General features: G+C 42.5%; 1 protein-coding gene and 1 pseudogene across 1 annotated transcript; both read left to right on the plus strand.

Annotated features, from left to right (window-relative positions):
- The first annotated feature begins 18458 nt into the window (after nucleotides 1–18458).
- On the plus strand, nucleotides 18459–19864 carry LOC109246974 (olfactory receptor 10V1-like; annotated as a pseudogene).
- Nucleotides 19865–28438: 8574 nt separating this feature from the next.
- Nucleotides 28439–60129, plus strand: PATL1 (PAT1 homolog 1, processing body mRNA decay factor). Its single transcript, XM_019414480.2, has 19 exons — nucleotides 28439–28707; nucleotides 30617–30728; nucleotides 37809–38026; nucleotides 38318–38398; nucleotides 39047–39241; nucleotides 40175–40276; nucleotides 41445–41534; nucleotides 41749–41966; nucleotides 43754–43843; nucleotides 46225–46405; nucleotides 47460–47583; nucleotides 48044–48141; nucleotides 48680–48739; nucleotides 49991–50139; nucleotides 51417–51576; nucleotides 55695–55850; nucleotides 57797–57888; nucleotides 57988–58137; nucleotides 58453–60129. Exons 1-19 carry the CDS (start codon nucleotides 28693–28695, stop codon nucleotides 58472–58474), a joined length of 2313 nt encoding a protein of 770 aa, XP_019270025.1. The 5' UTR covers nucleotides 28439–28692; the 3' UTR covers nucleotides 58475–60129.
- Nucleotides 60130–69922: the final 9793 nt, after the last annotated feature.

A 69922-nucleotide genomic window follows, 5' to 3' on the forward strand; every position in this document is an offset into this window, starting at 1 on the left:
TTCACTAAAAGTCATATTCATTTCCTATGTCCTTTTGTAGATATAGTTTTTGATAAGATTTTTTATAAGATTCTAACATGTTCTTTTTTTTTTTTTATTTAGGAGACTGTTTTTGTCTTTTTCCTTTGTTCATTTGTTTCTTAAATTCCACATATAAGTGAAAACATATGGTATTTGTCTTTCTCTGACTGACTTATAATTAGCATTACACCCTCTCAATCCATTCATGTTGTTGCAAATGGCAAGATTTCATTCTTCTTTATGGCTGAGTACTGTTCCATTGTGTATACACCACATCTTCTTTATCCATTCATTTATTGAAGGACACTCAGGCTGCTTTCATAATTTGGCAATTGTATATAATGCTGCAATAAACATAGGGGTGCATATATCTTTTTGAATTAGTCTTTTCATATTCTTTGGGTAAATACCCAGTAGTGGAATTACTGGATGATATGTTAATTTTATTTTTAATTTTTTTCGGAACTTCCCTGCGATTTTCCAGAGTGGCTGCTCCAGTTTGCATTCCCACCAAGATACACAAGAGTTCCTTTTTCTCCACATCCTGGCCAAGACTTGTTTCTTATTTCTGATTTTAGCCATTCTGACAGGTGTGAGGTGATATCTCATTGCAGTTTTGATTTGCATTTGCCTGATGACAAGTGATGTTGAGCATCTTTTCGTGTCTTTTGGCTGTCTGTATGTTTTCTTTGGGGAAATGCCTGTTCATGTCTTCTGCTCATTTTTAATTGTTTGTGTGTGTGTGTGTGTGTGTGTGTGTGTGTGTGTGTGTGTGTGTGTTGAGCTGTATAAGTTCTTTATATTTTGGATACTAACCCCTTATGGGATATGTCATTTGCAAATATCTTCTCCCATTCAGTAGGTTGCCTTTTTGTTTTGTTGATTGTTTCCTTTTCTGTGCAGAAGTTTTTTATTTTGATGTAGTCCCAATAGTTTATTTTTGCCTTTGTTTCCCTTGCCTTAGGAGACATATCTAGAAAAATGCTAACTACAGCCAATGTCAGAGAAATTACTGCCTATGCTCTCTTCTAGGATTTTTATTTCTATCATGTTCTTAAAAATTATTTGTTCAAGGGATTGTGGCTATGTTTTTTTAAAAAATTATCTCAGAGATAGGTCCTAAAGTGTATGATATCCAGGAGGTAAAATATTCCAATCAAGAAGGTGAATGGAAATATAAATGAAAGAAAGGTAGCTAGGTCAATAATTGTTGAAGCTGAATAACAGATACACATGGGGGTTCACTGTACTGTTCTAGATACTTTGGTATTTTGACATTATCCACAATACCAAGTTTTTTAAAAAAGAAAAACATCTCATCATGTGACCGCAATAGTGTGGTAGGTTCAGACTGTTGTTTCCAATTCTTTCCTCTCTCCCTCTGCCACATAACTTTGCGGTGGCAGAGTAAATTGGCTGGCTCCATTGACATTGGCCTTGGTCACATGACTCTCTCTGACCAATGAAATTTTAGTGGGCATGATAGTGCATAGATTTCAGACCTGACTGCTTAGTTTGACTAATCTCCTCACCTTCCTGTATCACAGTGGGAACAGCATGCCCCAGGAAGCAGTTGACCCTTCAATCCCAAAACAAGACATGTGTGGTGGACCTGAACACAGTCTAAAGCCTGGATCCACACTTAGCCAACCTGCAGCCCGAAGCAGAGCTGTCACAGCTGACACACAATCCCTGTATAAGCAAGTAAAACTACAAGACAATAATTAAAAACTTGTAAGTCACTAGGTTTGGGATTCATTTGTTATACGACATTTTTGCAGCAATAGCTATTTAATACAGAGAGTCAAACAATTCCCCCCCAAATTGAACATTTTAGATATTTCCAGTTTTTCAATAATACAAATAAAGGACTTTTTTTTTTGGACATAAAGCTTCTCTACTACTTCGGATCATTAAATTCAGTTATAGTGGTATGATGCTGTTTATATAGGGAGACTGAACAGTTTTATTTGTGGATATTTTTCTAAAAAGGAAAATTATGAAAAGAATTAAAACAAATTCATTCTTCATTTCTTGATATCCGAAAGACTGTAAATACAGTTTTTGTTTTCTCTCTTGACATTCAAAAAGATCCTTTCCTATTTTTCCAGGGCTTGGTAAAACTGGTTACTCTGTTACCTTTCTTGGGTTCTGTCTGTTTCTGCGCAAATCCCAAAGACCATAAAATTACAGTAGGAACATCCAGTGTTAAGGCGGCGGGCTTCATTGCAAATAAAAAGGCTTTTAGTTTTATTTTCTAGAGATTGCTCTATCTTTATGTATATACCCTGCATATTCAGTTCACCAAGATTGTAAATGAAGCATTGAATCCCACTGGTAAATCCATTATTCACCTGGAAAACTCAGGAATAGGTGGCCAACCACAAAATGAGCCAAAAGGCATTAGAGTATCTATGAGCAATGGAATCCAGTGTCCAATGTGGCAATAACTTGTGAGGAACAACTGAAGGAAAAATTCTGGGGCTTCTTCTGAGTCATCATTCTGATGAGAATTCTCATTGTTCTGATGAAAATTCCAATCATGTTTTGTTATTGTAGCCAAAACAAGGAGGGAGCAAAAGTAGGGAGAGAGGGAGGAGAAGAAAGGGAAAGAGGAAGAGGGAGGGCAAAGCAAATAAAGAGGAGTTCTTGTTGTTCCTGGAGGCCAGGAAAATTACATATTTTTTTTTAATAGCTAACACAATAGTTGCTACAGAAAGAGAAGAAAAAAGAATGAGCTAACACACAATTGCTAGACAAAAATGTGAAGTCACAGAGGATCCTGGCTAGCTTCTCAGTTATTCCAATTAATCTATGCACTTGAAACCAAGTTAGCTCCACTGCCATGCTACTTTATGACAGTGAGCCTCAAAGTGCAGATCCCAGGACAAGGAGCATCCGCATCTACGAACCCATTACAAAGGCAGATTCTCAGGCCCTACCCCAGATCTATGTAACCAGAAGTAGGAGAAGGTGGGGTCCAGCAATCTGAGTTTTTAACAAGCCTTCCATGTGATTCCCATATGTAATAAAGCTTAAGATCCACTGCTCTAGAAAGTAGTCCAGTTGGGAAGGGATCAACATTTCACAGTGGTCCCCAAATCTTTACCATCTATTCCCCACCCTCGTTCTCTATAGGATACTAGAGTTGACAGGGTTACTATCAACACTGGTCTCAGTAATTTCTCTGGTTGTTGGATTCAACGTGTTGGAAACTCTTTTACCACAACCACCACTCCCTTTTTATGTTGTGATTTCAATGTCAGTTCCATTTTCAAAGCCTCTGATGTGATATTCAGATATGTTCCACATGTGTTCTACCCAGTGGCCAGTCTGGCACTTGCAAAGTGGTTTATCTCTTAGTTCTGCTCTCAAAGTCTTTAGTATGCTGTTTGGAATCCTTTCCACCCATTTCTGACTCAGGGGTGAGCCCAGGAATTCATAAACAACTTTATCAGGTCACTTTCCAGAGCTCCTCCCTCTGCAAAATCTGCCTGATACTTTCCAGTTCCCTGTGTTCTTCTGTTTGGTCAGAAGGCTGAGGCTTTATTTACCTACTCTGAAGGGAGTTTCTCTGGGCTGCACCCAGGTCTGAGCCCAAATAGCAGGAACACAGGAGAGAAAAAAACCCAACAGGGGTTCACCCTACCTTTTAGAGACAACAAGTTCTTTGACTGGAGACAAAGGTAACTTACCCCTGAGTTTTAGGTGCCTGTGGGTCTCACTGCTGCCATTGTCACCAGCAGGAGATCCCTTTCTCAGTCTGAACTAGATGGTTCCTCTTAGAGCCTTTTCTATCCATGCCAATGCCCACTTCTGGGTTTCAGGCTGCCTTTAGTCCAGGCCAGGAGGTGCAGGAGAAGGAACAAAAAGAGGCAAACCGACTACCAGTTCAATTGTACTTCTAATTCTGGCCTTCTTTCCCAAACTACTTGTTACTATTTGCTTTTCAGAGACCTCAATTGGCTGTTCCTTGCTTTCTGTCCATGTTTTAGAGCTGCATTCAGTGGGAGGGACAGGATAGATTATGCTGACTCCATTTTACCCAGAGCCAGAACCAACGAAGATATTCCTTTTTTATAGAACTAAAAGCTCTCTCTCCATAACTTCTTCTTGCTGGTTTTTGTTTTACATCCTAGGATCTCACAAAATAAGCTTTAGTTGTTGTTGTTGTTGTTGTTGTTCTCCTAAAGGTCCCTGTATCTTCAAGTTTCCTGTTCTCAAAGCTAAAATAAAAAGGGTAGAGGTTTTATAGAGTTTATGTTTCTTATATTATGGTAAATAAACTCTAGCCACATATTGACTTGGTAGATACAACTTGTGGAGTTTCCAAGTTCAGTTGCTTTTTTTAATCTCCTTTGGAAGTCAAAAAATAGACTTGCACGAAGTTTCTTCTCTATCATGAGATATATCAGGATTGGCAGGATGCTTACATTTGGAGATACTCTTAGCCACTCCCCCCAAAATGTGTCTTATTTTGGTTCAGAGATGAACTCCAGGGCCATCTATGGTGGACTCAGTCTTCACCTAAGTTCTGCAACAGCTGTTCCCTGGTCCCTGGTCTCCTGGAGAAAAACATAGTATTCATTCTTTACGGCTTTTGGCAATTCTACAGTAGCCTAAACTTTTCTTTCTCCTGGCAGCTTCAGCGGTTCTGGGCTCCAGGGAGTCTAATTCTTAACCCTGATCTGTCCAATTTGCCTAAAACATAGTTACTTTCCAATTTTTAGGTTGTTCTAACCCTTACTATACTGTGACACGTTTGTCTTTGTCTCTTCTACAGCATTTATACCTGGTCTTCCAAGATTTTCCGATTGTCTCTTACGCTTTCATTAACTAATGCCTTTTTCCTGGGAGTTTCTTTTAAAATCTGTCTTACTAAGAGCAGTCTTCATTCTGTTTCAAAATTCTCCTTTGGGGACAGTTCCTGTAGGTTCCTTTTTATTGTTTCCTCTTCTCAGGTCAATTGCAAACTTAAATGCTAATACATCTTCTGGCACAAAGAAAACACTCAAAACAAATCCTTGTTGAACAAAAATTGATTGTGAGTCCCATGAATGAGCAAGGCTTTCCAGCCTAAAGTAGTTCTTCTCATATCGTCAGATCTTTGATGTCTCATCATTTATGTGCCCAAGAAGATTGATTTACGTTAACAAATATCTGTTGAATAACTAGCTACATGTGTAGAATTTTTAAAAAATAAATTTACCAGAGGTGTCTGGGTGGCCCAACTGGTTGAGTGTCTAGCTTCGGCTCAGGTCGTGATCTCACAGCTCATGAGTTCGAGTCCCGTGTCAGGCTCTGTGCTGACAGCTCAGAGTCTGGAACCTGCTTTTGATCCTGTGTCTCCCTCTCTCTCTGCCCTTCTGCTGCTCACACTCTGTTTCTTTCTCTCAAAAATAAAATAAAAACACATTTTAAAAAATTAAAAAAAGAATAAAAAATAAATAAATTCACCAACTGGTACAGCCACTCTGGAAAACAGTGTGGAGTTTCCTCAAAAAATTCAAAATTATCCTATAACCCAGCAATTGCACTACTAGGAATTTATCCAAAGGATACAAAAACGCTGATTTGAAGGAGCACATGCATCCCAATGTTAACAATAGCTAAAGTATGGAAAGAGCCCAAATGTTCATCAGCTGATGAATGGATTAAGAAGATATATATACACTCACACAATGGAATACTACTCAGTGATGTAAAAGAATGAAATGTTGCCATTTGCAACAATATGGATGGAACTGGAGGGTATTATGCTAAGTGAAATAAGTCAGTCAGAGAAAGACAGATATCATATCATTTCACTCATATGCAGAATTTGAGAAACTTAACAGATGAACATAGGGGAAGGGAAGGAAAAGTAAGATAAAAGCAGAGACAGAGGCAAATCATAAGAGACCCTTAAATACAGAGAACAAACTGGGGGTAGATGGGGGTGGGGAGTTAAATGGGTGATGGGCATTATGAAGGGCACTTTTCCAGATGAGCACTGGGTGTCATATGTAAGAGATGAATCACTGGGATCTACTCCCGAAGCCCAGACTACGCTGTATGTTAACTAACTTGAGAATAAAAATAATAATAATAAATAAATAAAAATAAATTCACCATTGTATCTGCCCTTAATCAGATATGTAGTCTAATAATTTTTTAAATACACAATTACCTATAAGACAATATCATAAACAAGGTTTCCATAAAGAACTAAGAAAGTTTAAAAAGCCTGTTCCTAAAGATGCTGTTAGGAGAGGATTCATGGAGAAAATACTTCTTTAAGTAGAATTTTAGGAAAGGTTGGAGTTTGACAGCAAGATACCCTAAGATGTCTAGTACAGTGACATAAGATGAGCAGAGGCACAGAGGTGGGAAATGGTCTGATTAACGTTCAGAGTAAAATTGAGATACTGCTGGAAAACCTAATGGAATTTAAGAAGAAAAAAATGTCCAGAGAGAAGGTCATGAATGGCAAACAGGGATTTTGTTTTCAAACAATAGTATAAAGTGGGCCACAGAGCAGAAAAATAACACGAACAGTTTTTAATATATAATAAAGCAAGTCACCCGGGTGGCTCAGTCAGTTAAATGACCAACTTCGGCTGAGATCATGATCTCACAGTTTGTGGGTTGGAGTCCCACATCGGGCTCCAAGCTGACAGTGTGGAGCCTGTTTGGGATTCTCTCTCTCTGTCCCTCCCCTGTGTACTCTCTCTTTCAAAAATAAATAAGCTTCATATATATATATATATATATATATATATATATATATATGTGTATATATATATATATATATATGTGTATATATATATATATATATACACACACACACACACACACACACATATATACACATACATATATATTCATATATATATTATATATATATGAATATATATATATTATATATATGAATATATATATAATATATAAAATAAATCAAAACATGGAGAGATTTCATATTGGACAATTAGAGACCCTTTTAAAATTATTTTTCTATTTTTTTATTTAAAAGAATTTTTTTAATATTTATTTTTGAGAGAGAGAGAGAGAGAGAGAGAGAGCGAGCCTGCAAGAGGAGGAGGGGCAGAGAGAGAGGGAGACACAGAATCTGAAGCAGGCTCCAGGCTCTGAGCTGTCAGCACACAGCCCCCTGTGGGGCTTGAACTCATGAACTACGAGATCATGACCTCAGCCGAGGTCAGATGCTTAACCTACTGAGTCACCCAGGCACCCCAAGACACTGTTTTTTAAGGACCTACCATATAACAGACATTGTGCCATAAGCATTACGTAGACATTAGCTTTTTTTTGTCTGCCAAAAAGAGCGTAATCCAGATACAAATAATTTGAGTGAATAAGACACATGACAGTGGTATCAATTTGTATAGAATACAAAACAGATTGAAACAGAAGGTCCTCTAGAACATTCTAGACCATTTTATTGTGAACAAAGTAGCAAAATTCACTTTTGATGCCAGTGAGCTTTTTTAAAAAAATTTTTTTTATGTTTATTTTTGAGAGAGAGAGAGACAGAGAGAGCACTAGCAAGGGAGGGGCAGACAGAGAGGGAGACACAGAATCGGAAGCAGGCTCTGCGCTGTCAGCATGGAGCCCAATGCAGGACTTGAACTCACAAACTGCGAGATCATGAGCTGAGCTGAAGTAGGACGCTTCACCAACTGAGCCACACAGGAACCCCGCCAGTGAGGTTTCATATCATCCAAGAGATATACAACAGTTTTTCAATCCAAACAAAATCCTTAAACAAATTTAAGACATATTTACCAAGTATAAATTTGGAGCTATTGTCAAATATAGAATAGAAAAGTTAAGTTTGCTGTCATGCATCCAAAAACAGAGCATATCATGCGCTTTAGAAAACTGCTGATTAGAGCGCCTGGGTGGCTCAGTCAGTTAAGCATCTGACTCTTGATTTTACTCAGGTTGTGATCTCACAGTTCGTGAGTTTGAGCTCCTCATAGAACCTGCTTGGGATTCTCCCTCCCCTGCTCTCTCTCAAAATAAATAAACATTAAAAAAATTTAACTAACTTGAATTTAAATAAATAATTTTTTTAGAAAAGAAACAAAATTGCTGATGATAGAAAAAAGGATACAGTTTCTAGAATGCAAGCCAAAGATATACTTTAGAAAATATCTTTTAAATTCACTTTTCCAAGTTATAATCTGGCATAATATTTTATATAAATTAACCTTTTAAGCAATATAATGTGGGCACCAATATTCATTGTACATAATGCCCTTGGAAACAAAGAGAACAATAAATTGTTTAAAACAAAAAAAAAGCAACCAGTGACATTTACAAAATATATATATATATATAGATGCCAAGTATATTTTTCAGTCTCTGAACATGATGGCAACTTCTCCAACCCAGATAATTAAAAGAAAAACAAAACAAAACAAAAGAAATCAGGAGGAATATTCATTTCAACTGTGAATTGTGAATCCCCCAATCAGCTCATCTCTTATCTAAAATGTACTTTCAAATTAGCTTATTGTTTTTCTCTATTGAAAACAGTAATATTATCTTTCAAAGAAAGGTTTAACTACTAAGAGAATTTTGTGGTCTTTTCAGTATCCTAGTTGACATGTGTAATTTAAAGAATTATGAAGAAAGTGAGCTACTGTAGTCATATGTAAAACTTTATTGTTGAAATTGAGTGATGGACACGATACGGAATGTGCTGTTGATATAAACTCAGGGAATGAAGACTTAAAAACCTTAAATGGGGTGCCTGAGTGGCTCAGTTGGTTAAGCCTTCCATTCTTGGTTTCGGCTCAGGTCAGGATCTCACAGTTTATGAGTTTGAGTCCCAAGTGGGGCTCTGCGCTGATAATGGAGACCCTCTCCAGTCCTTCCCCAAACCCCCTCTCTCAAAATAAATTAAAAAAACAAAACAAAACAAAACTATACAAGGGGCACCTGGGTGGCTCAATCGGTTAAGTGTCCAACTACAGTTCAGATCAGATCTTGCAGTTCATAAGCCCTGTGTCGGGCTCTGTGCTGACAGCTCAGAGCCTGGAGCCTGGTTCTGATTCTGTGTCTCCCTCTATCTCTGCCCCTCCCCCACTTGTGTTCAGTCTGTCTGTCTGTCTGTCTCTCTCTCTCTCTCAAAAATAAATAAAAAACATTAGAAAAACTATACCAAAAAAAACCCTTAAATAGTCTTCTAAGCTCTGGAACGAGATTCCGGTTTTAATTGTACAATATATTTACACTAATAATTTACTAGGCACATTTTCAAATACTATCTATTTCTCAGGATTTTTTAACTCTCATTTTTAAATTTGCCAATATCAGTTGTAGTAGAGAACATAGCTTCCCAAAGTGAATATTTATGAAAAACTTAAGGTCAACAATGGCATGAGAAACATGACCATCAAATCTAGCGATGGCTTCTATAAAACAAAAAGATATTAGAACTAGGTAGGCTCAAAATACTCATAAAAATTTCACTTCCATGAAAGCAAGATGTATGCATATTTTGTAAGAAATTATTAAGACAAATTAAATATGATTTCACTTATATCTAGAACTAAAAAACAAAACAAATGAACACACAAACAACAACAACAAGAGGAACGGCCTCATAAATACAGAGGACAGACTGGTAGTTACCAGAGGAGAGTGGAGGTGGGGGGGATAGACAAAATAGGTAAAGGGTATTAAGAGGTACAAACTTCAATTATAAAATAAATAAGTCATGGGGATGAAAAGCACAACATAGGAAATACGGTCAATAATATTGCAATAAGTTTGTACGGTGACACTTATCATGATAAGCATTTTGTAACATATGTAACAATCAAATCATTACATCCCACACCTGAAACTAATATATGTCAACTACACTCCAATTAAAATTAATTACTTAATTAACAATTCAAAAATTAGTTCAGTTCCTATTTACTGTAATTAAAAATTCAGTTCCTATTCACTGTAATTAAAAATTCAGTTTTTCAGTTCCTATTTAACTTTCAGTTAAATTTACTAACTTTCAGTTCCTATTTACTGTAACTTTCAGTTCCTATTTACTGTAATTAAAAATTCAGTTTTTCCAGGGGTGCCTGGGTGGCTCAGTCGGTTAAGCATCCGACCTTGATATAGGCTCAGGTCATGATCTTATGGTTTGTGAGATCGAGCCCTGCGTCGGGCTCCGTGCTGACAGTGCAGTGTAGAGCCTACTTGGGACTCTTTCTTTCTCCTCTCTCTGCCGCTCCCCTTCTCCCGTGCTCTGTCTCTGTCAAAATAAATAAATAAACTTTATAAAAAAAGATTCAGTTTTTCTGTTATTTAACTTCAATGCTTTGACCTGTATACTTTTTTAAAAATTTTTTTAATTTTTTTTTTTCTGAGACACAGAGAGACAGAGCATGAGTGGGGGAGGGGCAGAGAGAGAGGGAGACACAGAATCTGAAGCAGGCACCAGGCTCTGAGCTGTCAGCACAGAGCCTGACGCGGGGCTTGAACTCACAAACCATGAGATCATGACCTGAGCTGAAGTCGGTCCCTCAACCAACTGAGCCACCCAGGTGCCCCTGACCTGTATACTTTATACAGAATTCATGTTTGTTCTAATTGTGACTGAAAAACAAATAATGTGCTGAGCTTAAGTTATTAACTTGAAAAAGAAACACTTTTTTTGTAATTCAAAGAAGCTTTATAAGCCAAGTGACCATGAAAATGATCTTTTTCTAAAGGTTATAAGATCAACAGAAATAAAATTTTAAAAAGGCAAAGGGTAGAAAAAGAAAAGGTTACTAGAAAGAAGTTCTAATAAAATTAAACCAAAAGCTTCATTAATAACTAGTAGTAACAATCATCCTAGCCACAAGAATGCAGACTAAAGTCAGCCTAATATAATAAAAGAAAAAGGACTTTACACCATGATCTCTAGATTTTAGCCATAGCTCAAGCACTAACCATTACTTAGCCTGGGTGAGCTTCTACTGACCCATCTGTAAAATGGGAAATAGAATGATCATCTCAACCTCACAAGACAGTGTAAGAATAAAAGGGTAATAATGCAAGAGCACTTACAACATTACATATTGTGCTATATGCATAGTTTACATATACTTTACATTATTTTTAAATGAGTATGTTTTCAAATCTACCTCTTTTTCTCCAACTTTCCCTGTCTTTAGTAAAGAAAAATTTCAAGTCTCTTGAAAATAATGGTGCTATCGGGGCACCTGGGTGGCTCAGCCAGTTAAGCGTCTGACTTCGGCTCAGGTCATGATCTCACGGTCCGTGAGTTCGAGCCCTGCGTCGGGCTCTGTGTTGACAGCTCAGAGCCTGGAGCCTGTTTCAGATTCTGTGTCTCCCTCTCTCTGACCCTCCCTCTGTTCACTCTCTGTCTCAAAAATAAATAAATGTTAAAAAAAAAATTTAATGCAAAATATAAAACTATAAAAAATAATAATAATGGTGCTATCCCCTTATGGTGGTAGTGATACCAAACCAATTTTCGAGAGAAGAAATATTACTGATTTCAGAAGTTTAAAGATAAAACCTAGAGGTATGCCTACACAGAGTCAGAATATATGAACAGCAATGAAATATGCTGTTAATCCAAGATTTCACCTTCACCTTACAAACTTTCAAGGCGCTTGCTTCAAAATAATCAAGTGTTTCAGAGATGAAAAGTACGGCATAGAGAATATAGTCAATAATACTGTAACAATGTTGCATGGTGACAGATGGTAGCTGTCCTTACTGTAGCGAGCACTGAGTAATGTACAGAATTGTTGAATCAATATGTTGTACCCCTGAAACTGACGTAACGCTGTTTGTTAATTATAGTTCAATACAAAATAATAATAATCAGATGTTTGACTCAATTTCTCAACTCTTGATCTAGACTTCTTATCTTTATGAAAATAACACCAGTGATCTTACTCCAGAAGAAAGACTATTCTGACTGTTGTTTTTTGGCTTAATGACACTATCATTGAAAATAACATCCAAGAACTACTTTCTTTGATGTTTATTTTTGAGAGGGGGGAGGGGCTGGGAAAGAGGGAGGCAGAGGACCCCAAGCTGGCTCCCTGCTGACAGCAGAGATGCAGGGGTTCAAATTCTGAGATCATGACCTGAGCTGGAAGTCAGATGCTTAACTGACTGAACCACCCAGGCACCCCCATCCAGGAACTATTTTTAAAACAACAGAGTAAGGAGAAGTCTTCATCCAGGCAAACTACCAATGAAATGTAAATCTACTCTTGAAAAGCTACTGAACAGTGGCTGATAAAGGTTGTTTGTTTTTCTTGCTTTGTTTCCAAGGGCTATAAAGCATTGTTGGAGATGAAACTTTACTCAGGGACTGTGAAATCGTCCTAGGAACCGGTCTCCATGAATGCCTCATTTCAACGAAAAACATGGCAAGATGAGAGACTGCTAAAGAGGCACTGTGCCACGACAAAAAACCCTGGAGGTGAGTCTGACTTCTGGAAAGGAGCAGCAGTGACAAGGTGTGTTCCAGGAGTTGGCACTTGTTTGTGGGCAGAGATATAGGGACACCCAGGACGTTAGTCCCAGAGACCTCTGCAGAAGTTGTAAAGGCTTGAGGATTGAGGGAAGTCTTCAGAAATAACACTTGGATTTGAAGATAGCTCTTCCTTCACAGAGGAAGGTAAGTTCTCAGCCAACTGCAACATCTCCCTTAGCTGCCTTGTAGGGCGTCAGATTCCCTACCTCTGTGCCAACTGTGAAGATACTTTTTATAGTAAAGGAGATACGCCTCCAGAGTTCTTGATAATAACAAAACAATTCTAATTATCCCTTAGAATAATAAATATTCTGGCTCTGGCTCTAGCTTTCGTAACATCTGCAAAAGCCTCGTATATACAGGAAGACTGGCAGCACCAGGAAAATTCTGACCTAACTTTTGACTTTCTTCCAAGATAACCAGTGGCTTGTAGACCTGTAATGCCTGAAGTTCCAAAACTTCCCACAAAAGACCACCAGAGTCGTAAGTCAAAGCCAAGCGGCAAGGGTCGTTTATTGCAGGTTCGAACCTGGTCCTCTGCGCACTCGTCGCCAGTGACGCAAGAGGCCACGATCAGCGTTGGTATAGCGTTTTTATAGACAGAGACGAATAGCACAGGGGAGGTTTTTACTTGTGGCGGGAGGAAGAAAGGGGGAAGGGGGTAGGTGAGGAATGTGCTAAGCAAGCAGGTTTACAGAAGCGAGAAATGCCGGTTAGTTTATATACAATCACTCATTCCATTACATATCAGACTACATTTAGGAAGTTTTACAGCCCATTCTACTACACAGCGGGTTACAATCAGGAAAGGTCTCACAATGCTCATAGCAAACAGCAAGCAAAACAGACTTCTCAGCAATTGTATTTCTTATCAAAGATCCATAATAAGCAGAAAAGAGAACCTAGCTTTAAACTAAGGCAGGGCTGTCATTTGGATTCAAAGCTGTTCCTTTCAGACCTACTATTTGTCATGGATCCTTGGTCTCACAATTTAGTCCAAGTGAAGACAGACGGAGGGGACCAAAACAGTTTTACCATGCATTGGACAATTTCCATTTTGGGTTCAGAGCAGAAAAACATCTGACAACTGATGAGGGAGCATAAGGCCAGCTGACCGTCCCCACCCTTCCACCCTCCACCAGGTGGGATATGTGTGGTATTCCTCGGGCACTCCGGGCCGCCAGCTGCCCAAGAACAAAGGAAAGGGGTAAACAAATGGTTAACTGATAGAGATCAGAGTCCTGCAGGACCTAAGTCTCCATCATCTCTCCATAGTGATGGGGGAAACAAAGGCGGAAGGAAATGGCAGATACAACTCAATTTCCCAATTTCCATATCACCTGCAGCACATTGACAAATACTTGAGGCTGGCAGAGTAAAAGGTTTCTCCTGAAACTCCTGTCTTAATGCTAATGCTTTGCTAGAGGGAAAAACAACCTTAGCTTGACAATAGCTAGGCCTCCTAAATCCTGGGAGCCTTCTTTAGCATATGAAAATCTCCCTGGCAACTTCCCCAGGACTTTACCTCCCCCAATCCCATAGTATATAACCAGTCTTTCCTCAAGGTCCCGGGGCAGCTCTTCCTGCCCACAGGTCCTGTCCCTGTGCTTCAATAAAATCACCTTTTTGCACCAAAGATGTCTTCAAGAATTCTTTCTTGGGCGACGACTCTGGACCCCATGAACCCCACTACCACCCCCAAAAAACCTCATCGACTTCAAAATGAAGAGAACTGAGGGGCTATGCATCTAGTCACAAGAATGGCGATGACTAGGGGCACCTGGGTGGCTCAGTGGGTTGAGTGTGACCTCAGCTCAGGTCATGATCTCACGATTTGTGGGTTCAAGCCTTGCGTTGGGCTCTGTGCTGACAGCTCAGAGCCTGGAGTCTGCTTTGGATTCTATCAATTCTCTCTCTCTCTCTCTCTCTCTCTCTCTCTCTCTCTCTCTCCCCACCCCCCCCCCCCCCGACTGGTGTGTGCATGCTTGCGCTCTCCCTCAGAAATAATAAATGAATAAACTTAAAAAAAAAAAAAAAAAAGAGTGGCAATGACCATGTTGTGGGTAAATAGGCTAACTCCTTATCCCATTATTTAACACAAATCTATACGGTCCTAAGGAATCAGGTGGAAATTCTTTGGATTCTGGCTCCAAGATTCAAAATATTCTAGGTAAAGTTTCCTACTATTTTTTAAATTTTATCCTCATTTTAGGAGAATTATAATAAGGCTCTACATTGAGTTGCTCCTTACAAGAACCTCAAAATATCCCAGACTAAGCTAGATGTTCTCCCTTTCTCATATATACAAGTAAGAAATCCTTCATTCATTCATGCTTGCCTTCAGTGTTTCATTATCTCCTGTATTCTGGTACCATGATAGGTGCTGGATGTACAATGGTATGCATGAGATAGAAGAGCCATAAACCCCTTCTTCTTGGTAATGTGAAATAAGAGAAAATATAATATTAACAGCCTAAGTCACTGATTATAATCATTAAAATCCAGAAAGGTCAAGATACACTGGAAAATTCAGATGAAATTAGAAATACCTTTATATTGGGGCACCTGGGCGGCTTAGTTGGTTGAGCACCCAATTCTTGATTTTGGCTCAGGTCATGATCCCAGGGTCCTGGGATTGAACCCTCCATCAGGCTCTGTGCTGAGCATGTTGCCTGGTTAGGATTCTCTCTCTCTCTCTCTCTCTCTCTCTCTCTCTCTCTCTCTTCCTCTCCCTCTCCCCCCCACCCCTCTCCTCTTCTATCTCTCTCTCTTTTGCTCAAATAAATTTTAAAGAAAAAAAAATACCTTTAGAGTCGGTGGATTCCCTCACAGGACTAGACTGTACTGGGTCAAACTGTAGTAATAACAATGTCACAGCAACATACTTTGTCCTGTGGAGGTAATCAGATACAGGAAGATATGTATTGTTCACAGAGAACTAAAAGCAGGAAAAAACTATCATCAAAGATTTTATATACTATTATATCAGAATAAGAACTCGTGTTGTCTATGGCAAGATTCAGACAGGGTCATTAGTACAGCTGTTCAAAAATCAATTATGGTAATAGCTAGCCTAGAATGACACCTCCACCAGATACTGTACAATCACTTTATTCATTCCCCCATCTTATCTTTACAATAACTGTCTGGAATAGATGTTAATATATTTTAAAAATTTTTTTAATTAGCTTTTTTTGTGAGAGAGAGAGAGAGAATGCACCCACAAGTGGGTCAGAGGGAGAGAGGAAGAGAGCAAGAGAATCCCCTCGAACCCATGACCTGAGCCAAAATCAAGAGTCAGAAGTTCATCGACTGAACCACTGAGGTGCCCCTGGAATAGATGTTAATATTATTTGCACTTTGAAGACAAAGGAAGTGAGGTGCACAGAGATAAGCTTTTCAAGGTCACATAGATGGTAAAGAGCAGAGGCGGGTTGATAGTCCCCGGTCTGCTCAAGTCCAGTATTCAAATTCTTAACTCTGCTAGGCTTCATTGCCAACTCTGTGGACCAATCAGTATGACTGTGTTTTTAGGAACCAGAGGTTGATGCTTTTGGTGCCTGTAACCACAGCTTTAATTCTGATAATCTGACCTCCTTAGAGGCTAAGCCGAGTCTCACCAAGTTTTGTTTGAATTAGTGGTATTTTTAAAGTACCCCAACCACAGACATCTTGTAGATTCATGGAATTAGCTAGAAGTCCTGAACAGGATTCTCTTTATCTTGTCCTTAAGGTCATTCATATATATATGAAGGTCATTCATATATATATGAAAGGTCATTCATATATACATATATACATGAGCCTTACCCTGTGAAAAGCCATTTGCTGATTTGTTCTGAGTTCACTGGGAGTGTCAGGGGCAAGATCACAGCTGGTTCATGGTCCTGTGACAAGAATCAAGCTAAGATTTATGTAATCATTGATAGGTACAAGGAGATCTAAATGCTAACCTGTCTTCCATCTCTAAATCACTGCAGGATAATGGATCAGTTAATTACCCTTTCAGTGTCTCAGCCTGAAGATGGAGGTATTAATAGCTACCTTCCTACCTGCTGAACATTTTAAGGCAATTAAGTGAGACAGTGGAACATAAATACATTGAAAAAGCATAGAGTAGGCTATAACAAATTGTCCCTGAGTTGCTATAAGACATCTCGTCATTCTTTAAGGCTTATGCCCGGGTTACGTCACTCTTCTCCTCCCACATGCACAGTGCTCTAAAGTGTTCCTCCCCTCCAGGGCCTGAAAGGGAAGTTGAGCCAATGCCGGCAAATAAAATCAGGTAAGGTGCTAGACTGATGCAACAGTGTTCTAACTGGCCCTCTTAATTTACCCATCCTCATCCATCTTAGCTCACGTTTTCATCTCAGCTGGGTTAATTTTTCATTTTACAAGGAAAAAATTCATTTTATGAATATGGGTCTTTATAAGGCCCTTCAAATCTTACCCCTTTGGTAAATGTCTAACCTTCTTTCCTGGAGGAATGAGCCTGACCCAGATCCAAGCAGTAATTTACAAAACCCTGGGAGTTTGGGTGACTGTGGGTGGTGACTATTGAGTAGAGGGTGTGTCTACGGGTGTGGGAGTAGCTCCAAAGCAGCTGAAACAAGACCCCAGCTGTTTTAAATGTTCTAGTTTCTTTTTGAAAGTCTATTCTAGCCCAATCTACTCCCAACAGTCTAGAGGAAACTCTACCTTCAGTGCTTAGTCATGCTTAGTGGTGAGCCCCAGGGCAGGGCAATGCCCAGACCAGAAATGCACATCAGCCTAATCTTCAAAGAGAGATTCAGGGAGATAGAGAGAGAAGATTCTTTCCCTCATACAGGAAAACAGTTTTGAGATTTGAGCACTGACTTATTTGAAGTCAAAATATAAGTACTAATACGATGGGCAAATTTTCAGTGACCATGTTTTCTAAACATGAAGCAACTAAGCTGTACCAGGCTTGTAAGAGGAATGCTTTCCTTCCATGAACACTTAAGAAGTGAGTGGTTCTGTTGTGGCCACAAAATGGCAGGGGGGAAATCAGAGCTGTTGGTTGTAAGGCTAGAGTGAAACCAAGGACCAGGACTCCCATAGCCAATTAGGCACACAGCTACCATCGCATGCTGAGGGTGTAATGCAGGGAATCCTGAATAGCTACAAACCGATCATAAGCCATGATCCCCAAGAGGAAACAGTCAGCACTGCCCAGGAAGACAAAGAAGAACATCTATGTGCTACAGTCAGTGAAAGAGATGGGCATTCTCCATCTCTTTACAAGACTATGTGCTCTGCCTAAATGAAAACCTACCCAGGTTGTGAAAAACTTATTCACTTGTTTATCCATTCAACAAACATTTATTGGTCACCATATGACGCATTAGAGGGGAAGGAATAAGGTATAGCCCTTATCCAGCCAAAGAGCTTATATCTATGATAAATACGACATTCATAAAACAAATTATCATACAAATAGAATAAAAGTTTGTTTTAGAAAGGTATACAAGATATTGTGCTTGATACTTTCTCTACCTTTTGCAAGAACATGGCCATTGTCCAATTGTCATGGGGGAAGAATTGTTATAAACTTTCCAAAGCGAGATGTCCATATTGATCCTGTTTCTAAAACTGCTGTGCTTCTCTTGGTTCTTGGTTAAAAACACAGAGTTTATAAAAGGCATGGGGGTGTACAGTTAAGGGCCAGCGCACTAAGAGGCTGAGTTTTTTCTGCAGCCACAAACCAGTGATGGAGCCATCATGCTTATTGCTATTGAATTGGCACACGCTGACCTCTTTTTCTATCTAGGAAGATAACCCTTTAGAGGACAATGGAGCATCCTTTATATGGGACAATGTGATCCCAATGTATATTGTAGGACTTGGACTCAAGATCATAATGACTTCATATTTGATGCCCAGCATATTCTTGCTAGGCGACATGTATGTTCAGAGGCTCAGGGGTTATTAATTCAGCTGCTTCTTGCAAAACAAAAGTGAAGTCAAAGTCCTGAGCCCAGATGCCACATGGGGCAAACTAACTCGGCTCTTATTCATAGTGATAAGTTTTATAGTTAACCTGAGCCAAGTCTTTAAAATGTGAGCTGGCAAACACAAACAAGAATAGACAGAGAGCGACCGCCCAGCATAGACCTATCTTCAAGATTATTAAAGCTATAGGTGCTAACCCAGCATCATTACCTTGATCCTAAAGCACAAAGCACTTTCTTTCCTAACATATTTTTTCTTTTGTCCTAGAAAACCTGATATGCCACTTTTATGGGGGATGAAAACTAAACCACAGAGATCCAGTTCCACTTTCACCCATTTTCACCCATCCTGGAGATACAAATGTTTTTGTAACTTTCCTGCTAATGTATATTGGCAGTCTCATTGGTAACACCACAGTCTTTCTCACTATCTGGGCGGAACGTTCACTCCACATTCCCATGTCTTTCTTTCTGGCTAATCTGGCAGTTCTGGAGATCTTTTACTCTTCCACTTGTTGCCCCTCTCCCTTTGGTCAACCTCCTGACCATGGGGAGAATGCCCATCTCTTTCACTGACTGTGGCACATAGATGTTCTTCTTTGTCTTCCTGGGCAGTGCTGACTCTTTCCTCTTGGGGATCATGGCTTATGATCAGTTTGTAGCTATTCAGGATTCCCTGCATTACACCCTCAGCATGAGATGGCAGCTGTGTGCCTAATTGGCTATGGGAGCCCTGGTCCTTGTTTCACTCTAGCCATACAACCAACAGCTCTGATTTCCCCCCCTGCCATTTTGTGGCCACAACAGAATCACTCACTTCTACTGTGATGTACTCCGATCTTACAGTTGGCCTGTGGAGACACTCGAATACAAGAAGCCATGATCTTCATTGTCAGTGTCATCATCCTTACCATTCCCTGTTCCCTGATCTCCATCTCATACATCTTCATTGTGGGTGCCATTTTGAAGATCTGCTCTGCAGAGGGATGGTGCAAGGCCTTCTCCACCTTCTCCTCTCATCTGACCATGGCTCTCCTCCAGTATGGCTGCTATAGCTTTATGTATTTATACCCCAGCTCTAGCTATAACCCAGAAATGGGTGTCTGTTGTCTACACCTTTGTCACCCCTGTCTTGAATGCCTTGATCTACAGTAGGAGGAACAAGTTGCTGAAAGGCACTAAGTAGTGAAAAGACATTTACTGAACTAGGAAATGTGGGAGTTTCTGGGCTCATATAAACAACAGGAAATAATTATTCAGAAAACGATAAACTCGGGGACTAGATGACTAAACATTTGGGGAACTGATTTACCTACTTCCTCAGGACCCAGTTCCTTTTCCTAGCTCCCAACTATAGTGTAAGTTGGTGAAAGTAAGACATTATCATTTAAATAAGAGAGAGTAGTTTTTTTGTTTTGTTTTGTTTTTTGTTCACTGGTCCATCCCCAGTGCCTAAAACAGCTAAAGTAGATACTTAGTACATATTTATTGAACTGGTGAATTCCTTCAAGTGATGGCAAAGAATATTCTTAGTTCTTTGTTATTACCTGCACAAAGCTATATACTGAGATTTGCATATACCAGCATTCCATAAATATTTGTAGAATAACAGAGGTTGCCTCTAAAAACACTAATAATTCTTCAAGTTTCCACTCATAAAGTCTTATTTTTCTCCTTTCTATTGTCTGAGTGTTGAGAAATTTTTTTTTTAAGTTTATTTATTTACTTTGAGAGAGTGTGAGCGCGGGTGGGGGGAAGGGCAGAAAGAGAAAATCCCAAGCAGGCTCTGTACTGTCAGTGCAGGGCTCAAACTCACGAACCCTGAGATCATGACTGAGCCAAAATTAAGAGTCCAGATGCGTAACCAGCTGAGCCACCCAGGCATCCCTCGGGTAATGTTTATTGTGAGACTCATCAGTGTTGAGAAGTTATAAAAATAGAATACATAAATATCTGGAATGTATTGCCATTTTAAAAAGTATAATTGGTGATATTTCAAAATTACAAATAATATCTTCACCCCATTCAGAATGGGAAATTTCAAGAAGGGGCCAAGGCACTAATGGTGATTTGGCAGAACTGGTATGAGAACTTCTTTTCTCTGTTCTTACCAGTCTGTCTTGTTATGGTTCTACTTTTTTGTTTGTTTATTTATGTTTTGAGAGAGAGAGAGAGAGAGAGAGAGAGAGAGAATGAGCAGGGGAGGGGCAGAGAGAGAGGGAGACAGAGAATCCCAAGCAGGTTCTGCTCTATCAGTGCAGAACCCGACACAGGGCTCCAACTCACAAACCGTGAGATCATAACCTAAGCCAAAATCAAGAGTTGGATGCTTAACCTACTGAGCCACCCAGGCACCCCATTATTGTTCTACTTTCAAAATTACATGTTTCCATTTTTAAATATAATACACATCCATTTTATAAAAACTGAAAAACATATAAAAGTAGAAAAAAGTTAAAAATCCTTTCTAGTGCCACCAATTAAAAGAAACCTGAGAGAGGGGGAGACACAGAACGGAAGCAGGCTCCAGGCTCTGAGCTGTCAGTACAGAGCCCGATGTGGTGCTAGAACTCATGAACCATGAGATCAGAACCTGAGCCGAAGTCAGACGCTTAACTGACTGAGCCACCCAGGTGCCCCTTCCTATTGTCAATTGGTAGTTTTACAGTTAATCTTGTTTATATTTATTAATTAAATTGACCTTTTTATATATTTTATATCTATTTAAATTTTTGTGGGTTTTCTAAGATGCTTAAAGAATTTTAAGATCCTTTTTAAAGAAAACTCTTCTATTTTTTTAAGTTTATTTATTTACTTTGAGAGAGAGAGAGCACAATTAGGGGACAGGCAGAGAGAGGGAGACAGAGAATTCCAAGCAGGCTCCACACTGTCAGCACAGAGTCCAACATGGGGCTCGAACCCATGAACCATGAGATTATGACCTGAGCCAATGTAGGATACTTAACCGACTGAGCCACCCAGACCCCTAAGATCTATTTCTTAGTCTTTGTGCTTTATGTCAATGCTTTCCCTATAATATGTGAAAGTAATACAATATTTTGAAAGTTTATTAATGATTTTATATGTATATTATGTGTACTCTTTACATACATACTATATATGTATATATGTTATTATAAAATTCAGTATTCAGATTTTTGCTTTGTGATTTTTCCACTTTTTTAGTAAATAAATTCTGAAATTCTATCCTGAAATCATACAAATATTCACCCATATTTTGTTCTTGCTGCTTTATGTTTAAAATTTTACATTACAAAAAAAATAAAAATAAAACTAAAACTCTCAACTGGTTGAAAGCTGAATAAAAAAAAATAAAATTTATTTATAATAAAATTAAAATAAATAAAATAAAATAAATAATAAATAAAATAAAAAATAAAATATAAAAAATAAAATAAAATTTTACATAGAACTTATTTACCATCGTGGAATGTATGCTGTTGTATGCTGTGCTATAAGGCTTTAACTTTTATCTCAAAATAAATAACCAATTGCTTCAGTGTAATTCAAATCATGTTTCCTTAACCCAGTGAATTATTATCTTTATCACACAGTAAACACACATGTATGTTCTTTTTCTCAGCCACTTACTCTGTTCCATAAATTAGTCTGTGTATTCCTGTACTGATACTACCTTATTTGTACCACTGGTATTTTCTGATCATTTACATAATAACATTAGAATCTGTTTATCTTTCCAGAAATTTGCTACAATTAAAAGGTTTGGAGTTTACCTTCAAACAGGTTGTGGTGGTTTCGAAAAACATCCACCAGTTCTTTGATATTCTTTCTTTATAAAGTGGATGGTATTCTTTTGGGTTTTCTTTTCCTATTGAGATAGAATAATTATTATGTTAAACACATAATCCACCTCTTCCATCAAAATTGTCCCGTCTTAACTGTCAGCTCATAGGTGAGGGAAGCAAGTGTGCCTGAGTTCTTTTTATAGTTTATTTGTTTCATGGGGGTGGGGGGCGGGGAGTGGTACAGAGAGAAGGGGAGAGACTCCCAAACAGGCTTTGTGCCGTCAGCAGCACAGCCGGGTAAAGGGCTCAATCCCACGAACCAGGAGATCATGGCCTGAGGTGAAATCAAGAGTCAGATGCTTAACTGACTGAGCCACCCACCCAGGCACCCAAAGCATGCCTGAGTTCTTAAACATCATTGAATTTTACATCAGCCTTGGGTATAATTAATAAAATGCCTCAAGACCTTTGTTTTTCGTTTTTTTATGGTTATTTATTTTTGAGAATGAGAGACAGAGCCTGAGTGGGGAAGGGGCAGAGAGAGAGGGAGACACAGAATCCGAAGCAGGCTCCAAGCTCTGAGCTGTCAGCACAGGGGCTCGAGCTCTAGAGCCGGGCGCGGGGCTCAAACCCACGAACTGTGAGATCATGACCTGAGCCGAAGTCAGATGCTTAACCGACGGAGCCACCCAGGTGCCCCCAAGACCTTTTTTTTTTTAATGTTTATTTTTGAAAGAGAGAGAGAGAGAGCACAAACAGAGGAGGGGCAGAGAGAGAAGGGGACAGAGGATCCAAAGCAGGTTCTCTGCTGACAGCAGACAGCCCGATGCAAGGCTCAAACTCACAACCTGGATCATGACCTGAGCTGAAGTCGGATGCTCAACCAACTGAGCCACCCAGGCGCCCCCTAATGCCTCAAGACTTAATGGTGTTCATGGAATTTGACTAATTTTTATACTTTGTTGAACAAACCTCTCTCCCTTTTGGAAGGTTTGCCCAAAGGAAGATACAGCCAAGGTCCCTCCAGTACAGCAGTCTCAGGGAACAGCCTGAATCTTTTTCCCAATGGCCCCGGGAAAAGGCCAGAAACCAGAACCTCACTTATCCTCTCTCACTTAGATATGGGGAAATATGGAAGTCCAGCCAATGCCAGAAGCTGACTCCCAGTGAGCCTTAGGCGCACCAGGGAACACCAAGGTATTGGACAGGGAGTTGGGCTGTAGAGGCTTTTTAAGCTTTCATGGGGTTTCCGCTCTTCCTCCCTACCCTCCCTCTTAGTCCTCTTCCATCCTGCTCCCATTCCTTAGCACCAGCTGTTACTAGTACAATGGGCAAGGATATATTCTGAATGGGATGTTGCCATCCAACCCTGTTCTGGTGACCCTACGAGAACTACAAGAAACCAAGGCAAGGGGATTATAAAGGGTACTTGAAGACCTTCAAGGTATAATGTGTGAAGACATCTCCTATGAACCAATAGCTAGAGTCAATTTTTCACTTTGTCAATTCATTCATTCATTCATTCATTCATTTTGACAGAGAGAGACAGCACAAACAGAGGAGGAACAAAGAGAGAGGAAGAGAGAGAATCCCAAGCAGGCACTGCATTGTCAGCGCAGAGCCTGATGTGGGGCTCGAACCCACGAACCGTGAGATCATGACCTGAGCCGAAACCAAGAGTCAGACGCTTAACCGACTGAGTCACCCAGGTGCCCTGCGAATCCTTTTCTTTATATTGGTTTATGATTGAAAGAACTCAGAATGTTTGAACAATTACTATTAAGTGCTGAAGTAAATGATGTGGTAAGAATAAAATGATGAATGGGAAATACATCGTTTCTGCCTTCTGTCACTTATTCTCGCTAAGGGCCCAGGAAGGAGGGACTCGTCATCCCTTTCCTGAGCTGTGTACATAAGTGACAAGGGGAATAGTTGCCCGTGCCCCCGTCCCTGGCCTGCAATGCTCAAAGAATCAAAAGAAAACAATGGAAGCAACTGTAAGCTCACACATCTCTTAGCACTTCAGTAACAGACAAATGTGCAAGAAAACGGACTTTCTGCTTTTATCTTCCAATGGCATGGTCTACCCCAGAACGCTACCATATTTCCCCATCACTACATGACAGCCAATCACTACTAATACCTGATGGATATGCCTACAACACATCCTTAGTGTCAAGACCTGGTCAGCATTAAGCTGTCCCCCGCCCCCCCGCCCCGACTGCCACCGCGGGGACCCACGGCAGGAGGGTGGGCCTGCGCTTTCTCTCTCATTCTTGATACTTCTTTTCATGATCTTTCATGCTCTCACCTAGTGAAACTTCCTATTTTTCACCTTTCAGCAGTGTATGACATACTTAAATGTTAATGTTTTCTCATTGTGCTACCCCAAAATCATTTTCGATAACTCCAATGGCTCACACATACCACATGGGGTAGGCTGTAAAATGCCCCGTCTCCCCCTGAGATGTCCATGTCCTGATGCCCAGAACCTGTCAGTCTGACTTTATGCGGTAAAGGGGATTTTGCAGATGGGGACACTATCCTGGATTATCCAGGTGCCCCCACTGTTATCATGGAGTCTTTGTACGAGGGAAGCAGGAGGGTGGGAGAGAAAAACGTAACAACAGACGGAGAGGGTGTGAGGGAGAGTCTGAAAGACGCTCGGCTGCCAGCTTTGAAAACGGAAGACAGGCAACAAGCCAAGGAATGCAAACAACGTCTAGAAGCTGAAAACAGTAAACAGATTCTCTCCTAACACTCCAGAAGGAATATAGTACTGCAAGTTTGTGGGCTACATGAACAATGACCCTCTGGGCAGCCCATGACTTTCTCCTTCTCTACGAGACACTTTCCAAGCACTCAGGTTTAATGTCTTAAAGCCATGGTTCTCAAAGTAGAACCAGTGACATCAGCATCACCTGGGAACTTGCTATAAATGCTATTAATTCTCCAGTCCTACTTCAGACCTACTGGATCGGAAACTTTGGGGATGAGGCCCAGCAGTCGGCGTTTTTTAACAAGCCCTCTTCGGGACGCGGAGAACCACTGATTTAGAGTTGCGCGTTACTTAATGAAAATTGAAACCATCTAAAACTAGTCTCACAAGAAAGTAAACTTTGTTTCGCCATAATTTTTTTAAAAAGAATATATAGGGCCTATAAATACCACAATGGGTCATTTGTAGCTTTTGGAGAGAGGACAGACAATGCTAAAGAAAACTCTGTGGCTTTGTCTAATTGATGTCCTCTCTCTCCTGTCAAAGCCTCTTGTACCCACCTAGCATGCAAGGGAGACTTCTCTTTCATCCACTTATGGGATACTCTCTAGAGGCATCACACCTTATTTCTTAAGAATCACTTGTGAAAGGAACTTGTATCCCTCCCATCTTAACAATGGATCTAGGGGCACCTGGGTGGCTCAACCAGTTAAGTGTCCAATTTCAGGTCATGATGTCACAATTTGTGAGTTCGAGCCCCACACTGGGCTCTTGCTGATGGCTCAGACCCTGGACCCAGCTTCAAATTCTGTGTCTCCCTCTCTTTCTGCCCCTCCCCCACTCATATTCTCTCTCCCTCTCTCTCTCTCTCTCTCAAAAATAAAAACATTAAGACAATTTTTTATTTAAAAAAAATAATGGATTACACAACTAAAAAAATTGCATTATTCCCTTAAAGGAACTCTCTCATTAATCCCCCTCACAAATAGGTGTTATGTGAGGGAAAAAAATGGGTAATTTTGGTAACCATCTCAGTGACACCTTGTCTTCTGTTTCTTTAATTACTGCTTATTTTTCTACTTTCTTTGAGCTTACCCAATTCATTTATATTCAGGCTTTCCTACTTTCTTATATAAACTGCTTTAGCTATATCCTGAAAGTCATGATAAGCTATATGTTTATCATTAAGTTCTAAATATTTTCTGCTTGTCATATTTTCTTAAGTAGTGAATGAATTAGAGGTATATTTTTAATTTTTTTGAGTCTATTTATTTTGAGAGAGAGCGAGGATCCTAAGGCTCTGCACTGTCGGCACAGAGCCCCATGCGGGCTCAAACTCAAGAACTGTGAGATCATGACCTGAACCGAAATCAAGAGTCAGATGTTTAACCGACTGAGCCACCCACGCGCCCCAAGGTGTATTATTTTTAAAGTCTGATTTTTTTTCAAGTTTATTTATTTTGAGACAGAGAGAATGTGAGCATGGGCGAGGCAGAGAAAGAGGGACAATCTCAAGCAACCTCACCGCTGTCAGAGCAGAGCCCATGTGGGGGCTTGAACTCATGAAATGGATACTGTGAGATCGTGACCTGCTCGTAAATCGAGTCAGATGCTTAACCAGCTGAGCCACCCCAGTACCCCTTGATGTCTGATTTCTAACATAATGATCAGAAAACATGATCTGCATCGTCAAGGATCAGCCAACCTTTTCTGTAAAGAGCCAGTTAGTAAACCGTGCAGGCTTTGCTGGCCAAATGGGTCTCCACTGTTAAGTACTCATCTCCACCTTTGTTGCCCTAAAGCAACCAAAGACAGTATGTAAATAAATGAAAGTGACTATTCCAACAAAACTTTACTTACAACAGTAGATAACTGGCCTGGTTCAGCCAAGAGAGTCATTTCCAACCCCTGGTCTATATAGTACCAATTCCTTTTGGTCACCGTTAAGACTTGCTGTTACCTAGTACTGTGTTGTAGCAAGGTTCAGTGCGTGCTTGAAACCCACTTATCATCCTATCCTCCGTCTGCTCCTTTTCCTTAAGGTTCAGGCCTGCCCCATGTAAGCATTTGCTTTTGTTAAATTATCACGGTGATTCAGACACTGGGTTTTTGGAATCAGAGAGACCCCAGCTGCCAGCTTTGCCACTTGCCATTGGGTGATTTGGGGCAAATTATTTAACATCTCTAATCCTCAAGTTCCTCACTTGTAAGATAGAGAAAATAATAATAATAATAATAATAATTAATAATAAATACCTCATGGGGTTGGCATAGGAAGGATTTAACGAGATAATCCATATATGGCACCTAGCAGAGTGCCAGACAGATTTCAATCATTATCAGTAGCATTAACATCATCATGCCATCGAACCACTATCGAGTGGGGTAGGTATCATTAAACCCATTTTACAAAGAAATTAAGGCTCAAAGATGTTTAGGTAACTTGCCCTAAATCTGATAGCCAGTGAGTGACAAAGCACCGATTCCCACCCAGAGCTTCTTGTCTCCAAATCCAAAGCGTCCAGGACTCAGGCTCTGATTAATCCAATCACCCTAACAAGTGAGGAATTAATTGACCGTATGCCATTCCTTAGGCGAGGCTGCATTGTCAGACACGCGGAGAAAGGAGTTGCGGAATGCACAGGGATTAATTCTTCGCGGTTCAAGTTTAGTCCTTACGGGAAACGAGAGAGTTCCGCGAGCTCAACGGGTCAACGGGCGGGCCGACAGGGCCCGGGCGGTGCCAGCAGAGGCGGCAAGCCACCAGACTCCGGGAACCAGGGTGTCGCGGCTTATGATCTGGACAAAACTCCTTTTTGGGCTCGATCCGCGCAGGAGGTGGTGTCCCTCGGCGGCGCAGCCGGGCTGGTGCTCCTCGGCCCCGGTGACCTTGCTACCCACGGCCCCGCTGCCCTTTCTGGCTCCCCCGTTCCACGTGCCCGGGGCGCCTGGCGCCTAAAAATATCACCCCGGTTCAACCACCCGGTACATGCCTTCGCTTTTTAAAAACCGGCCGCCGTCATCACCTCGACACTCATAAATCACAGCCCTGACCTGCTGCGGAGGCAGCGGGTGACGGGGCCCTCAAAGCAGCGACGAATTCAGCCCCCTTCGATGACCCGGGCTTTTCGGTCTTTTCCCCCTCCGCTCCGCGCACAGGGCATATCGCGAGGACCGCCCGCCCCACCCTAGCCCCGAAGATCGTGCTGGTCGTTAGAAAAACAGCCCGGGAACCTCCATTTCTCCCAGCTCGGGCTAAACTGGGGACTCTTCAAAGCCATATCCTGTGACAATCACAGGGGTTTTCTCCGCCCCGTCGGTGACGGAAAACTCGTGACTCGGTCTTGAGCGCGGGGCGGGCGGAAGGCAGCCGGGGGCGGAGCTGCGAGCCCGGCTCGCGAGGAAGCCCCCGACGGGCGGCGCGTGCGCAGTCGCTCTCCACGGGACCTCCTTCCCGCCGCTGAGACTAGGAAGCGGGACGCCAAATCTGTCCCCGCGCAGCCGCCGCGCCGGGCGCCGAGCGGGGCGGCCGGCCTCCCCGAGGCGCGCCTGTGCACGTTCCCACGCACGCTCCGGCGTACGGCGGCGGCCAGGGGTCGCGAGCCGGTGGAGGACCCGCGCGCGGAGGAGCCCGGCGAGTCAGCGCCTCTTCCCTCCCTCCCCCACTCCCCTCCCCGCTCCCTCCCCCCCTCCCCAAGAATGTTCCGCTACGAGGTGAGCTCTTGCGACCGGAAGTAACCCCTCCCTCCCTCCTGCGCCCCTTTTCGTCTCTCACCCCCTGCGCGTCCGTCCCGCGCCCCTGGAGGAGGAGGGGGCTGGCGGCGGGACAGCCGGGACCGAGTAGAGCGCTTGGGGCCTGGGGTCGCGGGTTTAATCCGAGGGTGGTGAGCAGGCTCCAGGGGGCGGGACTGTCCTATCCGTTGCCGCCGGGAGAGTTGGCCTCTGTTTTGGGGTGGCGAGGGCCCGTTAAGTACTGTATCCAGACCATTCCCCAACCCCCACCCCTAAAGGAGCCGCGGAGGGGAGAGCGTCGCACCCACCGGCTTGCGGAAGAGTCTCCCGGGAAAGCCTAGAAACACGTTTCCCGCCCTGGACCCGGAACCACCTCCCCTCCAGTTACATACCCGTGCGCACTGGCAACCAGCGGGTCAGGGGGTGCCCGGACTTGCCCTTTTCTGGGGCCGAAGACTGTTTACCAAAGCGGGCTCCCCGAGTTGGGAGGGGGCGTGTCCAGCAGAAGTTCCTTCTGGGCGAGTGGGGGGAGACGTGGGTTTGGTGACCATCCCGGGAATGTAGCGACAGTCAAGTTAGCGACAGTCTAACCCGACCGCTAACTCACTGTATGACCTTGAGCAACTCCCAGTCTCTGGACATAAAGTTTCTAGATTTGTAGACTGAAAGGGCTGCTCTAGGTGATCCCTGAGAGCCTCTACAATTGAAAAAAGCAGTGATTTGGCTAAGTGGATCTTTGTGATTTTGAAGGGCGTGCAGCTGGGAGTTGCTTGTGACGTGGAGGCAGTTGTATGCCTGCTTTGTGTAAGTTTGGGAGGGCTTAAGATGGGTGGAATGGCCCTTTGGCCTAACCTTTCCTTCGGGGACAGCCTAGCGAAGAAGTAGCCTGGCAAGGTATGTCACAGACCTGCCTGTTGATAGGTGGTGCTGTGATCCTGAGTCTTTGGACATTGGGGGACACATACACAATAGGAAGGGTTCAAGATGAACTGACTTGATGTAAACATGGAGAGAGATGCTGAGATGCAGGAGGCAGAGTTGTCAAAAGAAAAGAAAACTTGGAAAATAAGTCCGTTGAAAACGGTAGCGGAGGGGGGAAATATTTAAAAGGGAACGGACCTACATGGTTGTGGGAATATCTAGCACTGTGGAGCAGTCCAGAGTCTTTGCCAAATCTCTGCCCCATTTTATCCTCACTGAGGTGTTGTCCCTTTGTTACCACCTAGAGCCTAACACAGAGCCTGAGACACAATAGGTACTTTAGAGGTATGTACTGCGTTAACTAGAATATGACTTGCCCAAGTTTGCACCACTTGTACGAATGGAGCCAGAACTTGAACTCACCGTATCACAGCTTTTCCAGAGTTCTTTCTCTTGATTGGGGTTGAAAATTTAGCTTTCTGTTTGATCACCAGAGTTTGGGCCTACAGAAAACAGGATGAAAAATGAACAGAAAACCTTAAAAGGGCATAATGAAATATGGTTGCAAATTTGACGTGAATATGGGAAACCTGATACTTAATGTTGAAAAATATTTGTAAAACTCAAGCAAAATAATAATAAAGTGTGCATCTTCAGCAGTCATTACTACTCTAACCAGTGATGTGAAGAAAGTTGGGGGCCTAATTCCTTAGTTATGCGAAGAAATACCGTTACTAGATTCTTGATGGAGAAACGGAGTGTTTGGGCCAAGAGAAACTGAAAGAAGATGCTGACATCTTCCAATGTCAAGGAAATTGGGCATAGAAAAAATGCTGTCTCTACAAGAGGTCATAATGAAGCTATTCTGATGATGGGGAAGATAAAATGAACATTTTTTTTCAATGACTTTTTCAAATTGTTACTCATGAGTGTGAATTTCATGAATAGTTAATCTCTTCTCTTTTTTTAGTCTTTAGAGGATTGTCCTCTGGACGAAGATGAAGATGCCTTTCAGGGCTTGGGAGAGGAAGATGAAGAGATTGATCAATTCAATGATGATACGTTTGGGTCAGGTGCAGTTGGTAAGTGACAATGTTCTTAGAATGTTATCTTGGTCTCTTGCTCTTTTCAAATGTTCTCTTTTAAGTGCTTTATCTTAGTAGGAGTAACTGCCTTCACAAATTGGGCAAAATATTGCATTCTCGGTCTCAGAATAGTTCAGTCCTCACTGGAAGCATCTACCCCACTCCCTGGGCCTCTTTTTTTTCCTCATATATAAAACCAGATGTTCTCTGAGCCCTGTCCCTTCTGGCTACATTACCTGTAGCTGTAGGTTGGATGCTAAAAGGAATGCAAATGGTTAGACAAGTAGGCATTTTCTGAAGATCTAAAATAATCCTACAAGAAGGAAATTTTTATTTGTGGAACATGTAACTTTTGGAAAACCAGTTAACTAAGAGAAAACTTGGACTTGAGTGTGTATGTTTTAAAATTCATGGGGCTCCTGGGTGGCTCAGCAGTTAGGTGTCCAACTCATGATTTCAGCTCAGGTCATGATCTCACGTTTCGTGGGTTCAAGCCCTGCATCAGTCTCTGTGCTGGCAGTGTGAGCCTGCTTGGGATTTTTTCTCTCTCTCTTTCTCCCGCTCCCCCTCCTCCCCCTCTCTCTTCTCCCTATCCTTCCCCCCCCTTTCTTTCCGCCCCTCCCATGCCTGCTCTCCCTCTCAGAATAAAGAAATAAACTTTTAAAAATAAATACAATGAAATTCAATTAACCAGTGGTATATTGCATGACCCTGCTATTGCCTTATAGTATCTTCAGTAAAATAGGAAGCATTTTATTCCAAGAATTGTGGTGATAGGAAGTCTTCATAAGTTAGAAGAGTGCTGTGCACAGATGAAATTTTCTCATCCCTGGATATGAACATATATTCTAGGAATTGGAAAAGGGTAAAAAACTAAAGAGCCAAACTAAACGTAACATAGCTCAGAGTTATAATTACTAAAATGGGAGACTTAGGGAGCAAGCTTATATGATAAAGTTCGAGAATTAGAGATCTCAGAACAAGTGTACTAATAAAATATACTTTAAAAAAAAATAAATAAGAGTGCAAATATTTTTACTTTAACTGTTGGTGTTGAAAAGTAGCAATAACAGTGTTTCTGTTGGGATGTGTAACTATATGTGATTTCTTTGGAATCAGCATTTCTGTCTATGCAACAAACATTGTTCAAAGTTAAGTAGCAAGAGGAAATTATGCAATAGTGACTAATCTTAAAATGTTGAATATCAAAAACAAATAAGAGATCTTAGAGGTGTGATAATGGTGACTCATTCTGCAGTGACCTAAGTAGCTTGAGTTGATTAAAACTTAGACTACGTTGAATTAACTGGCAAAAATAACAAAGTTTGCTCGTTAGTCGAGGCTTACAGAATTCAGTAGAGATATACAACTGCCACTATCAGGAGCAGCAAGAGAAGTGTCTAAGGTAGAAGCAAGACGGATTACAGAAGGAAACCAAAGACCATTTGGATTATAGCCATAGTTTAGGAGATGAGATCGGCCAAGAGAAGGACAATGTCAAAGATGCTGTTCTCTCTCCATGGAGATCACCGAAGAAGAGAGGTAGGATAGAATTGCAAATGAACTGATGTGAATTGCAAATTGTATGTGGAAGTTCCTTTAGTGTATAACCTATAGAACACAATAGAAGTTACAAGCATTGTGTGCTTGTTTCTGGAACTCCTTTTCTTTTAAAGTATTGTACTGATTGTTACCATTTTTCAGCAAATTCGTCACTATTAAATGAAGTTGATGGAATTGACTGACAGATGTTACATTAAGATGAAACAGCATAGTAATAAGCCCTCAGTTTTGAACCCCGACAGAAGAGAAATAATCTTGCCTCTTCTCGTTGACTTCCAGCGTGCTGTGGGCAATCTTTTTCTGCTTCTCCGTTCCTCACAAGTTGAGGGAAATGTTTCCTTAGTGTGCAGAACTGTATTTTTTTGTATGATGGAAAAAAAGAAAAGCACACACATGTTGAAAAAGCCCCTAGGGTTACACAGTAAAAGAACGGGTAGTAAAAAGTAAAGGCAGGGAAATAGCAACATATGGTTAGCCCAGTTTGTACCTGAGGGCATAAGTGATTAAGAAAGACTTTCCTTGTTCATCAAAGTTTATAATGGAGAAGAGATTTCTAGGGGTGCTTGGGTGGCCCAGTCAGTTTAGCATCTGACTGTTGACTCCGGCCCAGGTCATGATCCAACAATTTGTGAGTGCAAACCTCTCCCATCAGGCTCTGTGCTGATGGCACGGAGCTTGCTTGGGATTCTCTCTCTACGCCCCTCCCCTGCTTGCATGCATGCGTGCTCGCTCGCTCTCTCTCTCTCAAAATAAACATTAGAAAAAGAGATTTCCAAATATGAGCCCTCTCCTGTAGGAGTATGATATATTTGTATTAAAGTTAAAATCATAATTCTTTATGATATCTTGATATAAATATTACACAGATTTATTTTAAAAAATTGCTAAGTCAACCTGTGATTTGTTTAATACACTTGTACAGGTGGTATAAAGAATTTAAACTAGGAGGGGCGCCTGGGTGGCTCAGTCGGTTAAGCATCCAACTTTGGCTCAGGTCATGATCTCACTGCTAGTGGTTCGAGCCCTGCATGGGGCTCTGTACTGACAGCTCAGAGCCTGCAGCCTGTTATGGATTCTATGTCTCCTTCTCTTTGCCCCTCCCCTGTTCACGTTCTGTCTCAATCAATCAATCTCTCTCCCTGTAAACTAAATAAAAATTAAGAAAAAAAATTTAAGAATTTAAACCAGGAGGTAAAATGTCAGACCTCTGACATATGTTATGGGTTGATGGTTTTTAACTCAAGGAGTGAGTGTCTTGAATGATACTTGTTGGTACAGTAGTTATTTTAAGTCACTGGCTGCAAATGCTCTGATGTCACCTTTCCCTAAGAAACTAGTGCTTGTCTTCTGCATGGAAAAATATTTACATCATCTTAAAGCAGTAAATGGCCACAGTAATCTTAACTCATCCTCTAAAAATAAAAGTTGACACTTACAAAGTACTTATTGTCTGCTGGGCACCACTATAAATGTTGTGTATATATATTATTAATCCTCACAAGAACCTTGTTCATTTGAACAAATGAGGAAGCAAAGTGTGAGAGAGGTTAAGTAACTATAAATGCAATCAGTGTAAACTACCAGTTAGGTTTAAAGTTGGTGAGGAATCTTTGGGAATCTCCTGCCTCTACTTGGAAAGGCTCCCCATTCTTTCCACTTCCCTTTAATTGATAGCTGTTAAAATCTTTAGGGACTTAAGTTGCCTTAACATTAACTCACCTGTATTTCCTTTTCATTTTGTTTTTATTCAAAAATATTCCAGAGACAGACGGCAGCCCGGAATTCAGTAACCCACATCTGGGTATAGATTAATTAGTTAACAGAAAACAGATACTTCTTTTTTCTTCATTTCTCTGGTATTCTTTTGCCTAGCCTTTATGATTTTGACCATTGTAGATTGAGGTCAAGTGTTGGCATATATACGTAACTTTATTTTTAGGTCATTTGAAAAAGATATGAGTGAGGTATCCTCTTCTAGTAAGGGCATGTGATCTCTTGACATATTGCTTCACTTGACTTTTCACAAGAGCAAGGAAGATCCAAAATAAAGATGACAGTATTCTGTGGCATAGATTTCTTTATTTACATGTTTGAAACAGTGACAGTCCATTCACAACAAAGCCATTCTCACAGAATATGGCTATTTAACCAGTGCTTTTAAAATGTATTATTAAGGACAAATACACTGTTTGTCTTTGGTAGGATCTGGTAATCCTAGTAAACATGAGTATGGGAGGTGGTGAATGAAAACAACTCAAGTTAGAATTCTTCTGCATTAGGATCTGTCTGCTAACAAATTAGCTTCTTAAACTGGGGAGATAAATGTTAAAAAAAATCCCCCAACTGAGGATTGTATAGAGTCCTCATCTTTTGGCATCCCCGAGTTAGTAACATTGCAAAAAACAATCCTTTAAAAACTTGCTCAGCTTACTCTTCCTTAGCAAAGATGACACAAATATTAATGTCGCAACTGATTTTTAATTACATTCATCTTTAAGAATATTTTTCTGGGTAACTGATAATACTATAATTTTCATCTAAAGTGAATTTTTTTCTTTACCACAAGTAGTATATTCAGATATACCACAGTGCTCAAAGGCTAGACAGTGGTTCTGATCATACCAAATTGTACATCTGGAAGTCTCCCTTCCCTTGCTTTTTGCATCACTAGTGTTAGGTGATGCATTGTTATATAATAAAAATAGCAAATTTTAAATGTTTATAATCTGACCCTACAAGGGACTTTGCTGCCGACTTAGTAAATATTTGCGTAAGACGTTAAGATCTGTGGTGCCCCCTTCAGCAGCACGTATACTAAGATATTAAGATCTGTGTAACACTCATTACAGTGTTAATTGTTACATTGAAAATTTGCAAATAATCCAAATTTCCATCAGCAAGCAATCAATTAAATTAGTATATCAATAGGATAGAATCTTATACAGGTGTTAAAAAGAATGAGCTAATATTATCAGTAGTCATATACATGTGTGTGTGCATGAAAAGCTGTACAGGATGTATTGCTTAAATACAAAGAAACAAGGGGCACCTGGGTGGCTCAGTCCGTTAAGCATCCAACTTTGGCCCCGGTCGTGATCTCATGGCTTGTGAGTTTGGGCCCCGTGTTGGTCTCTGTGCTGACAGCTTAGTGCTTGGAGCCTGCTTGGGATTCTGTGTCTCCCTCTCTCTCTGCCCGTCCCCTGCTCATGCTCTGTCTCTCTCTCTCTCTCTCTGTCTCTATCTCAAAAATAAATAAACATTAAAACAAATTTTTAATAAAAAAAATACAAAGAAACAAGTTAAACTTTATAGTTTGCATCTAAAAAACTTAACGTACCTGTAGAGTTCTGGGGAACTCTATAAAAGTAACAGATTTGTGTGATGTTTCAATTATTTATTTACTTTAGATCTTTATTCATTTTTGAGAGAGAGAGAGAGAGAGAGACAGAGTGTGAGTGGGGAGAGGCAGAGAGAGGGGGAGACACAGAATCTGAAGCAGGCTCCAGGCTCTGAACTGTCAACCCAGATCCCGATGCGAGGCTCGAACTCATAGACCGCAACATCATGACCTGAGCCGAAGTCAGACACTTAACTGACTGAGCCATCCAGGCATCCCAATGACCCAGGTGCCCCAATGTTTAAATTTTTTAATAAACATGTATTTTCTTTGTAAGCAGAGGGAAAAAAAAGATAATTTTAACGTGAGCCCCTCAGAAAATTATCAGTAAATCTAACTAAATCTTTTTTTTTTTTAAGTGGCTACCATTTATTATACCCTTATTGTATATCAGGCACCTTTGTTTTTTCTTGTTATAGTGCCTTTAGTTCTTCCTTCCCTCTTTCTTTTAATGAGGTGTAAAGAAAAGTCATGTGGAAGGATTGCCATGGAGGACACTTGCAGAATCCTGTGTTTCTAATGTTAGTTATAAAGAGAATTACCTGTTACCCTTTCTGTTGAATTTTATGGGACATAAAAACAAAAACTAAAGTAAGAAGATGTATATGAATACGTGAGTTTTTTGTGTTTGAAAGTCTTCCATGTTTAGATGAGGTGAAGGCAGCATTAAGACGAAAAGATTGTTTAGGGAAAGCTTCCATGAGGAGGGGAAAGATAACCTGAATTTTAGTACTGAAAAGAACATAATAGTGAATAGCGCTTTTACGGTGGAAGCAGAATGGAGGGATGAGGTTGAGGAGCATTGGAGACCGAGTGATGGAAACAGGGTCTAGTCTATAGAGAAGGGTGAAGGGTTCTGAAAATTTGTGTCTGTGCTGCAGCAGGACTCAAAAATAATGCTGTGTGGGCATAAAAAGAGAAGAAAACCTAGTGCCAGTGCCACAGACTGTATAGTGTCCAGGAATAGCAGAGACGTTGTTAAAATGGAAGAGGACGGGACCCAGGTCCAAGTCACCATCACCTTTGCCCTGACGTGTGCAGTAGTCACCTGGTAGGCCTCCAGGCTTCCAATATTTCCGCTCCTTTCCCCACCCACCCCCCAAATCCCCAATGTGTTCTCAGTACAGCAGCCAGAGTATCTCTTTCAAAAAGTCAAGCCACATCAAAACCTCCAGGGTCCCCCCTCCCCCCTTTCAGTCAGAGTGGCCCAAAAGGCCCAGAAGGAGCTCCCTCCTGCTGCCTATCTGGCCTCATTTTTTTCCTCTCAGCTCTTTCCCCTTGATCATTCTAATCCAAACACAGTCCTTGCTGTCTCTCAGAATCATCAGTCATCTTAAGTCCTTCCTACGGACTGTCCCTCTGTCTGGAACACTCTTCTCCCAGCTATCCATATGGCTAACTACCTTACTCTTGAATCTTTGCTCAGACGTCACTCTCACAATGACAGGTACCTGTGACTACCCTCTTTAATGTTTTCAAACTGCTGCTTTTCCTCTACACTCCTACAGGGCTTCATTTTCTGATATAGTGTTGAATGTACTTAATCAATACATTTATTGTCTGTTCTGTCTCTTCCCTCCCTGAAGGAGTGCTGCAGGAGGGCTGGGTCTTTGTTTTATACACTGATCTGTCCCATGTGCCTAAAACCGTACTTAACCGCATTAATAGGTGCTCAATGAATATTAATCGAATGAAATGAATGGATTTGAGAGCTTGTAAAGAGGATGGCAGTTATAACCTAAAAGAAAGCATAGGCTAATGCAGTGAGTTTTAACTTTCCTTTTTTGCCTGAAATGTCATAGAATGTCAAAACCAGCAGGATGTCATGTACATCCCTATCACCAGTTTAGATTGTTTTCGGAATAGAGTTTGGATGCCACTGATAACGTATTCAACTATTACTCTAAGTGCTCGAACTTTGTTGCTGGTATGATGTTATTTGTCCTTAGTGAAAAGCCCACTCTTATGTACCTCTCAGTTTAAACCGTAGTTCATGTCTCTAAGTGGACATTTACTGTTTTCTGAAGTTAGAATTGTTCATTTGGTTCCCAGAAGAATTTCATGAAACTTTTTAGTCCCAGTACGAACTGTGTTTCTTCCTTACGATTTCCTTCTAGATGATGACTGGCAGGAAGCACATGAGCGCCTGGCTGAACTGGAAGAGAAGCTCCCAGCGGCAGTTAATGAACAAACGGGCAATGGAGAAAGGGATGAGATGGACTTGCTGGGTGACCATGAGGAGAATCTGGCAGAAAGGCTCAGTAAGATGGTGATTGAGAATGAGCTAGAAGATCCAGCTATCATGAGGGCAGTGCAGACCAGGCCAGTCCTGCAAGTGAGTAAGCTACTGTGATTTGAGAACTATAGCAGACTGGTGATTGAGATGAAGTATTGAGCTTTGCCATATTGTTTCATCCCAAGAGACTTACCTGTACCTTAAAAATTGGTAACGTAGTTCCTGATCGTAGCAGTCGAAGGTAGGGAATAATGTATATTCTGGAACGCTGTGATTTCGTATCCTCAAGCAGTTGAGACTCTCTTGGGACCTTGTTCACCAAAAGCAGTTAAATGCCCAGAAAGCCCACACCATTCCAGACTTTGTGTATGTGTTTTCCTTTTTTGTCAGCCCCAACCAGGGAGTCTCAATTCCAGCATCTGGGATGGATCTGAAGTTCTGAGGCGAATCCGAGGACCACTGCTAACTCAGGTATTAAGCGTTTTCTCTTTACACAAATTCCTAGCATCTGCAGATTCCAGGTTGGCTCCTGTTGTCACCCTTTCCTTACCGAAACAACGTACAGATGTGTGTCCTGTGCTGTTATGATGCTGATTACTCAACCTAGCACTCGGAGCTGTCTCTGTTGATCATATACTTCTCAGCCTCCGTGGCTGTGCTCACTTTACCGTGCTTTAGTTTGAAAAGGTTGAAAGGGAGCCATTAGAACTCAAATTTGTTAGCTTACGATTCGATTACTTCAGTCATTTCTAGGCAAAACTGTGGGGATGGAGAACAGATCAGTGTTTGCCAGTGGTTGGGGGTGTTGGGAGGGATCAACTAAGGGACAATACAACAGAAGTTTGGGGGTGACAAAACTACTGTGCTTCGTGATTGTGGTGGTAGATCCATGACTCCGTGCATTTCTCAAAATTCAGAGGACTGACTGTATACCAAAGAGTGAATGTTACTGGATGTGAAATAGAAATCAAACTTAAAAATAATTTCTCAAGATGTTTTTGGCATCTGTATGGATTATTAAAACATTTTAAGTTGGCTATCAGCTAATTTTCTCTTCTCTCTCTCTCTCTCTCGCTCTTTTTTTTTTTTTTTTTTTTTTTTAACTATTTCCTTAATTAGGAAATGCCTACAGTGTCTGTATTAGAATATGCCCTGCCTCAGAGGCCCCCACAGGGCCCAGAAGATGATCGGGACCTTTCTGAGCGTGCTTTGCCGCGGCGGTCCACGTCACCTGTCATCGGGAGCCCTCCTGTTAGAGCCGTCCCCATAGGCACCCCACCTAAGCAGATGGCTGTACCCAGCTTCAGCCAACAGGTACCTCTCATTAACAGGCACTCAGCCCAGGATATTGGGAATCTGGGCAAAATTATTTGGGAAAATGGCGATGCCGGGAGGAGGGTGGACGTTTGGGGTAGGCATTAGAGTAGAAAGAGAAGTAGCCAATTAGAGGAGAAGTTAGTACAAACAAGAGACACATTCCCTAATGCCCTTTCCTGGTGCTGCTCCTGGTGCTGCTGCCTATTAAGTGGGGGAGAAAAAGGGTAGTTAAGCACATTTAGCATCTATATCCTTTTCAGAGTGTTTTGCTGGCTGCCCAAAACATTGGCAGAGAGGTAACTGAAAGCTGGGGGGAGTGGGAACACACAGCATTGTCCACATCCCTTTTTACCTTTAAGATATCCCTGCTTTCCCTAGAGCCTGTGCAGTCCTGTTCCATAGACTTTCCTCCACCTGAAACCAGCAGCTGAAAAGGAAGGCCAATTTGGAAGGTATGGGGGGAGGGTGGTGTTGGTATGGCCTAGTTAGGCTCAGTATCCTATGAAACGGTGGAGTCACAATGTATCACAAAAGAGCTGAGCATGGCGGCCATATCACAGGGGCTTCAGAATAGGACTTAGTTAATCCTCCAGCTTTCTTATCATTCCTTCTCCCTCGCTGCTACCAAAATATATCCTCTTGCAGAGAATTTGCAAGTCAGAATATCTGCTGGTACCTCCCTCAGATAGCATGGAAGGGTGGGGATAACTGGAGAATTAGCTAAATCTTCAGTTGCAAGTGGCACGTTGCTTGATGTTTATGAGAGGAAGTAACCAAAGGTTCTTCTGTGAACCCACAGCCATAGCAATTTGCTTAGAAGTAGGGCTTTGCATTAAGTTCGCGTGTCTACCGGTACTTGAGGGGAGGGGGTGTAGGTGGAGGAAAAACTGACTTCATTGAGTGTAGTTGTGTATATGTTTGTCCTGATAGATCCTGTGTCCGAAGCCTGTCCATGTCCGGCCCCCGATGCCACCGCGCTATCCTGCTCCATACAGTGAGAGGGCGTCCCCAAACCAGCTCTGCAGTGTCCCGGTATGTCCTTCTACAATCTCGTGAAAGCACGCAGCATGTAGTTTCTGAGCGCTACTCATATATAGGTAGCTCCTAAATAATGCACGCTTTTCATAATCTCCGTGCTTGAATTTCTAGATCTTACGGTCCCCAGGTAAGTAGACCTGGTTCATCGCGTTGTTTCCTACCTGAACTTTTTTGTATCTTTGAAAGTCCAAACTTGGCCTGGCCTGCTATTTCAGTCCCTATCCTTTTTCAAAGTCACTTCCTTTTTCAAGTTACATGAGTGTCGTGCTTCGTGATTTCTTTTTATTTTTATTTTTATTTTTTTTATAAATTTTTTTTAATTTTTTTTTTTTTTTTTTTTTTTTGAGACAGAGCATGAGCAGGGGAGGAGCAGAGTCCAAAGCAGAATCACAAATTCACAGAATCCAAAGCAGGCTCCAGGCTCTGAGCTGTCAGCAGAGAGCCCGATGCAGGGCTCGAGCTCACGGACCGTGAGATCATGACCTGAGCCAAAGTCGGATGCCCAACCAACTGAGCCACCAGGCGCCCCTTTATTTTTATTTTTAGTGTTTGTTTATTTTTTTATTTTTATTTTTTTACATTTATTTATTTTTGAGAAACAGACAAAAGCGTGAGCGGGGGAGGGGCAGAGAGAGAAGGAGACACAGAATCTGAAGCAGGCTCTAGGCTCTGAGCAAGCGGTCAGCACGGAGCCTGATGCGGGGCTCGAGCCCACGAACTGTGAGATCATGACCTGAGCTGAAGTCGGATGCTCACCCGACTGAGCCACCCAGGCGCCCCTAATGTTTGTTTATTTTTGAGAGAGACAGAGCATGAGTGGGGGAGGGGCAGAGAGAGAGAGAGGGAGACACAGAATCCGAAGCGGCTCCAGGCTCTGGGTGTCAGCACAGAGCCCCACCTGGGGTTCCAACTCATGTATTGCAAGATCATGACCTGAGCTGAAGTCGGATGCTTGACCAGCTGAGCCACCCAGCTGCCCCATCGTGCTTTCTGATTTCTAGCATTGCTCTCTTTTGTATTCCTTCCATGGGTAGCTTGACTATACAGTTTGAGCATTTTTATATCCAAGTTTATTCAGCATTCCTGCCGAATTCTTTGTTATATTGATTTACCTGTTTCGCAGAAAGCATATAACTTTTTGTCTTTTTTTTTCCCCCCTTAGAACTCTTCCCTGCTGGGTCACCCTTTCCCTCCTAGTGTTCCTCCTGTCCTCAGCCCCCTCCAGAGAGCACAGCTTCTGGGAGGAGCACAGGTAAGGCTATGATTAGCCCAGCTCACGAAGAGCTCTCTTACTTTCTTGACATTCACTAGATGATGTCCCTCTTTGCCATTAATCAGTCTCTACTGCCTCCCAATTTTCCCTACACTTTATTCAAACAAACTTATTGATGGAAATCGTATTCACTTTTGTAAAAGCAAGAGGACTTGCTGATGAACTAAATCTGAGATCTTGTCCCTCTTTCTAGCTGCCGCCTGGACGGATGTCTCCCAGCCAGTTTGCACGGGTCCCTGGATTTGTTGGTAGTCCGCTTGCCGCCATGAATCCCAAGTTGCTGCAAGGGCGAGTGGGGCAGGTGCTGCCCCCAGCGCCGGGCTTCCGTGCCTTCTTTAGTGCTGCACCCCCCGCCCCACCGCCTCCCCAGCAGCACTCCCCCGGCCCAGGGCCTCACCTGCAAAACCTAAGGTGTGCAAACACAGGCCACTGTTGATCTGTCATAGTCATTGAGGCTTAGTGTTACAATACAGAGGGCTCATGATGTTTGCAAGGGGTGGGTTTTGAGATGTTCTTGTGTCCTCAACTTGCCAAACACAGAAATGTTTGACAGCCTCCAGGCATTCTTCCAAATTAGCATTTCCCTAAAGTCACATGCTTCCTGTGTATATTTGCACCTTGCTGGTTAATCACCTCTTTTATTTCTTCTAACCTGCCTCAGGTCTCACTTTATATCCATTTTACAAACACTCGGACATACGCACAAAGTGCTTATGGCTTAACAAGAATTCCCGTATGTTAGAGAACAGAGATATAATACAGATGTTAATCTGAGTGCTAGCTAGGTTCTAGCTAGCTCGCTTCTGCTCTGGTTTTATAACAGGGGTTCAAGTTCCTGCTTCTAGGGAAATTATGTTTTATTACATACTGTATCATATCAGGATTCCTCAGAGAAACAATCTTTAAGATATATATACACACACACGCATGTATATATATATGTATATATATATATATATGTATATATATGTATATGCTGTATATCTTCATAAAGGAAAGATTTATTTTAAGGAATGGCTAAGGAAATCCATAGAGCAGGCTAGCAGAGTGGAAATTCAGATAAGAGTTGAATTTGCAGTTGAGTCTGAAATTTGTAGGACAGGCTGGCAGGTTAGAAACTCAGGCAGTTCACTAACTTAGATTTAACTTAGATTTAAATATAATTAAAAAATTAAAAAACAAAAACTCAGGCAGGACTTCTGTGTTCCAGTCTTGAGGCAAAATTCCTTCTTGTCTGGGAAATACCAGTTTTGCTCTTAATGCCTTCAACTGGTTAGGGGAGGCCCACCCACATTTTCAAAGGTCATCTTTTTTCTTAATTAAGATTTTTAACTATTTTGAGAGAATGTGTGAGCAGGGTAGGGAAAGAGAGAGAAGGAGAGAGATAAACCCAAGCCAGCTCCACACTGACAGTGCAGAGCCCAACATGGGGTTCGACCCACAGAACTGCAATATTGTGATTGGAGCTGAAATCAAGTCGGATGCTTAACCAACTAAGCCACTCAGACGCCCCCTGTTGATTAATTCTTAATTAATCACGTCTACAAAATACTTTCATAGCAGCATCTAGATTAGTGTGTGACCAGAAAACAGCTGGGTACCATAGCCTGTAGCCAAGTTGACATAAATTGATAGTCACGCATATATTTTCTTCTTTTTTCTTTCTTTCTTTCTTTTTTTTTTTTTTTTGGCAGCAATTATTTGTTTGCTTGTTTATTTTTGGTGTGGAATGCTAGGGGGTTATTTTATTTTTTTAATTTAATTTATTTTTTAGCATATAGTGCAATAATGATTTCAGGAGTAGATTCCAGTGGTTCATCCCCTGTGTTTAATATCCAGTGCTCATTCCAACAAGTGTCTTCCTTAATCACGTATATTTTCAATGTCTCTCCCAAAGATTTGAAAATAAGCACGTTAAATCTTTTAAGAGACTTCTGTTAACAGGAGGGAGAAGAAAAATAGTTACACTATTTACTGCTAATTCACTCAAATTTTATGATCCTCTTCTTAGGAGTTGAGAATTAATCTCTGTAGAAGACATGTAAGAACACAGTTGTCTTTTCCTTCTGAAAGATCTGAGAATAGACTTGAACATTCCCTTGGGTGGACATGTATGAAGTTACCCTGTACTGACAACATTCTCTAAAATTTCAAGTCATCAGAACAGTAGAATTGGAAACCTTACCCTTTTTTCTCAGGTCTCAGGCCCCGATGTTTAGACCAGACACAACTCACCTCCATCCCCAGCACCGTCGGCTCTTGCATCAGAGGCAGCAGCAGAACAGAAAGTAAGTACGCATCCTGCTCCTTTGTGGTTTTTTAACTCAGCTTGTAGTTTTGACAGTGCTACTAATTTTATGTTTATTTATTAATTTTAGAACGAGTGGAGGAGGGACAGAGAGAGGGAGGGAGGGAGGGAGGGAGAGAGAATCCCAAGCAGGCTGTCCACGTCCAGCATGGAGCGCACTGTAGGGTGGAACCCACAAACCATGAGATCATGACCTGAGCCGAAATTGGTCGCTTAACCAACCAAGCCACCCAGGCATCCCCATCAGAAACACAATTTAGATCTGATTTTTTTTTTTTAGTCATTTTATACTCCTTACCAAGTTCTTACCATACTCTTAACTACCTTTTGTTTATAATCTCAGCTCAGAGGTAACTTTGAAACATAATGGCTAGCCTTAACTTCAGTCTTCAGTAAAACCAAGTCACTCTATTTTTGCCTGTAATTTAATCTCACTCACAAATATAACTGTGTATTTATATAGGCAGCCCTGGCTATAGAGCAGACACTGTGGTAGGTTTTGAGGATTAAAAGAAAAACAGGACATGTCAGAGTCCTGACTTCACAGACCTGGTGCTCTATGATCATTCATATACAGAAAATAAGAAAAGTAAACATAACTTTGAGGTTTCTTTAACCTTCAGTTTTGTGGTTCTGTTTGTGTAATTCCTTCTCACTTTCAAAGAAGCTCTAGGATACTTTCAGCAGGGGAAAACAATAGAGGCTCTTAAAATAAGACATGAAAAGGGCACACCTTAAAGGAAAAGATTAATACATTTGACTGTGTGAAAATATGAAACTTGTAGTGCCTGTAGTTAACAGTATGGTTTTACATGCTTGAGATTTGTTAAGAGGGTGGATCTCATTCATGTGGAATGTCTTGCCACCAAAAAACAACAACAACAACAACAACAACAACAACAAAAAAAAAACAGTGGGAGATCCAGAAACCCTGGTAGGTATCGGATACATCTGTTACCCCACGTGTGGTGATGGTGTCGAAAGGGTTCGTGCGTGTCCAGATGTACAAAATTATAGATGTTAAATACGCACAGTTGTGTATCAGTCATACCTTAGTAAAGCTGATATGATTTCGCTCATATGTGGAATTTAAGAAACAAAACAAACGAACAGAGGAAAAAAGAGACAGACTCAGAATTCTAGAAAACAGACTGGTGGTGTCCAGAGGGGAGGTGGGCAGGGGGCTGGGGGAAGTAGAGGATGGGGATTAAGGAGAGCACTTGTCGTGACGAGCACAGAGTAACATGTGGAACTGTTGAACATCGTATCAGACACCTGAAAGTCAAAAACAAAGAAAAGATTTCAAGCCCACTTATAATCAGGAAAATACAGATTAAAATTAGATAACCATTTTACATCATCAGATAAGCAAAATTTGAAATGTCTCAACACTCGTTGTTGGCAAGAATGTTGGTTTTACAGCCTCTTGTGAGAGAATTTGGTAGTAAATAATAAGGTTGAAAATGTGGATACACTACAACCTAGCAGTTCTCCTTTTTGGTATACACCTGGGTATGCTGTCGACATGGATGAAGAAGGTGATGTTGAATTAGAAGAAACTTATCCAGTACCATTTATGTAAAACTTAAAGGCACAGAGAATAATACTGTATAATATTTAAGGATGGACACACAAGCAGTAAGTCTTAAAAACATTTCAGGGAGAGTTCTCACCACGTCAGGATGGTGGTTCCTCTGGGAAGGGAGGAAAGCTGGAAACCAGGGTCCAGACGGGGTTCAAGAGGGCCTTCAACTGTGAATGTTGTGACAGTATGTTACTTAAATGTTCCTGCGTAAAACTCTATAGAGCTTCTTAGTTAGAACTAAGCACGGTCTGTCCCCTTTTCAACCGGGAGAGCCTCTCACTATTCACTAAAAGGTTTCTATATATGCAAGTTTGGGCAATTTTTTTTTTCCCACTAAGTCTTGGTGGTGGATAAGTGAATGTTTATTGTGGGCTTTTCTCTATATTTGAAGTATTTCATGATTTTCAACAAGTTAAAAAAGAAGTGTATAGACTGGGAGTCAGTTGGCCTGTGTTTCACATCTCCTCGGCCTCAGTTTGTTGTCTTCAGTGGAGAAAATAAAACTCCCCACTTGTTAGGGTTCTGGTAGGGCTTAAGCAGAAGGCCACAGGTGAGAGGGCTTAGCACATGGTGAGGCACTCCGGTCTCCGTTACTTCCCTCAGTGTGTGTTGCGTAGCTCTTTCTTCTCAGATTCCGGCAAGACTCAGTTCTCCTTTTTTAACAAAAGCAAAGTGGCATCTTTTTTTTTTAACTTGGCCTGGTTTGTTCCCATATTGTTATGAGACCCAAGGAATGCCCTGACTTGGAGTGAATGAGCCCTGTGTTTGTTTTTCAGTCAGCATCGGAGTCTTAACGGTGCGGGAGATAGAGGAAGTCACCGGAGCAGCCATCAGGACCATCTCCGAAAGGACCCCTACGCCAACCTCATGCTGCAGCGAGAGAAAGACTGGGTCTCTAAAATCCAGATGATGCAGCTACAGAGCACTGACCCCTACCTGGACGATTTTTATTACCAGGTAAGTGACCGACCAGTCCCTCACTCTGACGAAGGCACTCGTGGAAGTCTGGTAGACTTAAATACTGACAAATTTTTCTTTGGAGGTAGTTTTCAGGGGGTTAGGAACTACCTAAACATATTCTGTCCTCTTTTCAAGCAGGAGAGCCTCTCACTATTCACTAAAAGGTTCCTGTATATGCTTTTAATTTCTTACAGAGGCTTTCACACCCAGTGTCTTGAAATAGTTCTTTCAGTTAAGGATATTGGCAGTCTGGACGCCTGGATGGCTTAGTTGGTTAAGCATCTGACTCTTTTTCTTTTTTTCCAATGTTTAATTTGAGAGAGAGAGGGAGACAGAGGATCCAAAGCAGGCTCTGTGCTGACAACAGAGAGCCCGACGTGGGGCTTGAACCCACAAACTGCGAGGTCGTGATCTGAGCTGAAGTTGGATGCACAACCGACTGAGCCACCCAGGCGTCCCTAAGCATCAGGCTCTTGATTTCAGCTCAGGTCATGATCCCAGGGTCTTGGGATTAAGCCCCATGTCAGGGCTCTGCACTGACAGCACGGAGCCTCCTTGTGATTTTCTGCCTCCCTTTCTCTCTCAAAAATAAATAAACCTAAAAAACAAGAATTTTGGCAGCCTGCGGTGCCTGAGCAGCTCAGTTGGTTGAGTGTCTGACTCTTGATTTCAGCTCATGATCCCAGGGTCATGGGAACAAGCCCTACGTGGGGCTCTGCACTGAGTTTGGAGCCTGCTTAAGATCTCTCTCTCCCCCTCTACTACTCTCCCCTGCTTTCTCCCTCCCTCTCTCTCTCAAAAAATTAAAAACTAAATAAAGTTAAATCAAACTTTATAAAGAAGGTATTGGAGGTCTAAAGATATTTCCATTGATAATTAGCTTTTCTGAAGGCTGGGACTTTTTGAGAAGGAAACATCTAGCGGTCTAGCAAAAATTAAAGATCAATACACCTAAAGAGTTCAGGTTGTTAACTGCCGCTGGCATAATTATGTAAAGAGCAGCCATACTCTGGGCTTATGTTGCAACTGAAATCACCTTCTCGTGTGATAGAATTACTTTGAAAAACTGGAGAAACTGTCAGCTGCTGAAGAAGTGCAAGGTGAAGGCCCTAAAAAGGAGCGTACCAAGCTCATTACCCCTCAGGTGGCCAAACTGGAGCACGCCTATAAGCCAGGTAAGTCCTTATCCCTCGGTCCGTATTAGAAGACATTTGACATGCTGCTGATATGATAAAATATAAACAGCCGTGTAGATGGCTGGATATAGGGCTGTTCGAAACTCATTCATCAAGGACTGTTGTCCTTACGTGCAGAGGGCAGCCTTTTCTGCAGCATGGCGTGAGTGGTTCAGCAGATGCACTTGTAGATCCTTTAAGACTTGAGATTGCGTAACTTTTTCAGATGTGTTATAATTTCTGGTATCCCTATATAATAAAAGGGAAATACTTCAGAGTGTCATTGTTATTAACAACCCCAAAATGGGAAAAGATCGATTTTAATAAGAAATCACGTTAGATATGTAGGTTTTTGTATCGAATTGTTAGGCTGTGAGGAAAGACCAGAGAACATAAAGGTCTTTGGAAGCAGCCCACCTGCACCGCTGACTTCCTTTTTGGAAATGTTTTGTCTTTGCAGTGCAGTTTGAGGGCTCTCTGGGAAAGCTCACTGTCTCTAGTGTGAATAATCCCCGAAAGATGATCGATGCTGTTGTGACATCTCGGAGTGAGGATGACGTAAGTGTCAGCAGAATTGTGCGGGTCGTCCCTACTGTTCTGGAGGTCATTGTGGAATGGACTCATGCATAATGGAGTCGGTTGTTGTCTAACTAGGAGCGTCCTACCTGGCATGTCCTGGCTTTCTGGTTTCCTGCACAGGGGCTGAGATCTAACACCTTCACCTCTAAGGCAGCCAGGCAGGACGGGGGCGGCAGGAGTCTTTAACCTGGGTAACTGGCTGCAAACAGCATCAGCTATCTAGTGCAGTTCTTAAGATTACCATTTTCTATGTGCTCTTAAGATTTTCCTGGGATTATCTTCATCTTTACTGTATCCTACCATTACCTTTTGCCCGTCTGTAAATTCAGTTTAATCATTTGTGTGGGTTAGTTCATTCAGTTCTGTGACCTTTGTCCAGTTAGTGTTGTTTTAGATTATTAACTTTGGAAGAGTTAGGATTCTCTTACGGTATTGTCACAAATGGAACTATATGTACACACTTAGGAGGTTGTTTTTAACAGAGGTAAACAGTTCACACTGTCTTGTCTTTTTTTAGGAGACAAAAGAAAAACAGGTTCGGGACAAGAGACGAAAAACCCTGGTCATAATTGAGAAAGTAAGTTTTAAAATCTGTTGCTGTCGTTCGTTTCAAATACGGAACTCGCAAATGTATGTGTTCGCGAGAAGTGAAAAGTAGGGAGTGGTGTCCTGTGATTGCAGTTAATGAATATATTCTTCTTACACACCTGCTGTGTACCCGAGCGCACTAGAAAAGAGTGTGCTGCACCTCACAGAAAGAACACTGCTACAATCAGAAGTACCGGGATTTGTTCACACTTGTTCAGTTAACCGCTGAGTGCTTTAGTTAGGTCACCTTCTAAGAAAATGGGAATAAAAATTATGTGGTTCCACCTGTGAATCAATGTAGTTAATTAAGTCAGTCCACATGTATTTACTGGGTACGCCCTGGGTGCTGGGCACTGGGCTGGATGCTAAGAACAGAGTAAGTAGAACCGTGTAGGCAATTAAGTCGTTAAGCGTAAACACCTGTTGCAACACCATGGCATAACCGGCCTGCGATTCACATCTTCTCCATTTCTAGCTGAGCCTGTGACTTGAGGCAAGCTGCTTAACCTTTCTGTGCTGTGCTCGTTTTCTTCATCTATAAAAATGGAGCTGGTAATAGTCTCTCTCTCACTGGGCTGTGGAGAATATTTGGTGAATGAGTACATGCAAAGTGCCTAGCACAGTGCCTGGTATCCAGTAGTAAAGTGATTGCTGTGTTTATTAATATGGGGCATCACTTGGAGCAGTGATAAACATCATTTATGTTAGTTAGAATGCCGTTCTTGCTGCTGTAACATTGGCAAAGTGTGCAGTCATTCACTATGGATACCTCCTGGGTTAGAGGTCACGGAGGGACAGCAGAGGGGCGCCTGGGTGGCTCAGTCGGTTAAGCGGCCGACTTCGGCTCAGGTCGTGATTTCACGGTCCGTGAGTTCGAGCCCCGCGTCGGGCTCTGTGCTGACAGCTCAGAGCCTGGAGCCTGTTTCAGATTCTGTGTCTCCCTCTCTCTGACCCTCCCCCGTTCATGCTCTGTCTCTCTCTCTCTCTGTCTCAAAAATAAATAAACGTTAAAAAAAAATAAAAAATAAAAAAAAAACTAAAGGAGGGACAGCAGACAGGAATTCTTTAAGTTACTGCACTATGTTTTTCTGGATTTAAAAGAGCACTTTTTTCCTCTCAGTCTTACTACAATTAGTTTTCAGTCTTCTGTCTTTACGTGGGGGTCCTAAACTGTGAAACTGTTTATCTAATACTCTGATCCTGACCCAGCATGCTGTGGCCTGCTTTGTGTTTCACTCAGACCTATAGTTTACTCCTTGATGTGGAGGATTATGAAAGGCGGTATCTCCTAAGTCTAGAAGAAGAGCGACCTGCCCTGGCGGATGAAAGAAAGCACAAAATTTGTTGCATGTATGACAACTTAAGGGGGAAATTGCCTGGACAAGAGAGGTAAGAATTGTACACTTGGAGGGACACATGAGGCCAGCTGGAGTCCTCACTCGGCTGACCTGAGCTTTCCACATTTCTGTATTTTGGCTGACCTTCCTTACCATCTCAGGAAGCTCAGAGTGTATCCTTCCAGCCTGACTCAAATGCCATGTCATATAAAGCATTTCATAATCCTTCCCAGCCAGGAAAAAGAAAATCTCTTTATTCTGGATTCATATATTCAACACCCATCTATTCACTGTCTGCTGGGCACTGGAGATGTAGTGGGGAACATGGTTTGGTTTCTATGAGCCTACGAATTGTACTTGCTTTATGCTTTATTTTAGCATGTTCATGCTTGTAATCTTTGTGTATTATTTTTTCTACTGAGATGAAAAGTATAGACATTTATATTTATACTTCCTTGGGATTTCCATAGAATATGCACATGCTATGGAAGGCAGTCAGTCTTCCAGTGGGGACTAAGCTCCTTAATATATCTATCTATTTTTCTGTATCTGTCTCTTCTGCCCAGGATCTTGCTAACAGTAACTGTTTTATAAACCCTAAGTGTGTGTTTGATGAATGCAAGAGGACTCTGTCCTGATAACTCCATTTCCCTTTGCTCATTGAAGAGAATTGATGATTCTTCTAAGCCAGGACATACACAAACCAGAACATAAGAATAAGTACCTTCTTTTCAACACACCTTTTCTGGAGTGTGTTGACAAGCAACTGGTTGAATAAATGTGGGTTTGTCCATAGTTGGGAACATTAGGCAGTCATCAAATCGATGCAACTGAAGTATATTTATTGACATGGAAAAATGTCACAAGAATTTGTTGAGTGAAAAAAGTAACAAAGTCATATGAATTCTATGGAGTCATTTTTTTAATGAAAAAATACACAGCAAAAAGTTTCTTAAAAAATGATAACAGTACTAATAAAATTAACTCTGAAATGAATGCTTTGATATCCTTTTTGCTTACGTAGGTTTTCAGATTTTGCTGTATTATGTTGTTTGTAAAGTTACATAAACGTAAAGGAAATTAATGCCTGTAGTTCGACCACATCTTTTTAACATACATTTGTGTAGTGATGATTTTCTATGCTTGTGAAACTTGAAAAATTACTTCTTATTATTTGGTTGAGAGTTGGAGAAGTAATTCTGTTTTGTGGCACAGTTCATTGTAGGGTAAAAATGAGTACAGTAAATTTGTTCAGTAACATGTAAGCGGAGAAGAAGGGTGTCTCGCACTGTTCTTGCTGACCTAAGTTAGCATTTCCTTCCCCTGCAGGCCAAGTGATGACCACTTTGTACAGATCATGTGTATCCGAAAAGGGAAGAGAATGGTTGCCCGTATTCTTCCTTTCCTCTCCACAGAGCAAGCAGCTGACATTCTCATGACAACAGCCAGGAATCTCCCTTTCCTTATCAAGAAGGATGCCCAAGATGAGGTGATGATCCCCCATGTGGGACTTCTTTCCTTTGGGTCTTCACAGTTGATAAGAGCTCTAGAATCCAAATTGCTTCTCCTCTCCTCTCCCCTTTTCTGTCGTTTTGTCTAACCTTTGGCAGTACGATTTGATTATTTAAAGCAAAACTTTACTCCAGGCCTATATTCTTGATCCCATTTTTTTCCTCCAACAGAGCAATTTCCTAAACTGAGGAAAGCAAAAAATCCCATTTTATTTGATGCAGTTGCAAAACTGTGTTGCGTATCAGAATTTCTTAGGAAGCAGATAATTTAGCTCTACTCCAAACATGCTGAACCAGAATTTACAGAAGAAAGATCAGGGCTTTTGTATCTGTAACGAGAGTCCCCAGGTAAATCTGATGCTCATGAAAATTTGCACTTACGGTCTTGGTTACTTTGCTGGATATAAAGCATCACTCATTGGCTGTTATCAAGACTGAACGTTCGCCTGTAGCCTTAGTTGAATGGTATCCCACAGGAATCAAGCCAGTGCTTATAACTAATAATTGTCACGATCTAAACTAGGCTGGAATTTGCAGCACTTGGGTGGCTCAGTCGGTTAAGCATCCGACTTCAGCTCAGGTCATGATCTCGCGGTTCATGGGTTCAAGCCCTGTGTTAGGCTCTGTACTGATGGCTCAGAGCCTGGACCCTGCTTCAGATTGTCTCCTTCTCTCTCTGCCCCTCCCCCCGCTCGCACTGTCTCTCTCCGTCAAAAAATGAACGAACATTACAAATTTAAACTAGGCTGGAGTTTGAAACATGATTTTGAAGTTTAGAAGCTAACTGTTGGTAAGAAAGAATTGCTTTCTTGTTCTTGTCGTAACACTCGAAAGATTAACAATATTTAGAATAGTCTTAAGTTCAGAGCAAGAAATTGATAAAGGCAGCATAAAGGGAAATCATTACCAAGTGTGAGGTTCAGAATGTTAGAATTTATGAGAGTGAGCCTGTTACAATAGACTGTGAGTTGATTAAGAACAATCTGGTGTTGGTCCACAGAAAACATGATGCCAGGATACCCTGTAAGTGGTATGGCATGAAAGAGTTGAACATTACTTCTCCTGAAGTAATAATAATAACTCCTTCTGAGTTGAAAAATTCCTTGTGAAGTTGTAGCACCTGCAGAAGAAAGTAATGCCAAGTGGAGCCTTCATCATCAAGAACAGTGAAGTGGGATGAGACAGACACATTTTTTAAGGATTTCAAGAAGGAAAAATGGAGTGAAGTTTAAGGAGTTGAGGTTTATCTTCGAAAAAGCAAGACTAAAGCAACAGCTCCCTTGACAGCTTATAGATTGTTCTAGGCCGTGAGGCGGGCACTCAGTCTTAGAGGAACTCATCAGTGGAGACAAGTTTGGGAGAGCTTTATTCATTCAGTAAATATTGAACGCCTGTGTGAACCAGGCACTATTTTAGGTCCCAGAAATACAGCACCTAGAGCTAGGTGCTGGGAGCTAGGAATTCAAAGATGCTTGCTTGAGTGGAGGTACCTGCTGAGCAGGAAAACTTGGTTAACTGCAGAGGTAGAGTTTTTACCTATATGCACTAGAGTCCTAGGCCACTTTTCCAAATACCATTTCTTGAAGTAATAACTAGCAGGTCCGCAGCACAAAATATACAAGGTAATCCTGGAATATCTCATGCCAGAAAGTAAGGAAGCTAAAAGATTACTGGGGTCCCATGTAAAATTGCACAAACCAAACCGAAGGGGCTCCTGTTGGCCAAAAATGGGATAATTTGCATCAGAAAGAGAAAGTACGGCAATGGATTGAAATACATTAAAGATTTTTCATTCAATGAGTTCATAATGATACCAAAAAATATATTAATCACCTTCAGAGATTGCTAGGCCATCCAGAACTCATTATTCTGAGAATGGGTAAACTTTGAAAGAGAATCAAACCTTTATCTTGCCTTTCCATCACAACCAAGTATCACGGTAACCAGAAAGTTGATAACAGAAGGTTGTTCATAGAAGAATCTCAGCTAATAAATGCAAAAGAAATGATGAAATTAGAAGATCACCGCTTTACAACCCCTAACAACATAGCCAGTCAGTCTGGACAGCAGTGCCTACTGGTGCAAAAGGCATTAGATAACAGGTGGATGGGAAACTTTACAGTGGTTGGGGCAGGAGCAGACATCTGATCACTAAGGGGGGGGGGGGCACCCACACACTGTGCTTCTTAACATGATGCAGGAGAAGGCACACACGTTTTCTTGCCCTCGTCTTCCCACCCCCCTCCAGGGAACTTAAACCTGATTTAATCAAACCTCTGATTCTAACCATTGGTTTTTATCGGAAAGACAGAGGCTAGTAGAAGCTGTTAAGTGACCTCACAGAGGTACAAGTAGCCAAATCCAAACTATGGGACAGATAACTCAGTGTCTTCAACAACTAAATAACAAGACGAGATGGGCAGTGGGCAAAGGACCTATTCACAGATTTATTTTTCTTTTCTTTTCTTTTCTTTTCCTTTTCTTTCCCTTTCCTTTCCCTTTCCTTTCCCTTTCCTTTCCCTTTCCTTCTTTTGAGAACACAAGCAATGGAGCGGGCACAGAGCCCGATTGAGGGCTCAAACTCAAGAGCCCATGAGATCATGACCTGAGCCAAAATCAATAGTCAGACCCTCCTGAGCCATCAAGGTGCCCCCCGTTCACAGATTTTAAAAGCCTTACCAGCCAGATGCAATGTGTGGGTCTTGTTGGAATCATGATTAGAATAAGTCAACTGCTAAAAGACATTTTTGAGACAAGTGAAGAAATTTGAATTTGGAGGAGATTTAATTTTGTTAGGTGCCGTAATACAGCAAGAGGTCTTGTTAGAGATCCAAAGTAGAGTATTTACGGATGAAATGATTTAGGAGAAACATAGACTGGCAGGATGCTGATGATTTATTGTTGAAACTGGGTGATGGGTACACAGACATCATCATACACTTGTTCACTTTTATGTATGATTAAAGCTGCTTTCATTGTTAAAGCTGTGTTTATTTAGACTAGTAGATCACAAATTGTCTACTTTTTTTTTTTTTAATGTTTTTATTTATTTTTGAGACAGAGTGTGAGTGGGGGAGGGGCAGAGCGAGAGGGAGACACAGAATCCGACGCAGGCTCCAGGCTCTGAGCTGTCAGCACAGAGACCAACGCGGGGCTCGAACTCACGGACAGTGAAATCGTGACGTGAGCTGAAGTCAGATGCTCAACCAACTGAGCCACCCAGGCGCCCCACAGATAGTCTACTCTTGAAGTCCACCCTTGAATGCCGTCTGAAGTAACAACAGCCATCATTTTTTATACCGTGGACACTGAGTGCTGGGAGCACCCTTGATTTCCTTACCTGTGTTAGAACCTGGTTTTATTGGTAGCACTGTATTTTCACCTTCCAGTCTGGGCCTTGGGGCGGAACGGAGGGAACGACTCAACGGCCTTGGATTCTGGTTCTCTCTGTTAGCTATGTCACTCTGAACACCGAGCCCCCCCCCCCCCCGCCTTTTTTTTTTGTCACACCGAGGCCCTTTTCATTTAGCTTGTCTAATCTGTGAAAATTGGATTATCATTTCTCCATTTCCTCACTGAGCTTTTATAAAGATCAAACAAGATCCAGTGAAGTCTGAAAGTACTTCTGGGTAGTTCTGAGGACTCGGGATCTCCCTGTCTCCCAGTGCTTCTCAGGGTATAATGAAAGTGCCTGTATACTTGTGACTCCCCACTGAGCCTTAGCTCCCTGAAGGTCTGTCCTGTTTACCATTTCATTTTAACCCACGCAGCCAGACACACCGTAGGCATTTCAGTCAGTATTTGTGGAGTGAATTAAAACACTGATGTCTTCTCATGAATCTTGCTCTTTGAGAAGTGATTTTACACCCTTGGTTCACACAAGTCATGTTTCCTGCACAAATTGAGTTTTAAAAAGTTCTCAGTAGACACCTCCGAATCCATTGTTAAGACCCAGCAGTACCTGCTAGACTCGTCAACCCTTTTTTGTTACAACTTGCCTGAGGCCGTTTGAGTGCACAGCTGAGCACCCCCATCCGGTCCGCGCCCACTGACACCCCAGTGGCCAGGATGTAATGCTTTTCTCTGTTTTCTGTAGGTGCTGCCATGCTTACTGAGTCCCTTCTCCCTCCTGCTCTATCACCTTCCATCAGTGACTGTCACCAGCCTTCTGCAACAGCTAATGAACCTACCTCAGAGCGCGGCCGCGCCAGCGCCCTCTAACCCTCACCTCGCTGCTGTGCTCCAGAACAAGGTGCTCTTGCCCTCCTGTGTCCCTGAACTTTGCCAGCCTTCTAGATTTGAGTTGTAGATACAAATAGTGGCTGCTGTAGCTGTGGCAACTTGTAAAAGAAAGGCTTCTTTCAGTCAGAAGTTACATTGAGCTCCTAGTGACAGAGACTAGGAAGGACGAAGGTTTCAGCAAAATAGGGTTTTCTGTATCTCACGTGGAACAGCTCTCGTGTGGTGTCCACGTTGCCCTCAGGGACACAGGCTCCTTTGGTTTGCCTTCTCTGCAGCCTTAGCAGTGGCTGCCATGCCGGTGACCCTCAGACTCCGTGCCGGTTGTTGAATTCAAGGCTCCACTTTGCATCAGGAAGAGAGGTGCGTGCAGAGGGGCCAAACGGTGGATATCTGCCGTCTGTCTGCCTTGTCTGGACCTGTTCCAGGAGTTCTAACCAGCAGCTTAACCTCAGTGGCCAGGTTCAACTCACCTGCCACACGTCACTGCAGAGAAGGCTGGAAAACATCTCTCAGTTCACAGTGGTGTGACCTCAGATAAAATCAGAGTTCTCACATGAGGACGAGAACGTACTGGGTCAGTAATCCACACTCTCGGTCGTGAGACTAAATAGTAGAAGACATCCCATTTCATATTTCATTTACATCAGTTTGACGATCCAGAGACGTGCAAAGGAAGCGTAACAGAAGAGAAGACGCGAGCTCTCAGCAGGTTTCCATTCCTTGCCTGCCATTTTCTAGGCTTGTGAACCGAACAGATGATTTTGCTTTGCCGAGCCCATTTCCTGACCTGGAGGTGGAAGTGACGAGGTCGATTCCAGGGCTGTCCTGTTACTCAGATGAGTGCACCGCTGTGACCTTCAGTGTCATGCCTTTCCACAGTGGGCACGTGTGCTGGCAGAGAGAGAAAGTAGTGTCAAGGCCTCTATCTCCCTCGCACCTGAAAACCCGCCAAAGAGTGACTGAGGGCGGTACATCCGGGGCCGAGAGGTGACAGTGCTTCGGGGGCCAGAAGATGGGGATTCTGGAGGGATAGCTTATGGGCCTTCCACGTTATTCAGTCTATGAGTTGTAACGTTGATAAAGGCGATAGAAAACCATGAAGTCAGACAAGAGGTTATATGTGTAGCCCAGTGTCGTTTTCCTGACGGTGACACAAAGGTTGTCCTCTGTGAGGTGAACTCAGAAAGGTGGGATTCCCTTCAGATCCAGTATAGCTATGACTTCTACATTTAACCTTGTACCACTCGTCCCCGTTTGTATTTCCTTCTGTGCCTCTTCAGACCACACGTCCACCGGGTAAAACAAATTAATGAAACAAATCTTTAACCTCAAAGCACGTTGTTAGATTAGAAACATGGATGTATCGTGTATCCTTTTTCTGTTTTTAACGTCTCGTCTAAGCCTTTATATGTCCAGTAGGTGTATCCTTTGTTAAGGAAAGTTTTTACAGAGATTTAAGGAAATCCCTTCATATCCTGATCATTTCAGTTACCTTTCTTTGTACATTTTCCCACCGGTCGTAACATCTTTTTTTCTGAGTTCAAAATCTCGTAATCTGTGTAGTGTTTTTCCTTACGTTTGCTGTGAACTTTAATTTTCTGTATCCAAGTTTGTCTTTGGTTTTCTTCTTTAATCCGTTTCCGTTGTAGCGAACAGGAGAAAATCTAACTGCACATTTTCCGTGGCAGGGAAACTAGCTTCTCCTGTCACGGTGGGGTGGGCGAGGAGAGAGGGACTTCCCCTCTCGTGGAGCATGCCTGTTGCTGCTCTGCCGGAAGTAGAGTCGGGAGGACTCGGCCTCCCAGTTCACGGTTGTCTGACGTTTGCCCTGTTTCGCAGCACTGCGGTGGGGTCCTTTTGATCTGGTGCCGATCCCCATCTAGTACTGGGATCTCTTCGGTGGTGGTGGAGGACGGATGCGGTGCTGATTTTGAGTCCCTCTGTCTCCTCTTGTAGTTTGGCCTGTCACTGCTCCTCGTCATCCTGAGCCGTGGGGAAGACCTACAGAGTTCAGAGCCTGCTACAGAACCCACACAGAACAACCAGTGGTCAGTCGGGGTTGGGTTTCTCCTTTCAGTCTTTTCAGAATAATCTTTTATTCTTTTTCTTATACTGTCCTTATCGGTTCTCACCGGGTTACCTTTCAGGACAGAGGTGATGTTCATGGCGACCCGAGAACTTCTGCGGATTCCCCAAGCAGCCCTGGCCAAGCCAATCTCAATACCGACAAACCTGGTATCCCTCTTTTCTCGCTATGTTGACCGACAGAAACTGAACTTGCTGGAAACAAAGCTGCAGTAAGTTTGAAACAGGAGAGTTCCGCATCTTTCTAAAGTTGGCACTTTAGAAGTCCCGAGGAGGAGGTCAGGGGCCTAGGACTGAATGTAGTGGAAGACAGTAGAGACTCGTATCAAATCTCTAAGCATCTGCCAGAGACCAGGCCCCGTACCGGGAGCAGCAGCACCCTCAGAGATCACTAAATAAGGGTAGAGAGAGGTTGTGGGTGTTCTGTTACGAGAATTCTAACAAAGGTGTGACTTTGATGCAAAAGATTGCCTTCTGTTTTAACTCATTTACACAAGTTTCCTTTTTCTCTTTCTTTATACCCATAGGCTAGTTCAGGGGATACGATAAAAGATCTCCAAATGTGTCCTGTACCTCCTTTTGGCTGCCACCTGCACTGCCGCCATCACAATGGAGTGTTTTTAAATGAGGGAGGGAAGGTAGCTTATTCCCCAAAGCGTCTTGTGGGACTGATTCCTGTTGGCAGGGGTCGTCTCTGAATGCCAGGTATTTCCCCACTGCTCTGTGAAATTTGGCTGGGTGACCCTTCTGGTTTCTTCTTACCTTCTGTGTTACAATTCTGCATGTCCTGCTGTCCCTCAAGTCTTCTCAATTGTGCATTTTCTTTGCCCTAGAGACACAAATATAATCCCTCCCTTTGTCCCACCACCACCGCTCCAGGTCACAGTAGACTGTAGCCTGCCAGAGGGTTCCTTCCCTCATCCTGTCACAGTCTTCTTTCGTTGCCCCATATTAATACGACTATAGGAGAACCAATTAAGTAGAAACCAATATATACATATATGCGCGCACGCCCCCTCTGCACGCGTTCGTGTGGTCTCCAGAGGATCCGTAAAGAAAGAGTTTTAGATTGAGAAATACGTAGTTGACACGTCCCTCCTCTAAAAACAAACCAGCTGATGTATTTTTAATCTGTTTCTAGTCCATCCTGTAATTAATTTGGTGGGTTCTACTTGTTTTAATATAAACGCAGGGTATGCAGCACGTTAATAAAATCAGAACTCTTAATTGGCTGACACCCAGCTCTAGGCTGAGAAGTCCTGTCTCTCGTCCCCGCTGTACTTCCTCGGTGTCTGTCCACCTCAGTGAAAACGTACACGGTTAAGCCCTTTTCCGGCTACAACGGCAGCGCTCTGGGGCCTGTCCCCTCTATGACCTGCAGGGTTGCCCCCGATGAACCGGACGAGAGCCTGCTTCCGCAGCGTAGCGTTTGCACACTCGCTCTGTCTTCCTGAGACAATTTCAGTAAGCCATGCTTTTACTTCCCTCGTCCCCATTCTGATTTGGTGTCGTGGGTAGCAACCTCCAGCGGTAGCCACGGAAGCAGAGTTCGGCTTGCTTTGCTCTGCGGGCTCCTCCACGCCACGGACACACCTGCTGTCCTTCCCCCTTCACCTCCAGGCCCCCGCTCCCAGGCAGCCAGGGGCCTGGCTCTGCGTCCCGGCAGGGACAGCCCCCCGCGGTCCTTTGCACCTGTCCCTGTCCCGCGCAGCAGCCACACAGGATGAGGGGTTTGATCCCGAGTGATCTCAGCCCTCAAGGCAGTTAAATCAGAGTCCGTTTCTCATGACTGTCCTGATACACTTTTTGCTCTTCTCACCTTTTCAAATGTTAGTGAGGGGACGGGTTATGATATTTAAAGAGAATCAACATTTTGCACATACATGTATTGTACAACCAGAAAGCCCTCCGTTGTAACCGGCTGTCCTCACTCTCCCTCTGTCTGTCCCCGTTCCGTAGCCCCGGCCCCACCAGCTGCTCCGCGGTGACATGACCTAGCTTCCCTCTGCCCTCACCTACTGACTGTTTCCACCATGCGCCTCTCCTCCCTTCCCCTCACAACTGATCAAGTGAATACTTGACTATTATTTCTTCCTTTCTGTGCTTTCTCTTTTTTGTTTGGTTCTAATTAATAAAAATTAAAGTTTCTAAATTTACATTTTTATAGGGTATTGTAAATAAAAACAAATTGTATACTTGAAAAACCGTGTGCCTGCATTTCTGCTTCGTGTTACTTCTTGTCTGAATTTGTATGATATCACCTGTGTCTCCGGCCCATTGAGATGGACTGGCAAAGCTCTCGGTGTTGGGGACCGGTGAGGATTTTCCCTGTTAAATGTTGTAAGGGACACAGAGCAAAGAGCTTATGTTTACATGGTAACTTATCTTGAAAAACCTAGGTGCTTTGAGTCCTCCTCTGCGCACCCTTTCACTACAAGCCAAGGTTCTGCGCTGTAGTAGGCACACCAGCCCGTCTGCGTCCTGTGACTTCTGGAGGCTCCGTGTAGCCAAGTTTGGCCTAAAGCTGCTGCGGCCGTTAGCTCTTACATCGCACAGTTCGCCTGCTCAACAGAGATGGAGAAGAGTCGACGATTCTTTGTAGTAAATCTGTGTTAATTATTTCAGGCTCGGGTGTTCTTTTTACCCTAACATGCCCCGGATGAGAGACTCCACTGTCACCCCTCTCTCCCCTCCTCGTGGTGTGAGCGCTAGACTCTCCCTCACCGTATCTTCTCACAAAACTTTCAGGATCAAGCGATTTCTGGCCCAAACCAAGAGCAGAATCGTCCCAGTCCCCGTTGTGTTTGTGTGAGAACTGGTAGCAAAAGCACGTGCAGCTCCAGGAGCCGTCGGAGAACCAGGCCGAGGCCTCGAGGACCTGCAGGGAGGCGGCCCGTGCGTGCGGCGCCAGGCTGAAACCAAGACCACCGTCTGGACGGCTGCACATGTCTTCCCGGGCAAATGATTTTTCTCTTTGTCTCTATGCTTCTGCGCTTAGCTGCCTGGTTCGGCAATAACTAGAAAGCTTTCATTTGCGGGGAAGACCTCAGCAAACAAGAAAGACATTTAAAAGGATAACAATTTTAAAGGATAAAGAGGGAGATCTTTAACTTTGTTGGGCACCTACTTGCATGAAAATGTTTCCTGACCAGCAGACAAGACAGGCTCCTCGAGGGGAACGAGCTTGCCTGTGCCGATGTCGCCTGTGTGCCGCGGAGCAGGGGACTTGGGATGTTCCGGCTGCCGGGACCGACTAAGGCTGTCTTCCCGGGAGCACCTCCTCTCCCGTCTTACGAAGAGAACGTTGAGGCCTCATCTGATGGTGCCGCGGTGTTACAGGCTGGGCACCCTCGCGTTCCGGAAGACAACCCAGAATGTAGGAAGGGAGGCTTGAGGGAGCTTGTGGCCCACGTGCCTGCAGCTGAAGCTCCCAGGTGGCAGGGACTTGCCTCCAAGCCCCCGCAGTTGGTGGAAAAGCCAAGAAAGGAGCTCAGGCTTGTATGCTGCCTGTTCCTCTCCAGATTACAGTCCCCAGTCAGAGATGCAGGCTCTTCTCCAGAAAAGACATTGCATTTCTTGGGAGAAAGACTGAGTTTAAGAAATGTGCTCCTACTTTATGAATGGAACAATAGCTTACAGTAACTCCTGACTTTTAAGTCATAGTATATGTGAGAGAGATTGTTCTAGGTGCTTAGAAAGTCATTTTTAAGACTCAAGAGTAACCAGTAAAAGCAGGTCTTAACCTCCGTGTTAATGTATGTCAACAATAATCAGATTACATGATGCACTGAAATAATTTACGACAATGTGGCACAGAGCTAAAAGCTGACATCAGTGCATGTAATCCTGTAAGGAAAAGAAGACCCTGGGAGCACCTGGGTGACTCAGTCGATTGAGCGATGGACCTTAACTCAGGTCATGATCTTGCGGTTGGTGAGTTCGAGCCCCACGCCCGGCTTGCTGCTGTCAGCCTGTCAGCACAGAGCCCACTTGAGATCTTCTGTTCCCCCCTCTCTGTCCCTCCCCTGCTTGCACTCTCTCAAAAGTAAACAAAACATGTTAAGTAATAGATCACACACTTGTGAACAATAATTTTTACAAAAGAAGGGGCACGTGGGTGGCCCAGTCAGTTAAGCGTCTGACTTCGGCTCAGGTCATGATCTCATGGTTCATGAGTTCAAGGCCCGCAGTCGGGCTCTGTGCCGACAGCTCAGAGCCCGGAGCCTGCTTCAGATTCCCTGCCTCCCTCTCTCTCTGCCCCTCCCCCACCTATGCTCTGTCTCTGTCTGAAAAATAAAAATTTAAAAAATAATTTTTACAAAAGAAAATGCAAGTGATATTAAGTTCACCTCCACTTGTCATAGATAACAAAATACTTTTTTACCTATCAAGGTAGCAAAATCTTTAAAAATAATGCTAGTGAGAATTTGAGGCAGCCACCCATACTGCTAGGCTAAACTACATTTCTAGAAGTGCTTTGGCAATGTGAAGAGCTTCAGAAGTATTCATAGCCTCTGACTAATTCACTGGGCTCTAGAAATCTAAGGAAAGATTCCAAAGGAATGATACTAACGCATTATTTATAATAAAAATTAGAAATAACCTAAACATCCAGTCTCACAATGATGGTTAGGTCAATAATCATCCATGTGTCGCAGACAATTAGAAAAGCAGAATATTTAATCACGGAAAGATATGGGAAAACAAAATATATATGCTTTGAACGCAATTTTTAATTCATTTTTTTATTGTTATTTTTGAGAGCATGAGTGGGGAAGGGCAGAGAGAGAGGGGGACAGAGGATCTCCAGCAGACTCTGCACTGACAGCATTGAGCCTGATGTGGGGCTTGAACTCATGAACTGTGAGATCATCACCTGAGCTGAAGTCGGACACTCAACCAATTGAGCCACCCTGGTAGCTCTTTTTTTTTTTTTTTTTAATATTTACTTTTGAGAGAGACAGCATGTTAGTGGGGGAGGGGCAGAGAGAGACGGAAACACAGAATCTGAAGCAGGTTCCAGACTCTGAGCTGTCAGCATACAGCCTGATGCAGGGCTTGAACTCGCAAGCCACGAGATCATGACCTGAGCTGAAGTCAGACATTTAACTGACTGAGCCACCCAGACGCCACCTGCTGCCCCCCACCCCAGTTCTCTTTTTGTTTGTTTGTTTACCTTTTGAGAGAGAGAGAGACAGAGTGTGAGCAGGGGAGGGCCAGAGAGGGAGGGAGACACAGAATCCGAAGCAGGCTCCAGGCTCTGAGCTGTCAGCACAGAGCCTGACGCAGGGCTCGAACCCATGAACCGTAAGATCATGACCTGTGCCGAAGTCAGACACTCAACCAATTGAGCCACCCAGGCTTAACTGACTGAGCCACACAGGTGCCCCTCCCCAGTTCTTTTTATTATTTTTTATTTTTTATTTTTTCAATATATGTAATTTATTGTCAAATTGGTTTCCATACAACACCCAGTGCTCATCCCAAAACCCAGTTCTTTTTTTTAAAGATTTTTTTTATTATTTCAGAGAGACCATGCAAGCAGGGGAAGGGCAGAGGGAGAGAGAGTGAGAATCTTAAGCAGGCTCCGCGCTTAGCTTAGAGCCCAACTTGGGACTTGAACTCATGACCCTGGGATCATGAACTGAGCCCAAACCAAGAGTCAGATGCTCAACTGACTGAGCCACCCTGGCCCCCCAAATCAAATTATTTTTTAAAGGAGCTGTATATATAATGAAAAAAAGATAACAGGAGGGGAGGGTATATTCTGAAAGGTTACTGGTGTCTGTCTCTAGGTGGTGAGAATACAGGGGCGCCTGGGTGGCTCAGTAGGTTAAGTGTCTGACTTTGGCTCAGGTCATGATCTCGCGGTTCATGGGTTTGAGCCCCGCATTGGGCTCTGTGCTGACAGCTCAGAGCCTGGAGCCTCCTTCAGATTCTGTCTCCCTCGCTCTCTGCCCCTCCCCCTCCCCCCCCCCCCCCCGTCTCAAAAATAAGCATTAAAAAAAATTGTCTTAGGTGGTGGGAATATGGGAAACCTATTTTTGCTTTTCAGTATTTTCCAAATTTCCATAGAGAAAACACATTGCTTATATTCTTAGGAGAAATATTTCTAAGGAAAAATTGCTTTGGGAGAGTTTAGTTAATTAACATGGGAAAATACTAAGAATACAAATGTTAACCATAAAATAGGTTCTATATATGTATGTATGTGACAAGCTCTATGGAGGGAAAAAGTAGGAAAAACAATGCCATCAAAGGTGACAAATTACCAATGGTGACCTTTAAGGGGAGGACTGTGGGGCATTGGGGGGTGGGAATAATTGTTCCTTTTTCCATATTTTCCAAATTGTCTTCATTGAGCATGTATTGCTATTATAACCAAAAGGGCGATTATTCTCTAAACTAAAAATAGTAGTAGCTTTCTATTTCTAGTGAGAAAATAAGTTACAGAGGGCAAAAGCATCTGATCTACTTGTGCTTGACTTTAGAGACAAAGCATTTGACTTTGTAGCAGATGAATGCGCGAGGGGTCTGAAAAAGTCACGTGAGAGCAGGGTAGTTACCCTGAAAAATGTGGTCAGGTATTAACGTAGCTCGGTAATTAAGATGGTTTGCCAATTGTGGGATCCAAGAACCAGTTTTGATAAATCCAAGCTGTATTTCCCAGGAAGCTTCCAGATTTACACTAAAGTGCATTTGTTTCCAAACTAACCTGGATCAAGAAGGATCCCAGCTCCATCTCCAGAAAGATCTTTCGGAGCACCAGGGTGGCTCTGTTGACTTTGGCTCTGGTCATGCATGCTCTCATGGTTCATGAGTTTGAGCCCCGCATCAGGCTGTATGCTGACAACTCAGAGCCTGCTTGGAATTCTGTCTTTTCCTCTCTCTCTGCACCTCCCCCACTTGCTCTCTATCTCTCTCTCAAAATAAATAAAAATAAAATTAAAAAAAGGATCTGCTTTCATCTAAGTGTCAGCCAGCTGGCTTGCACTGAAATTGCCCTGTCCATCATTAGAGAGGCCAAGACATGACTTTCTGAATTTGATACAGAGAACTGGATGCCATCTACCATCTGCGTCTGGAGGGCGGTGAAGTCCACTGTGTGAGAAGTCAAAGCAGGGAGCTGAAGGCAACGGACACTTTTCTTCTTTGCCCAACTCTGTTTTAAATATATTAACGTTGTGACCTTTGAGAAACTACCATGTGGATTTTTTTAACTTTTTTTTTTAACATCTATCTATTCTTTGAGAGAGGGGGAGAAAGAGAGCACAAGCAGGGGAGGGGCAGAGAGAGGGAGACACAGAATCCTAAGCAGGCTCCAGGCTCTGAGCTGTCAGCACAGAGCCCGACATGGGGCTTGAACTCATGAACTGCAAGATCACAGCCTGAGCTGAAGTCAGACGCTTAACCGACTGAGTCACCCAGGCATCCCTACCATGTGGGTTTTTAAGAAGCAAGTTTTTAATCTGAGGAATCAGTATCTTAAAGCCACCTTACAGCATTGTATTTGACATTTTTTCTTTGTCCAGCAGGAGGACGGCTGTGAATTGTCTGCTGGTCTTTTAACAGCCTCTGCTTTGCTTTTTATTTTTTTTAATTGTTATTTAATTTATTTTTTAAATTTACATCAAGTTAGTTCGCATATAGTGCAACAATGATTTCAGGAGTAGATTCCTTAGTGCCCCTTACCCATTTAGCCCATCCTCCCTCCTACAATCCCTCCAGTAACCCTCAGTTTGTTCTCCATATTTATGAGTCTCTTCTGTTTTGTCCCCCTCCCTGTTTTTATATTATTTTTATTTCCCTTCTCTTATGTTCATCTGTTTTGTCTCTTGAAGTTCTCATATGAGTGAAGTCATATGATATTTGTCTTCTTTGACTAATTTCACTTAACATAATACCCTCTATCTCGTTCCATCCACGTAGTCACAGATGGCAAGATTTCATTCTTTTTGATTGCTGGGTAATACTCCAGTGTGTGTGTGTGTGTGTGTGTGTGTGTGTGTGTGTGTGTGTATCACATCTTCTTTACCCATTCATCCATCGATGGGCATTTGGGATCTTTCCATACTTTGGCTATTGTTAATAGTGCTGCTATAAACATGGGGGTACATGTGCCCCTTCGAAACAGCACACCTGTATCCCTCGGATAAATTCCTAGTAGTGCAATTGCTGGGTCGTAGGGTAGTTCTATTTTTAGTTTTTTGAGGAACCTCCATACTGTTTTCCAGAGTGGCTGCACCAGTTTGCATTCCCACCAGCAGTGCAAAAGAGATCCTCTTTCTCCACATCCTCGACAACATCTGTTGTTGCCTGGGATGTTAATTTTAGCCATTCTGACAGGTGTGAGGTGGTATCTCACTGTGGTTTTGATTTGTATTTCCCTGATGATGAGTGTTGTTGAGCATTTTTCATGTGTCGGTTGACCATCTGGGTGTCTTCTGTGGAGAAGTGGCTATTCATGTCTTTTGCCCATTTCTTCACTGGATTCTTTGTTTTTTTGGGTGTTGAGTTTGATACGTTCTTTATAGATTTTGGATACTAACCCTTTACCTGATGTGTTGTTTGCAAATATCTTCTCCCATTCTGTCAGTTGCCTTTTAGTTTTGCTGATTGTTTCCTTCCCTGTGCAGAAGCTTTTTATTTTGATGAGGTCCCAATAGTTCACTTTTGCTTTTGTTTCCCTTGCCTCTGGAGACATGTTGAGTTAGAAGTCGCTGCGGCCAAGGTCAAAGAGGTTTTGCCTGCTTTCTCCTCAAGGATTTTGATGGCTTGCTGTCTTACACTTAGGACTTTCATCCATTTTGAGTTTACTTTTGTGTCTGGTGTAAGAAGGTGGTCCAGGATCATTTTTCTGCATGTTGCTGTCCAGGTTTCCCAGCACCCCTTGCTGAAGACACTGTCTTTATTCCATTGAATATTCTTTCCTGTTTTGTCAAAGATTAGCTGGCCACACGTTTGTAGGTCCATTTCTGGGTTCTCTATTCTGTTCCATTGATCTGAATGTCTGTTCTTGTGCCAGTACCATACTGTCTTGATGATTACAGCTTTGTAATACAGCTTGAAGTCTGTGCTTTGCTTTTTATTTTGCGAATGTTGCACATAAGGCTGTCCTGAGGAGCTTGTCGCCTGTTACTCAGTGTGACTCTGCAGGCTCCCAACTCAGCCAAATTCATTCTCCAAGGCGACGTTACCCTAGATCAGACCTGAGGGCTGGGAAACATCCAGAAGGGAGCGAGGTAGAATCAGTGATGTGTGTACTTGGCTGTGAATACACAATCTTAAATTGCTTAGATGTTAAACCAGTCTAAAGAAGCAGAGAAATCTACATGTAACTCATGCAGGGAAAGTATCTCGAATTCCACGCCCCAGAAAACATACTGCTAACAGTTTAGTGTATTGTCCTCCAAGTGATTTCCCTATACATATGCATACACAATTAGAATTATAACTATTTTTACCTTTTCCCCCCCATAATACATCGTGGACATCTTCTGGTCACTGTGTAAGAGCTACCCTGCCTTTTTAATGGTTGTGTATTGTTCCACTGTGTGCTATTGTACCATAATTTATTTAACTGCTCCCCTACTAATAGGATTCCATCTTTTTAAAAAAATTTTTTTTAATGTTTATTTATTTTTGAGAGAGACAGAGCATGAGTGGGAGAGGGACGGAGAGAGAGGGAGACACAGAATCCGAAGCAGGCTCCAGGCTCTGAGCTGTCAGCACAGAGCCCAATGCAGGGCTTAAACCCGCAAACTGCAAGATCGTGACCAGAGCTGAAGTCGGACACTTAACTGACTGAGCCACCCAGGCGCCCCTAATAGGATTCCATCTTAAGATACTTTATGTCAACCATTGTTCATCCAACAGTGAACAAAGATAAACCCCCAATATCACCTTATAGCCATTTTGTAGTGTACAAAGAACACTCACATTCATTTCCTAATCTGTCCTCTCTGTGACTTTTTGGAGCAGGATGGCGCACTTGGATGGTGCAGCACCAAAACCGTATGTAGCCCAGAGGACTGCCGGCTGGTAAGGACTAACCACACTGGGATTTAAACCTTAGGTTTTAGGGGCACCTAGGTAGCTCAGTCAGTTAAGCATCCGACTTCGGCTCAGGTCATGATCTCACAATTTGTGGGTTCGAGCCCCACGTTGGGCTCTGTGCTGACAGCTCAGAGCCTGGGTCCTGCTTCTGATTCTCTCTCTCTCTCTCTCTCTCTCTCTCTCTCTCTCTGCCCCTCTCCCGCTCATACTCTGTCTCTCTCTCAAAAATAAATAAACATTAAACCTTAAGTTTTAAGCTGCACGTGTAGTGTCCTGGCCACAAGAAGCCTCCTGCGCCAGGTCCTTGCTTTATGGGGGAGCAGCTGAAAAGCTACAAGCATTCGACTTGTAGACTTCCGCAAAGTCTCCCGAAGGGATCTTAATGCATTCATTCTCAGTAGGCAAATCAAGCAGTTGCCTCTCAGTCGTGTCAAAAAGGGGGTGATTCAGGTTGTAATTATCGGAGCCGATTGCATTACGTAAAGATCAAGCATCTGTATGGCCCCTTAGTGTAATCAATTCATCTGCCTGTGCAGGACCTGTTTCAAACTACATTGTCACTTGCTGCATCCCAACATCTCTTAGGCCAGGAGCAAGTTGACAACATAAAGCAGGCAAGCACTTGTAACGCTGTGTTACTGCAGGTGCAGTGCTGACAGAGACGAACGAAGGCCCAGCTCTGGTGCAGCCTGTGGTCTCAGGAGGACACTTACAGGTATCAAGAATGATGGCAGGATCGGCCCTTCAGGCCGCGGTCCAGAAAGGCCTTGATGAGCAGGTACCTTGTGAGCAGGTGCATGAATAAGGAGAACAGCCCTGCAAAGAGCTCAGAAGAGCATCGCGAGGCAAAAGAAGATCCCCAAGCCCCTGAGAGGAGAATGAGGAGTTTGAGGAACCACGAAGGCTAATGTGTCTGGAACGAAGTGGGGGGTGGAGTGACCACCCAGGGCCTTGAAGGGATTTGCTCTCGTTGTAATGGGAAGCCTCTGAAGAATTTTTCAGGAAAAAGCACAAAACACGATCTGATTTATGCTTTGGAAAATCACTGCCGTGTGGAAATGGAAATAGGCAAGAGAAGGGGACCCTTAGGGGGAGGGCTCACAACACGCTTCCTGGTCTGCAGGAGAAGGCTGGGCCTTGAGGAGGCAAAGTGACTGAGGGACCCTTTTTTTTAACATTAGATTTAGGGCAGCGCTTACCTTTGGGAGTGTTTAGGGGAATGGGATTCAGATAAAGATACAAGAAATGGTTGTTTTGTGTTTATGTTGGGTGGTAGATTGGTGCGCATTAGTTTTACTGTCGTGCTTCATGGCTTTTACGTATCATGCATCTTGTGTCTGTTAGTGGCTGAATGTGTCCCTCAAAACTCCCATGTTGGAATCCTAACAGAATGTGACTGTATTTGGAGAGGGGGTCTTTAAAGAGTTTAAGTGAAAATGAATTCATTAGGGTGAGCTCTAACCCAATATGACTGTCCTTTTAAGAGACTAGGAAAGAGCGGGATGCCTGGGTGGCTCAGTCGGTTAAGCATCCTAAGCATCTGACTTCAGCTCAGGTCATGATCTCATGGTTCGTGGCTTGGAGCCCCGTGTCAGGCTCTATGCTGACAGCTCAGAGCCTGCAGTCTGCTTTGGATTCTGTCTTCCTCTCTGCCCCTACCCATCTCTCTCTCTCTCTCTCACAAAAATAAATAAACATTTAAAAATTTTAAAACAATAAGAGATTAGGATAGGGCACCTGGGTGGCTCAGTTGGTTAAGCGTCTGACTTTGATTTCAGCTCAGGTCATGATCTCAAGTTCATGCGATCGAGCCCCACATCAGGCTCAGATCCTCTGTCCCCTTCTCTCGCTGCCCTTCCCCCATGATCCCTCTCTCTCAAAAAACAAATAAATAAATAAATAAATAAATAAATAAATAAACTCTAAAAAAAAAGAATGACT

Source organism: Panthera pardus, unplaced genomic scaffold, assembly GCF_024362965.1.
Source record: "Panthera pardus isolate Hobbes unplaced genomic scaffold, ASM2436296v1 HiC_scaffold_12, whole genome shotgun sequence".
Taxonomy (NCBI): Eukaryota; Metazoa; Chordata; class Mammalia; order Carnivora; family Felidae; genus Panthera; species Panthera pardus.

Bases quoted from the DNA above. Each gene is read 5' to 3' on its own strand.
- PATL1 (XM_019414480.2), top strand. The intron at 41,967-43,753 runs GTGTGCAAACAC...CTTTTTTCTCAG, and splicing joins CCTCACCTGCAAAACCTAAG to GTCTCAGGCCCCGATGTTTA. The intron at 57,889-57,987 runs GTCAGTCGGGGT...GTTACCTTTCAG, and splicing joins CCCACACAGAACAACCAGTG to GACAGAGGTGATGTTCATGG.